At 42.4% G+C, this 57,877-nt stretch overlaps 3 protein-coding genes across 5 annotated transcripts; 2 read left to right on the top strand and 1 right to left on the bottom strand.

Moving 5' to 3' along the window:
• The first annotated feature begins 183 nt into the window (after positions 1 to 183).
• On the top strand, positions 184 to 15,635 carry SPTY2D1 (SPT2 chromatin protein domain containing 1). The gene is made up of 6 exons (XM_042814655.1): positions 184 to 293; positions 5,438 to 5,552; positions 6,939 to 8,501; positions 9,085 to 9,244; positions 9,830 to 9,907; positions 12,049 to 15,635. Exons 1-6 carry the CDS (start codon positions 234 to 236, stop codon positions 12,143 to 12,145), a joined length of 2,073 nt encoding a protein of 690 aa, XP_042670589.1. The 5' UTR covers positions 184 to 233; the 3' UTR covers positions 12,146 to 15,635.
• A 2,042-nt stretch (positions 15,636 to 17,677) lies between these two features.
• TSG101 (tumor susceptibility 101) lies at positions 17,678 to 43,293 on the top strand. 3 transcript variants are annotated; one of them, XM_042813321.1, is made up of 13 exons: positions 17,678 to 17,755; positions 17,892 to 17,976; positions 18,440 to 18,502; positions 19,693 to 19,856; positions 20,508 to 20,643; positions 21,181 to 21,305; positions 21,714 to 21,819; positions 23,361 to 23,531; positions 24,447 to 24,620; positions 25,183 to 25,267; positions 25,883 to 26,006; positions 27,823 to 27,983; positions 31,540 to 31,617. In XM_042813321.1, the coding sequence occupies exons 1-13, from the start codon at positions 17,714 to 17,716 to the stop codon at positions 31,556 to 31,558; spliced, it is 1,455 nt and encodes a 484-aa protein (XP_042669255.1). In that variant the 5' UTR covers positions 17,678 to 17,713; the 3' UTR covers positions 31,559 to 31,617. The 3 variants fall into 3 exon arrangements, with proteins under 3 accessions (XP_042669255.1, XP_042669257.1, XP_042669256.1); XM_042813323.1 differs by lacking the exons at positions 17,678 to 17,755; positions 17,892 to 17,976; positions 18,440 to 18,502; ... (7 more) ...; positions 25,883 to 26,006; positions 27,823 to 27,983 and adding exons at positions 29,664 to 29,769; positions 32,487 to 32,552; positions 32,895 to 33,058; ... (4 more) ...; positions 41,673 to 41,912; positions 42,962 to 43,293 and having other exon boundaries at positions 31,540 to 31,624; XM_042813322.1 differs by lacking the exons at positions 17,678 to 17,755; positions 17,892 to 17,976; positions 18,440 to 18,502; ... (7 more) ...; positions 25,883 to 26,006; positions 27,823 to 27,983 and adding exons at positions 29,664 to 29,769; positions 32,487 to 32,552; positions 32,895 to 33,058; ... (4 more) ...; positions 41,673 to 41,912; positions 42,962 to 43,293 and having other exon boundaries at positions 31,540 to 31,624.
• A 466-nt stretch (positions 43,294 to 43,759) lies between these two features.
• LOC122157556 (L-lactate dehydrogenase A chain) lies at positions 43,760 to 49,528 on the bottom strand. Its single transcript, XM_042813325.1, has 8 exons — positions 49,449 to 49,528; positions 48,504 to 48,638; positions 47,633 to 47,750; positions 46,773 to 46,946; positions 46,157 to 46,330; positions 45,245 to 45,362; positions 44,730 to 44,853; positions 43,760 to 44,548 (listed from the first exon to the last, which is right to left on the bottom strand). Exons 2-8 carry the CDS (start codon positions 48,627 to 48,629, stop codon positions 44,384 to 44,386), a joined length of 999 nt encoding a protein of 332 aa, XP_042669259.1. The 5' UTR covers positions 48,630 to 48,638; positions 49,449 to 49,528; the 3' UTR covers positions 43,760 to 44,383.
• Positions 49,529 to 57,877: the final 8,349 nt, after the last annotated feature.

Raw genomic sequence — 57,877 nt, 5'->3', positions numbered from 1 at the left:
TCCTCGGGGCTCCTCGGGGCTCCTCGGGGCTCCTCGGGGCTCCTCGGCCCCGCCCCTCACAGCGGGTCCCGCCCAGCGGAAGTGACGCACAGCTGTGACGCCGGCGCGAGGCGAGGCGATATAAGGGGGAGGCGGCGGCGGCCGGAAGCTGAGCGGAGCCGAGCGGCGCGGCGGGGCCTCGGCCGGGCTGGGGGGAGCGGGGCGGGCGCCTCAGCCCCGCGGCGGAACCGGCCATGGATTTCCACAACATCCTCGTGATGGCCTCGGAGCAGCAGGGGCTGAACGCCGTGCCGGTGAGCCGCGGGGTCGCGAGGGGCGAAGAGGCGTTCGGAACGCTGGGGCGGCGTTCCGGTGCTCGGCCGGGCCGGGGCCGGAGGAAGCGCCGTTCTCCTTCCCGTGGCTCCGCCGGGCCTCACCCCGGTCCTGAGCGGGACGCGGGGAGCCGCTGCCTGCCGGCCGTCCGGTACCGCCGGGCCTGGGACGCCGCGATCCCGAGTGCGGAGCCGTCGTCGCCGGCGATGCTGGCGTTTAAAAGTCGGAGGAGCGCTTTTGTTCGCTCTGGAGCCGCGGGGCTGCCACGTCTCGCTCCGGGTGAGCCCGATGGGGCGTGTGCTGACGGGCGGCCCTCGCCGCCTGCGCGCTCATTTGCATAAAGAATGTTTTCGGTAGGCGCTGCTTCTCGTGTTCAGCGTAACCGAGCGTCGCAGCCGTGCTCTGCCACGGGCAGCTCGCGCCGGCCTTTTGGTGAAGGCGGAGGAGTTGTGCAGCGCTGAGCACCCCGCCTGGCACTGACAGGCAGAGGCACCGAGCGCTGCCCTGTGGTCCGTGGCCCTGGCTAAGCGTGGTGGATGTGCAGCAGCACTGTGAGCAGCTATAGGGGAGAGGTGCGTAACTCGTGAGGTCCCATTGGGTTCTTGAAGTACCTTAGGAAACGTTCAGTGTTTCGTCATCTAGTTGGTCTCAGACTGACTCTGAGTAGAAATGTGATTTGTAACGTACGTAGGAAAGTAGCAATTACGTAAATGTAGAATCATGGTATCACCAAGGTTCAAAATGACCGCCAGATCATCCAGTCCAACTGTCCACCTATCACCAGTATTTCCCACTAAACTATTTCCCTCAGTACAGCATCTAAACGTTTCTTGAACACCTCCAGAATGGTGATTCAATTGACTGACCTGAATTTTGGAGGAGAAATTTTCATAATATCCAACCTGAATCTCTCCTGGCACAGCTTGAGGCCATTCCCTTCTGTCCTATTGCTAGTTACATAGGAGGAGAGGTCAACCCCCACCTTGCCACAGCCGCCTTTCAGGTCATTGTAGAGAGCAATAAGGTCTCCCCTGCACCTTCTCCGCACTAAACAATCTCAGTTCTCTCTGCTGTTTCCTGTGAGACTTTTGCTCCAGACCCTTCACAGCTTTGTTGCCTCAGCCCAGCAATCCAGCCTGTCCAGATCCCTCTGTAGGGCCTTCCTATCCCCTGGCAGATTGACACTTCCTCCTAACATGGTGTCATTGGTATGTTTTTGAAGATGTTTTGTGTCTTGTAAGCCAGGGTATCTCACTGTTGACTTGAGGTTGCGGTGGTAAAGTTTCCTTTGACCTCATTAGTTTTCCTGTGTGCTGCACCACTGTTTTCTGTCACACGTATATTTCATCTACTCGACATCCCGGTTTCTATCTGCCACATCCTCAATCCAGATATGGTACTTTTGGGAGGCAGTCCTACCTGTTGTGCAGTGCAAGAGAGCTTTGGTGCTGTTTTTAGTGAAGGCAGGGTTATGGTTTACCTGATAACTCAGCAGTGAGTGCAGTTCAATCCCCAGCTGAAGCAGTTTTAATTTCCTGCCTTCTTTGCATGCTGCCAGTGCAGCCTTTAACTCTAAAGACAATCTCTGAGCAGAAATGGAGCTGTGCTTGGCACCATCTGAAGTTGCCTGCCTAAAAGGCCAATCAGTTGACATCCAAGTCACTGCACTCGACTGAAACTGGTGCACAACATCTGTCCCTATGAAAAGACTAAAAAATTAGTCTTAAATATTTCTGATTAAAAACACTGCACAGTCTAATTACGAAATATACTGGTGTGTAACATTAACAGGTTTCCAGAAATGCTGATTCCTGCTTTAATTAGCACGCCCCCAGAATTTCCCTTGCAGAAGTTTAAAAGCATCTTTACGGTGCACTCAGATATCCCACATTTACTGTAATGGAAAGTAGAGTAATGTGCACAGGTTGTACTTGTATAGAAGCTGCAGAAAAGCTCAGCCTCAGAAATAATATAGCTCTGTATCATGAAACAGGGTCAGGATTGCATCATGTCTCTGTAAAAATAGATCTGCTTGTTCATCTCCCAGTGGAACTGCTAAAATACACCTTCCAGTGCCCAGTTATTTGCATCAGGTTTTGTTTCTAAATACAGTAGTGTGTTTGTGAACTAGAGTAGTAACTAGCCACATGTTGTGCATAATCTTTGTGCTCAGTTTTCCCTTGTAACGTTGCAAGGATAAGTTTTGTATGTATCTCCTTACACATGTTTCTGTTCAGTGGTTCACTGATTTTCAATGCAGGTTTGCTTTGATCAGACGTGGTAACAGTAACAGCATTTACTGCTGACCTCCTTAAGATTTAAATCCTGCCTGTATGCCTCTTTTCAGTGATGTTGGTACTCTATTAATGCTGCAAGAGTGTTTTGGGATGTAATGGATGTCGGGAAGCACTTTGAGCTCTTTGTATGGAAGGTATTCTTGACTGTATAAAACAATATTGCAGTTACTTTAAAATGGGGAAAAAAAAAAAAAAGGGTGTAGGTAAGAGCCAAGTCAGCCCGTCATCCTTCTGTTTTATCTGGTTTCTGTCATCACTGGTAGTTTTTAGGAACAATCTCACCTCGGTCCCTGCTCCCCTTAGCAGGGGGCGTATCTGGAGCGGACAGAATTTGGAACCCAGAGCAGATGTGACCACGGAGGTGACTAGAAGTGAAACAGCTTGTCATCATCGTCCACGTCAGCACTTGCTGAAGCCTCACTTTAACTTATGCATCACAAAATAACCTCCAGCACAATGGATGAGTGCCTGCAGTTGTTGGAAATTTGGTTTGCGTTTCATTTCCTAGAATAAGCTGCTCAACTGCTTAAAGTGGCTGCATTTTTCAGGAAGTAAAACTGTAGTAAAATCCAGGATTTCTTCAGAGGGCTGATACACATTGCAAAGCCTTCCTGTGAAACTTGCAAACTCCTGAATACTTGCCTGTAGGCAAGAGAAGCCCTTCCAGAGGAGTATGAGGAGTGGCTGTGAAGCGTGGAGCACTGCCATAGAGCAGAGCTCCTGTCTGACCTGCAGGTGAAGGTGATGGCCGCCTGCTGAGCAGAACTGGCTGCAGGGCAGCACCCACAGGGACGTGTGTGGGCTTTGATGTGCTCGAGCTGCTAGCTGTGTTAACTGATGCCGTGTTGCACCTTGAAGGATGTCTAAGGGGGGGGAGCAGGAGCTTCCCACATCAGAAGGCTGCGTGTCTTGGTGTGTGATAAGGAAAGGCAATAAGTGGGGTAAGATACAGAGGACAAAGCATAAATTATGTGACAGCCTATGAAAGTTGCCTGTACGTGATAGGACAAGTGGGAATTGTCTTCAGCTTGGGTGTGTGAGTCCACAGCAAAACTGTTGCTTACGCAGGTGCTGTGTTTCAAGATCAGGTTGTGCAGAGCCAACCACTCGTGTCGTGCCAGGCAATTGCTGGGGAGGTGGTTATGGCACAGTTCACACAGGTTGGTTCCTCTGGAAAATACCCTTGGCTAACAGGAAGCACTTGAGGGTGCGTGGCTGAAGAAGGGCACCTCCACAGCCTTTCCTTTTTCCTTTGGCTCAAGCAGTGCCCGTGCTGCCTCAGCACTATCCGTGAGCTGCTGGACCTGCTGCCTGCCAGGGTGAGTGCTGCTCACAGCTTGGGTAGCTCAGTGCTCTGGAGTAGCGTGACCTGCTCTCTAAAGGCAGAATGTTTGTTTCCCTGTTATTTAACCACCCTAGAGATAGCTGAGCCCGAGCAGTGCAGCTGCTGCTGCCTGGATGATAAGGCAGTGACATGTCCTGACTTAGTTGCCACTTCTACCTGGAGTCTGATGCACGTTGGTTTGCATTGAAAGTTAACTCTTTTCTCAGTAGTTGCGGAGTATGTGTGTGTTCCAATGCTTTTAAAAAGAATAAAACAGTTTATTTAATCCTTTTCTAACCAGAGTGCTCATTTCTATCAACAGCTGTTGTGGTACACAGTGCAGAACCTCATTTGCTTCCATCTTCATTGATGAAACACTTAGCTCTGCTTTCAGCTGAGCATCAATAGCAGAAAATGCTACTGCTAGGAAGAACAGAAATCTTGAATTTTGCACCATTTCTCACCTTAATGGAAATGAGAAAACAGTGTGCCTGTCAGGCTGCTTTACAAACCCACTTCTGGATAGGACTGTCAGTTGGAGTGCAGCAAAACAAAGCCCAAAAACTGCTTCCCCATCATTTTAATTCTTTATAAGGCTTCCTAATGGGAGAGATGAATCTACGCGTGTCCCCTGCTGCCTGGCAGTTTTCATTTAGAAGTGCTCCTTCTGCCTAAAACCATTTTAGGAAATCCTCTGTTTTGACTTTCTTTTTAAAAACTGTGTAGAAATTGGATAATTCAATCAAGCCTGAGGATTGCTTTGCCTGTCTGTTCCAATTTCCTTGTGTATATCAGGACTGCATTGCAGAAAATGAGGCTCCTGAGGGCCATAAGGGTAACCAAACCAGCTCTCAGGTAGCAGCGAAGTGCTGGTAGTGCTTAGATAGATTTCAATAGCTGGGCTTGATTGTAAAAGCTCTTTAATATGCTGAGGAAACCTGTCAGGTTTTACAGCTGTGATGTAGATGGATGTTGCATCCTGTAATTTAGTGTCGGTCATTCGCAAGTTAGTAGAGTGCCTATGAAGAGCTGGTGTGTAGCCACCCTGCCTGCCAGCGGTGTTGGCTGTATTTTAGGATCATCTCTGAACCTTGGCTTTTAGTGTATGTGTATGTAAGGTAATGTATCGCTTTGTATATCAGTAACATCAAGTAATTTGAGTAATGTGCTGCTGTTTGAATGGATCAGGTTAGAACTGTTGAAATCAATAGGAAATCAGGCTACCAACTTGTCGGCTTATTGCCTCTGAAATATTTGGATGTAGATGTCTTTACTGGATAATTTTTTAGATAACTTTCATAAGGCTGTATGAGACTTCATAAGGCTGACCTGAAATAATTTTATTCCATTGCTGACACAGCTATTGCATTATCATTCTGTACCATTTGTGCTTAAAATGAACTTTATGCTTATTTATGCTTAAATATGACTGATATGAAATCCCTCAGTTTCAAGAAAAGAGATACTTATTAATTTCTCTGACATACTCATTTGTTCTTTGCAGAAAAGATACAGTTTGGCTGTTGGCCCTCCCAAAAAGGTTCCAAAGGTCAAGGGTGTTGAGTCTGCAGCAGTACAAGCATTTCTCCGAAGGAAAGAAGAAGAAAAAAGGAAAAAAGGTAATTTTTAAAGCAGCCTAAACTACATTCTGTGGAAGGCATTCACTAACTCTTTGATACTTTGATCCCATTAAGAGCTCTGGCAAATGGACTTTTACATCCGCTTTTGGAATTCGTGCATATAACTGCTGATGCTGAGGGAACACCAGTGGAAAAGTCACTGCGAGGGATGTTTACATGCTTTCCTAAGGATTTAAATGTTAATCAGCTCACTAGCATTTACTCTTGGACATCAGGAAGTAATTAAGTTGGAAAGATTGCAAGAAACCATCCTGAATTTCTGTTCATTTTGAAAATCCGTGTTTGTCTAAACATGATAACAGTTTGTGGTGGTGATGTCTTAATCTTCTCTTTCAGTAATGCTTGGGTTTTAAATTGCAAAGGCTTTAAGACACATTTTTTCCCCGCTATGTTACAACACAGTGAGATGGACTGGGTAGTCCAGAGTATTCCTCTCCTGGGCCAGCCATGAGCCAGCTCCTTATCCCTGCTGCCAAGTGCAGCCAAAGGCAAGATCGAGTGTGAATAGGAAATACTCATGCTTTTACTCATCCTGTGGTCAGTCACGGCCACTGACAAATAGAACAGCATAGGCTGGGGATGGTACCTTTACAGGAACCCATTTAAAGCACAGCATGAGTTGCCCCGTCCGATTTCTAGGAACTGATGTTCAGAGATGCCCCTTTCTCCTGAGCCTTTATGGTATTTGGCCCCTATTCCCTGTCTCTCCAGTATCCGGTGCTCAGACCTCTCGTCTTTTCACCATCGAGTTCAGCCTGAATTACATCAACAGATCATACACAAGACACATAAGATGGAGAGCCTACTCATGCAGGAAATAGGTAAAAACAATTTAGGAAGAATATAGGGCAGGCTGTGGAGATGGTGCACAGGGCACTGTCACACAGAAGCAGTGACCTGCAGCTTGCTCATCGGTAACTGCCTGCTTCCCCACCTCAGTCTACTTTCCAGGGCATATTCCCTCACCCTAAAACTCCTCCATCCATCCCTCCCTTTCCTCACCTTTACTTAAACATCTGGTAGTAAATTTTGTACAGTCTCAAAATTTTTTTAGTCAGTGTCAAAACTCTTTCTCCTTACCACGGAGTTCTCGTTAGTTTGTGTAGCATTCTGGAGAGTTGCTTCTGTTGAGTCAGCTTAGCAGGTTTAGTAGGAGCTGTATTTGGCTTAATAGTTCACTTTTGTAAAAACAGCTGACTCAGATGGATCACATTGCCCTGTTGGCAGACTTCTGATGGTGTTCTGGTCTATTCTGAATAGCTGTTAGCCAGATACCCTATTGTCTCAGATGGTTTATCGGTTTAGAAGACCCTGAAATAAAAAGTAGTGCTTTTGTTTAACTTTCTTCTGATTTTTCTTTTACAGAACTGGAAGAAAAAAGAAAGAAAGAACGACTCCTGGCTAAGCGAATTGAACTGAAACATGACAGGAAGGCAAGAGCTATGGCTTCACGAACAAAGGATAACTTTTATGGCTATAACGGTATTCCCGTTGAAGAGAAGTCTAAAAAGAGGAGGAGGACTTGTGAGAATGTTTCTCAGGCCCCCGAGGCTGAGTATGCAACAGAAAATGAAGCAGAGCAACTCGAATTTACTCAAACTGAATCGGAGTATGAGCAAGAAGAATATGATGAGAAACCGTCCAAAGCTGCGGTCAAACCAAAGGCACCACCCAAAAGTGCACCAGCACCCCTCAACTTTGCAGATCTTTTAAGGCTTGCTGAAAAAAAACAATATGAACCAGTAGAAATAAAAGTAGTGAAAAAGATAGAAGAGAGACCCAGAACTGCGGAAGAATTGAGAGAGAGGGAGTATTTGGAACGCAAAAATAAGAGAGTGGAAATGCAGAAAAAGAAAACCGAGAAGGAGGTTAAGAATACAGGGATATCCAGTTCTTCAAAAAAAGCAACTTCCCTGAAGGAATGTGCAGATGCAAAACTTAGCAAAAGTGCAGCAGATAAACATGCCTCTCCAAAAAGCAGCCTCTCTTCTCTGAGTGGTACTGATAAGAAATCCAAAGCACCAGCATTGACGGAAAAGCACTCGCGGTCGTTATCTTCTTCTAAATTGAGTCAAATGGAAAAAGTAAAAACCTCACAAAATAGTTCCTTGAAAACCCCTACTGCTGGCAGTCATAGTAAATTACCTGTCAACGGTATGGGAAAGTCTGGCTCAAGCTTTCCTGTGCCATCCTCAAAGCCAATGGCCAATGGGGCTCAAAGGTTACCGTCTGCTAAAGAATCCAGCCTGAAAAAGCCTGTCCATACAAAACCAGGAAATGCTGCAGCCCTCCAGCACGAAATGAACTCCAGCGCAAAACGATCCAGCAGCAGTTTAGGAAAGGGAGGACCTGGGCATCCAGGTGGAGGATCAAGTGCAGGACCAGGGCGATCAAGCAGCAATTCTGGCATGGGACCAGGAAGGCCAGGGAGCGTCTCAAGCCCAGGGCCCGGGCGACAGGGCAGCAGCTCGGCCGCAGGACCTGGAAGGCCAAGCAGCAGCTCGAGCGTGGGACCTGGGCGACCGGGCAGCGGCTCAGGCGTGGGACCTGGAAGGCCAGGTGGCAGCTCAAGCACTGGACTTGGGCGTCCAGGTGGCAGCTCAGGCTCCGGCCCGGGAAGGCCGGGCAACAGCACAAATACAGCACCTGGGAGACTGGGCAGCGGCATGGGAACGGGACCAGGGAGGCCGGGAGTCAGCCCGAGTGCAGGACCTGGGCGGCCGGGCAGCAGCTCAGGAACGGGGCCAGGAAGGCCAGGAGTCAGCCCGAGTGCAGGACCTGGGCGACCTGGCTTTACAGCTGTAAAGCCCAGGTGTACTGTCGTATCAGAAACTATTTCTTCCAAAAACCTAGTGACGAGGCCCAGCAATGGACAGATGAATGGAATGAGACCTCTTCAAGGGCATAGGCCTCCGTTTCGCTCACAAGGTACAAAGTTCTGTAGCAAATAATTTTTTAATTAGTTGTTTGTCCCATATTTCTGATATATCTGAGTTGAGGTCAGTGATGATCTTTATCCGAGAAAACTCAGACAAAATACCATGTTTATCTTTTAAAGAATGCATTAAGCAATGGAATGTTGTGGGTTTTTTTTCCCTTTGCAACTCTTCATTTGTTTTGACCCCAGCTCACATTCTTTGAGGTAAGGGCCTGGGGCTTAATTCACAGCAAACCTGCGATTGATACCTACATGTTTTCACTGATTCACCTTATCAGCAAGTGATAAAAGTTATATAGTTCTAAAAATGGATTCCTGAACAGGAGAAAGCAGCATGAACTCTAGCAAATAAGTACCTAGAAAACTTTGAACAAGAATGTGGAGTTATGTCTGGTGCTTTTCCTTGGGGTGCAGTTGATGTTAGTGGAGGAAGTGTTTCCTTTTACTGACTTTAAGAATTTCTAATTAGCTCAAGGCGGCAGTTTTCTGCCTCAAAGCCCAAAGCATAGCAACAAAAAGTTCTGATAAATGTGTGTTATTCATTGATGTTTTCTTCACATCCCTTTCATTTAGGTATTGGGAGACCACCTGTTGGTTACAAAAGACAAATAGATGATGATGATGAAGATGATGAATATGACTCTGAAATGGATGATTTTATTGAAGATGAAGGGGAACCCCAAGAAGAAATATCAAAACATATTCGGGAAATCTTTGGCTATGACCGGAAAAGGTAGGAAAAAATGTAAATTTTGATATACTGTAAAGTGAGCAATGGAACAACAGAGATAAGGTCATTGGGCTAATTTATTAGAAATAAGCAAACTACTGGCTTAAAAATGTTTGGGTTTTTTTTGTTGCCATGCTCTTCTGGAAGGCAAGAGAAAGTTTGATGCAAATGGGACATAATGGAAAACAATATAGATTCTGTAACTTGTCACTTATGCAACCCATAGCAACTCTTTTCTATCAGCATGTGTTAAAATGAATTCTGGAACGCTACTGCTATAAGAAAACATCAGGTGTTGCAGCCTGAATATGAATGGCTAAATGCAATGGTGTTAGCAGTTCTGTGAGAATTGAAGTTGGCATCTGTGTACCTAGGAACCATTGCAAAATTAATACTTTGGCTTATTTATTTATTTTCCTTTTGTCTGATAACAAGATATAAAAAAGCAAACATTTTAAACACTTGTAGTCATTCTTTCAAAATATTACAATCTAAGCTAAGTTTTCTTTCTACCAGGATGTGAATTCCTCCCTCAGCTGTATATGATCGTGTTTTTTTAGTGTCTAAATGCTACTATTTAATTTCCAGATATAAAGATGAAAGCGATTATGCCTTACGCTACATGGAGAGCAGCTGGAGAGAGCAACAGAAAGAAGAAGCCAGGAGGTATGCGTGGACTTGGGTTAAAATAGGAAGTGGGAGGTTTATTTATTGCCCAAGTCATGGGGATATCTGCTGCTACTTATAGCAAAGCAGCTAAGTCTTCCCATCTTTGATAAGAAAGCTTAGGTAGAAGCTCAGCCAACTAGTTTGCCAGTGGGATAGTGAGTACAGTAAATAAATCCTGTATGTTCATTCCAGTGCATCACAGTCTTTACCAGTGAGAATTACACCAACTGATGCCCAAAACTTTTGTAAAAGTATTTGAATTACAGTTGAAATGCTAAGCCCTTTGGTTTGTCCCAAACATTGATACTGTTAGCTCCTGAGGGCTGGGAGGAAACTTAACAATCTCTTCATGTGTGTTTTGTGTGTATGGATATAAAAAGAATACTCTGACACACATTTATAACCAGAGATTTCAGAAACGAAGGCTTGATGTTCATATTGGTTTTGAGCACTAGTTTCAGCCTCCAGAGCTGCACATTCCTTACATGGCTGTTAGAAAGCCTGGCATTCACGAGGTGATTTACTTTCTGCTTTTTCCATGCCTGATGGGAAGATGTCTGCAATACACTTTGTAAAGCCTTGTAGGAGTTACAAAAGGTTTTTACCTATTTATTAATAAGCAATAGGAAAACTGGAAATGTAAAGTCAGATTTTTACTTCTGAGATTTATTTTTTTTTTACATTGCTATCCAGAGAGTGCCTTGAGTACTGAGAGCCTTCTGGAAGTTAGAGTCAGTGTTCTTATTTCTCCCTTAGGGACAGCTTATTCCTTCTCTTAGGGACAGCTGCTGCTCATGCTGTAGTCTCTTAATCAGAGAAGTAAATGGAGTTTTACAGTGATATTACTGTCCACTGAATTCTGTGTTGAAGACCTACAGTAGGATTTTGCAAAGTTTAACACCTGACTAAGCTTCTAATGCATGCTATTATAAAAAAGGGCAGATAGGAAACGTCAGTAAAACAATCTGTCTTCAGCTAGCTTTTCACTGAGAATTTGGTTAAAAGCATCGTGACCCTTGACATGAGGAGCTTTCTCTAACCAAAAGAGCCTGTTAAAATTACTAAGTTCTAAACTGAAATGGAAAATGATGCTTCTGGCCACACTTCAGTCATGTAGATCTTTGAAGTGTTTGGTTTTTTACTGTCTGAACTTGGATGACTGCAGTCTCCTGAATTCACGATGATTTCTCTCTGCTTGTTATAGGATTAAGCAGAGCCTGTACTGCAGCAGTTACCCTAGAACAGCTGAATGATAGGTGGTCATGTTATCGACCTTGTAGTAATGAGGTGCAAACTGCCTTAAGCTGCTTCTTAATGAACTGTGGAAGTACAAATGCACTTAGCAGGCCTGCACACAAGGCAGGCAGTAGCTGATGACAAAATAGGAGCTTTGTCACACCTATTCCTAGCATCAAACTAGCAAGGCCATCCAGCCTTTCTTAAGTGAAGAGGAGGTCAGTGATTGTAGGTGCTGTTTTCAGTACGGCTTTCAGCAGGCTGCCCAGAAGCTGAAGAGGCTACACGAGGACACAGCTAGAACATGCAGTGCTCAGCAGCATCTCTTCTCTGTGCCTGTTCATCAGAGGCAGGGCAACTAGGTGGGTTCTGAGGGTGAGGCAGCATTGTTCATGTAGCTACGTGAATAATGCCTGTCGTCAGGAAGCTGCCACAAAGCCTCTTGCTTCTGTTTGATGGATCCATTCTCACTCTTGCCTAAAGAAAGGTGTAGGTGGTTCTCAGAAAAGCTGAACTGAGTCTGTCTGCTGTGACTTGTATTTAAGTTATGTTGGCAGGAATTGATGCATGTTCCAACATCTTCTTTTCAAAAAAAAGAATGATCTTAGCAAAACCTTTTTTAAATAACGATAATTTTCTTTAAAGAAAACTTTAAATCGTTTCTCCCTCAAAAGATTTGATTCTGCTCTGATGGTGAGAGCATCTTGATTTCCTTAGGTATGCTCTTTGTTTCCTTTAAGCTGTATGCTTACTGTAATTGAAGAAAACCTATGACTGTTGAACTGATCTAAAACACCTTCGCTCAAATCAGCTGCAATTATTTTAGGATTTCTTTTCTTGGGGGAGCAGTCAAATTTCATGTTTGAGTAGCAGTTTGTAAAGGATTTCAACTTGTTTGGCAGCTTGAGACTCGGTGTTCAGGAAGACCTTGAGGAATTGAGACGGGAAGAGGAAGAACTAAAACGCAAGAGGCAGTCTAAGAAGCTGAGGACCCGTTAACTGACTTACAGCGTCGACTTCTTTCATTTTTTGCTACCCTCTGCCTCCATACATCTCCTGTTCTTCAGTTTCCATTTGCTTGTTAGAGGGCAAAAGAATATGTAAAGGGATAAAAGAACTGAAAAATAAAGGCTTTAGTTTGACTTATATAAGATATTTATTTTTAATACTTGCCAAGGGTTGATTTTTTTATGGAGAAATTAATGCACTAATGCATATTATTAAGTAGAAGAAAAATTAAGAAATGTTTCCATTGATTAAATCAGTTCAAGATGCCAGCAGAAATATTGACTAGCTATGCACTGACGTGGAACTGTGCGGGCCCATATACAAGTACACCAATTTTGCATTCACTTGAAAGGAAGGAATAGCACTGGGGGAGTAGTGTTCTTGTTCCCTGATATTTTTTTTGAGATGTAGAGAGAAATTGCTTTATACCCTGCTCTGTCTCCTAAGTTAAGCCTCAAAGTTTCTGAAACATCATCTTCTATACAGAAGCAGCTTGGGTGTGAATTCAGCCGTTGCCACAAATGTTCAAAGCAATAAAGTGCTATATATTTTTCTGATTTGAGGACCCATATACAATAACTGAACTGGAATCGTCTTGTTTCCTAATGGAGAAGTGCGTGTCACTTGCAAAATGTACAGTTAGAGATATCACCAAAAGGTTAGGCTGGCTTTTGCTGTGTCTGGAATTTCAATGCCAATCACATTCAGTAGGATACTCATCCTGAAAATAGGAATTTCTAGTGTTTGTGTGTAATTTGTGCTTTTGAGCTGAAGCATATGCTTAGGAATTCTTTTCCTGCCCTGTCAGTCTTTGCATTTGTCTAAAAGCTTCTGTTCTTTTACAGGTTGTGTGCTGTGCACATGTTTTTTTCTTCTGTTAAGCATCAGGTGTGTTAAATGGTTTAAAATGTGGAGCAGTCACTTATCTAATCAGGTGTACTATTTGGAAAACACGTTTCCAAAGTAGTTGCAGCTAGCTCTTGGATGTCCATCACTTTGTATGACACAGTGAATACTTTTGATTAAATTCATCAAATCAGAAATCTAAAATGCATGTCAGGAGAGTTAGTTGTGTTACCCAATGCCCATGTTTGCACATTATTTCTAACTATGCATTTGAAGACTGTTTCCTTCAGTAACTGAGTTTGTTTACTTATCAGCATGGGGTTCATCAAAATCAATAGGGGTTGTAAGAAGAGTCCGAAGCTCGAAGCTGGTGTTGCATCTGCTTTGATTCACCAAGTTATCCTTCAAAGCTCACCAGTATCACTGTTCAGTGAGCAGTAAGACCCCGCTGATAACCCCTCAGCTATAGCTATTGAAGCTGTTATGTTTTAATACTTGAAGTACTTAGAAAAGTACAAAAAGGGCTTTGGATATATGTTGGGGGAAAGAAAAATGAAGAAAAAGAAAAAATTACTTAGAAAAATAGTGAAGGAACCTTTAAAGATTCCTTCAGAGGGCAATTTTTTTTAAACAGTGCTGCTTCCAGAACACAGTTCAGACAGCTTGGAAGCTGCTGGAATTTACACATCTAACTCTTAATGAAGGAAAAAACATTTGCTTTTTTGAGGCATTTTCTGTTGATGGTGTAGCATTTCACTGCCTTAGCGAAACACTGACATGAGTAAGCTGTTGGGATGGATTCTATAAACTAATTCAGTATTAGTTGCGTAGGAGCACGGATGGTAACTGTCACTGCTCCTCTGTATTTTTAACTTTGTATATTAACTAACAAAAAGGTGTTTCTCAGTGTATACACTCGAGACCATGCAAGATAGTGTAATCTCAGTGCTTGTCTGCAAGTGCGTTGTATTCACTCTGCTTAATGGGACCACCTCACATTTGCTGTTGTAGTTCCCCGAATTCCCCAAACATGGCCATGATCTCTGGGACCATGATTGACTGTGGGTTTGTTTGTTTGCTTGGTGTGGATTTTTTGGTTTGTTTAGCTGGAGAAAGGCTCCTAGGTCTGTCAGCCTGGACAACTATCACTTGCAAGCAATTTTCTGCCCGGCTGAAAACAGTCTCTTATGAAGCAAAAGATGCTCACATAATTTGAAATTGGAATTCGGTTTGGAATTAAATCTGCATTTCAGATAACCGAAGCTTAAATAAACCCTGATGATTTCATTGCTTTGCACACGGTCGGTTAAATTTCTTAATCTAAAGCACTTTGGTCTTTGAGGTGCTGACTGGAATGCGGTCTCTTCTTCCAGCCTCCCTAAGACACTTGTTTAACTTCACACAATGATCGCTCGATTTTTGTTTCGTATGAAAAATTGCTCAAGGACACATTTGTCATTTTACAATCAAGTACTTTCTCATAATTGGCACGGGACACCAGTGGCTTTCAAATTTTGTACAAGTGTTTGGGTTTTGTTGGGTTTGCATGTGCTGCATATTTGTAAATGGACTTGGGAGGGCCTCGTATTCAAAATCATGTTTGCTGTTTGCCAGATTAACATTATTAATCTTTACAAGAGTACTTTGGTACTCATCCAAAGTGCGTCTGAATTTGAGGTTAAGAAAAAACTGGAAGAATTCTTCTATTGGTTTATGAGGATCTGATGTTAAAGCTAATGACTTAATTGCGTTTAATGAAATTCTGGTTTGGATTTTAGATTCTTTCTTTTTTTAATTCACTGCTTGACGATGTGCCTTTTATACTAAATTGCATCAAAAACTGATGAATGTAGAGTATGAACAGGTCGGTCAGTTTCTGCTATCTCAGATTCTGTGTACTTAAGCCTGGTGGTGTGAGATGGTGACGTCCTTTGCGTAAAGCCCTTCCAGGTCTGGCTTTGATTGCACAATTACAGTAGCTACTTCTGTACTGATAAGGCTAAATCAAACGAAGGGCACTTTCTATTGATGACTACTTTTTGAAAATGTCTTGTACTTACGCTTGAGCTGTATTTCACTTTACAGCAGTCTTTTTGGAGGCCAGGGTTTTGCATATCACAGGAAGCCTTAGTGTGCAACTCTGTGCTGTGCTTTAAAATAAAAATCTTTCAAGAAGTTTATGAGATCTCTATGGAAATCTGGATTTATTTTTGTGTAAAGCCCAAAATATTGTCCAGGAAAACTAATTTTCTATTTTTTTTGCATTTTGTAACATAATCTAGTAGCTGATGCCTATTTCTAGATACAGCGTATTTCTGGAGACCAAAACATGTCAGAAAATAAATATATGGAGAGACTGTGTTTAAGTTGTGATGAATGTATTTCTATTTATTTTGGTGAGTGGGTGTAATGCAATATTAAAGTGGTAGTTGTAAATAAGGGTGCTTCTAGGTTTAGCCAATGATTTCCTTTGGGGATATCCATTGTGCACAATGTCTTTTTACACAATGTGACAAATCAGGTTTAAAAACTTACATAGCTTAACTGTTTTCTGGTGCTGTCAAGAAAGTGTATACTTTTGCACACCAAATGCATATAAGTTTTGCAGACAATAAATTACAGGCATTAAACATTTTACTGCTACATCTCATTGGTCTACTTTATAGAAGACATTTTTTTTCCTGCTGTTTTCTTCTGAGCTGTTATATAAAACAGCATTAGGCTGAACGTTCTCCAAGAAAAACTGTTCTCTTGTTCCCATGCAGCACGCAAGAAAAAAATTAATGGAGTCCCTTAAGCATTCAAAAAGGAGCTGAAATTGATTGGCATCTCCTGCGGTTTAGGCTTCTAATATAATATATATTTGGAGGAACATGAACTTAAAAATGGTATAAACAAGTATACAAGCTGCCTTTCATCTCTTCCACCTGAAATATATGGTGTTTCATCTTGCAGTTTCATGAGCAGCATCTCTCTCAGATTCTCTTCTTCCCATGTGAAAAACCTGCACCTTTTCTACCACTGTCTGCCATGAAACCATTTACTGCTTTGACAGCTGGAGGTCAGTGCCAGTGCTAGCTCTGGTTAGCTAGCATTGCAAACTATTCCAAATGGGTAAATGAATACCTTCCCTCAAATTAAGCCCATCTGCCTCCTTTTGCTTGAAAAAAAAATGGATGCTTGCACTCTGTGCTTTTAAAAAGCCATATAATAATAACATTATATTGCCCCTTAGTTGTTTAATCAGTGGCCAACCAGCACCTTGTTTTGCAGGCATGAAATCTTACCCTGAATGGAACGCCCTTGAGATTTTTAATACACCTTCAACGTTCTAGTAAGTTGTTATCTTAAAGCAAAGTAGGCAAAATAGGTAGGTCACTCTACATTGATTTAGCATAATCCAGCCGATGAAGCTGTCCCTCTCTGGAAGCAATAGAGCTATTTTACTCAGATATTTTTTTTTAAATCTTTCCTTATTGGAGGGCAGCTTTTAGTTGTGGCTTGAATTTGAAACAACATCCTAATCCCACAAGGCAGAACTACAGTTCAGTCATCCAAAAGATGGCCTTCTACTTACCAGTTTAAGTGCATATGGAATCACTCATCTTTTTTTTTCCACGCGTCTGGGGATCCAAAAAACCTTCAACTACCATGCTTAATGTACTGAGTAGAATGAAATCAAACACAGGAGGTTGCTGAGGTAATGAAATGTATCCCTGGTTTGGTCCTAACCTCCGTTAGGTTAGCTGCTAGATGGCTTTCTTGAACTGGTGATTTATTTGCTTTGGAGATTTTCTCTGTCCAGTTCTTCGTAAGGGTCTTTTTTTTTACGTATATCCTTTTCCCACATGCAATTTCATTAAGTTTTTTTTATATCTTGAATGCAACATCTCAGTTTCTCTGTGTTCCTAAGTTGAGGAAAGGCATGTATCTACCATCTCTTAGGCGATGACAGAGGTGGACAGCGAGCTAAATGTTTTACCTGTGATATTGCTAGAGCCAAAGCCAACGTGATGGGTTTGGTGAGGAAACTTTTGCTCCCACCACTTGGTCTTCATTTATTTGGGGACCTCCAGTATCTGCAAGAGTTCACTCGGGTCCATTCCAGAAGCATGCATTTTGCACAAAGCACGTAATATGTGTAACTTGCAATTCCTCTTCCATTACTCCTAATTCAGACCGCTTGTGTTACTGCATGGTTTTTTTTCTGCCGTGGGGAATTATCTGAAATAATTTATTGGGTAGTTTCACGTTCTCAAGAACTCTGTGCTCTGAGCTAGCACAAAGATACAGAATGCCCAAGGCTAAGCCGAGGGTCAGACCTAAAGGATGCCATTGTAAGACAGAGGAGATGCTATTTTCCTCTTGTGTAGCACCGAGTAAAACTGGCAAGCTGTGTGCTCCGCGTTGCAGGAGCTCCTCATTTTATTTTACCCTCTCTTAGCACGTGAGAAAACACAGCTTATTTCCTCCGCTAACTGGCCACGTTTTCTATCAAGCCTCAAAGAAAACAGCCAGCAGCTGTAGCCCAGCCCCTCAGCAGTGCTCCAGCCCTCAGCCTTGAGGTGAGTCGCTACCGACGGCGTATTGCGAACCTTCGGCTTTCCAGCAAAACCCACGAGCTCCCCTGCCGCGTAAGGCGCACGGCGCCTGGAGGAGGCGGGACGGGGCGGGGCGGGCTGGAGGCGCGGGGCCGCCTGGGAGGCCGCGGCCATGGCGTTCTCGGCGGAGGCGCTGCGGAAGCAGCTGGGCAAGGTGCGGGACGGGGCGCGCGGGGCCGGGAGGGGTTCGGCACGGCGCTACGGCGGTCCTAGGTTGGGAAAAGCGAAAGGGGAAGGCGGGGCCGCCGAGACGAAACGTTTCTGTCTGGGTTTTTGTCTCCCGCTCCCAGTACAAGTTCAGAGACCTGACCGTAGAGGAAGTGACGGCTGTCAGCAGGGCGCACCCGAACTTCTCCTTCTCCATGAACACTTACAGTAAGGAGGGATGCGCTACTCTGAGGGGAGAGTGGGCTTTTGCCTGCCCGGCTCTGTGGGGAAACACCAGTGACTGCGGGGCAGGGTGGGATTCTGTACTGTCTGTGCCAAGAGTGATGCTTCTGGTTTCTAGGAACACATTTGGATAAGGGGGAATGGTCAAACTGAGGCAAGGGAGGTTTCGGTTAGATTTTAGGAGGAAGTTTTTCACACAGAGGGTGGTGAAGCCCTGAAACAGGTTGCCCAAGGAGGCTGTGGATGCTCCATCCCTGGAGGCATTCAAGGCCAGGCTGGATGTGGCTCTGGGCAGCCTGGTCTGCTGGTTGGCGACCCTGCACATAGCAGGGGGTTGGACCTGGATGAGCATTGTGGTCCTTTTCAACCCAGGCCATTCTGTGATTCTGTGCTTAGGAGCGTATTGTTGTCATTCTGCATTAGGATTGTTTGTTTTTTTTAATTTCAGCCTTCAAGGATGGATCCCAGAAAGACCTCCTGAATTTCAGTGGCACTGTCCCGGTGAAATATGGTAGGAGTTGCTGTGTACAGTTTCCTTACCTGCTGTGCATCCCAGCGACACACTGTGGAGAGCCTGAGAAAGAGGCATGGCTGAAGTGGCAGCAGTGGCCTTTCTCCTCTGGGAGTCAGGCTGGAGAAAAGGGGAGAAGGGAGAGTGCTGCACCTCATTTCCAGCAACTAGTGGGAATTAAGCTTGCTCCTAAATGTGCTGTAAATGAAGTGGAACGGCAGATTCCAACATGCCAGCTACGCCTCTGAATTATTAGATGAGGCTGTGCTAAGCTTACATGTATGAGATGAGGCATCCTTTCTCATTTTGGGTGTGCTCAGGGCTAATTTACACACGCTAGGATCAAATACTCGAGAATGTGAATACAGGTCTGCAAATTGTGCCTTTGGGGATTTGGTATAACCTGTGCTGCTCTTTGAACTGCTTCTTTATTAAAAGTGGCTTAGGATTTTGCCTGAATTGGCAAAAGCCATTTCTATTCTTTATGTACATAGAGATACTGAAATAAGGTGCTATGAGACAGGTCAAGGTCAGGCAGGATGGGGCTCTGAACACCTGATGTAGTGTAGGTGTCTCTGGTCATTGCAGAGGAGTTGGACCAGGCAACTTCTAAGCTTTCTTCCAACTCAAGCCATTCTATGATTCAAGTCAAGTAAACACTTTATTTTAAAAAAGTCACATAGCGTGAGACAGTGTAGTCAAACATTTTGGTTCCAATGGAGATAGCTTGAATTTTGAAAGCCCTACACGTGTATGGAGAGTGCTTAAAAAGAACTAGTAAGTATTTATTTCTGAACTTAAAGCCTTTGAAGCTGAGGTAAAGCTCTTAATAGATCCCTCTTTGCATCGGTTATCGTGAGTTCTTAAAAAATAAAAATAAATAAAAGATTGCAGCAAGAAGTTTATTTGCCTATAGAACTGGTCATGTTGGCTGATAAAATGCCAGTGGAAAAACAACAAGAGGAAAGATTCCTGTGTTAATTACAACTCATCAGTGATGCTCCAAGATGATCCAGACAAGTCTGCTTCTGTCAACCAGCCTAAGTGACATAAATGCTTTAAGTGCAAATCAGGACATTTATTTGTCTGGCTTCTTTTCTCTTTGTTATTATGAAATGCACACAGACCTGTTTCTTAGTGTTTCTTCTCAGTGCGGAAGCTTGTAATGGCTTTTGGTTTATGTTGAACAGGTAACTCCTATAATATACCCATTCGTCTGTGGATTTTGGACTCTCATCCCTTTGCTCCTCCCATTTGCTTCCTGAAGCCGACTGCCAACATGGGCATTGCAGTGGGGAAGCATGTGGATGCTCACGGCAGGATTTATTTGCCCTATCTGCAGAACTGGAGCCATGTAAGAGGAGGGAGATGTCTGGGAATAATAAACAATGCTACATGGAGAGCAGTGCAGAGCAGTGGGTCTGGTTAGAGCTTTTTGTATTTTGCATTGCTTGCTAAATATGGAATGCTTATGCTAAGAGAAGTGATATTACACCTCATAAAATTACAGCTTTCAGCCCATCCAAAGGGTTTACAAGGAAGATTATAGGAAAACTCTTTTCAGCTGGAAAAAAATAGGGGGATTGTCTGTTACTTTTGGGCCTTTTGGCTCTTTTCCCCCATATTGCAGTGAATAATGAATAGTATAATACCTGACAAATGGAGTATCTCCAGTTAAGTTCCACAGGAATTCCTATCTTTTGGGGATGTCTCTTCTGACTATAACATTATGAATGGATGGAGATTGAAAACCCACTGCTGTTTCTAAATGATTTTATGTCCTCCATCTACATAACGTACTTAAATGCAACTGTCAGGCCCACGGTGGTGATTTACTGAAAGCTGGTTTTCTAAAAATGATGAGAGGTATTTTTCCTGATTATTATAGAAATTCCCATGGGTGGGAATTGCTTTTATTGCTTTAACTTCTACTGATTTCACAGCTCCAAGCACCAAACGATATGAAAGAGCTCCTCAACCATTTTGTCTTCTTCCTATATTTCAGCCTAAATCAACTATCATTGGATTAATCAAGGAAATGATTGCAAAATTTGAGGAGGAGCTGCCTTTGTATTCACTGTCATCTTCTGATGCAGACAGGCAATCAGAACTTCTCTCCTACATCGCAAGGATTACTGAAGGTGCAGATGTCTTCATATATTTGTAGTTCTAAGGCAACGTATGTTTTATTTATTACTTGCTATCATAAGGATCACAGAATGGCCAGGGTTGGAAGGGACCTCAAGGATCATGAATGCCCACCACCCCCTGCCACATGCAGGGCCACCAACCTCCCCATTTAATACCAGACCAGGCTGCCCAGAGCCCCATCCAACCTGGCCTTGAACACCTCCAGGGACGGGGCATCCACAGCCTCTCTGGGCAGCTGTTCCAGCACCTCACCACTCTCTCTGTAAAGAACTTCCTCCCGATATAAATGCCTATCTAATGTTAGTAACTGAATCTTTGTGCATGCAATACATATGTCCAATTAATCTTCATATTTCTGTTACAAGTCTCCATGAATTATGCTCAGTATGAGAATTGTTGCGTTATCAGACTTGACCACTGTTTTGAAGAGGATTGTGTTTTGTGACGCGACCCTTTGTGAAGCATCAGTAGCTGTGTTGATGTAGTATGGATCAGCACTTAAGTTTGTGTTTCCCTTTTAACTGTAGGAGAGACTGACATAAAATCAAAGAGTAAAATGGGTGGAGTGAGAAACGGAGGGTGCTTTAACAAAGTTACTGTGGTTGGAGCTGGAGATCTCGGCATTGCATGTGTGCTGGCGGTTGCAGCAAAGGTATGTAATTAATGTAAGTCACTGTACACCTGATTAATTAATACAGGGGCTTCCAGTCTAGTTCTTAGTGTCTGATACAGAAGTAGCTCAGCACTTTTAACATTGTTGCCACTGCCTATATCATTTGCCTCTTCTGTCCTGTTAATTTATGGACACACAGAAATGTTAGTTTCTGCTATGCTTTCTCATTCTGCTTTTGTAAATACAGACAGATAAACTAGGAATGCACTTATTTTGAAAATCCGTAATTAAGAGTTCGTTGCCTAAGCTGTGGCTTGTTGGAAGTTACTGTACACACAGTGCAACAAACACTGTTTTGAACTGGAGAAATGTGTTTTTATAGTTCCCCACCACTGGCAGGAACAAGTTAGGTTTTATTGTTGATCTGTATTGTTTTTACTCATATAGGGTGTTGCTGACAAGGTGGTTCTTCTGGATCTTTCTGAAGGTGCAGCAAAAGGAGGAACCATGGATTTGGAGATCTTTGCTTTGCCAAACGTAGAGATCAGCAAAGGTGCTGGCTGTCATTGCTAGAGTGGGAGCTGATGCTGTAGTGTGTGTGCCTGTGTTTGTCTCAGTGAGAACAGGGCACCCTGGGTGCTATAGAAGCTCTAGTATACAAGGCATGTTTCTAAAAGGGTGTTATCTTTTCATAGCTTCTTGCTTTTTTGTATCTTCCTGTGGAAAAATTGGTAAGGGAGGACTCAGTAAAGCTTGAAATACTTCTGTTTCAGGCTTTGTTGTTGATAGAGTTAGAAGTATCTGAGCCTGCTTCTGGGTTAAGAGGCTTTTTCTGAATTTGGACACATGCAGAAATGTAGAAAAACGATCTAGTGCATCAATGTCACTGCTGCAGAGAGGGCAAGGTGAGGAGAGGTATGTATGTAGGGAATTAGACCTAGCTGTGACAGCAGTGTTGGAAAGACTGATAAATAATGTGAGTTTCAAAGTACTACCTTCCTCAATTGATGTTTGTTAAACATCAGTTTATGACCAGTGGTTAATTCTTAATCATTATCATTATGTATTCAAGAAATTAATTCTTAACCCATCCCTGGAAGCGTTCAAAAGACATGCGGATGTGTCACTAAGGGACATGTTTTAGTGATGGGACTCTGGGTCAGATGGATGGCTGGACCTGGTGGTCTTGAAGGTCTGTTCCAGACCAGATGATTCTGTGACCTGGTTGTCAACTAGCTGCTAGTGTACAGTTCAGCAGAATCAATAATCATGTCCCCATACTTAGTGGTGATGAGTACAGTCCCTGATAAGCTTAGTTGCAGAGGCTGAGATGGTAAAAAAAAGCTCTTCTACAATAGAAGATGGAAGCGAGTAGAATGACCTTTTTCATCCTCACTTCTTGTTTGTCCATGGTGCTTTTTTATGCTTCAGACCTTCTGCGAGACAAGAAGTGAGGCTTTCATGTGCCTCTAACGTAGTTTATCTCAGTTTCCCATTCCACCAGGTATTCTACTTGATTGTTCTGTTTCCACCTGGCATTGCCTGTTCTACATCCTTTGATCTTATCTTGCAAATTGTGATGCTTATGCATTCTTTTCCTAAGCTCTCCTTGTGTAACCATGCCACAAATTTCTGTTTGTTTTTGTCATTACGTATTAAATATTTATATTTAGCTGTGATATAGCAAGCTCCTATGTTGTTGAAATGAAGTCTCTGCCTTTCTTTTTTAAGTTGGAGTAAAAATGAAGGATGTTTTCCGCAAATGTATTTTTTTCTCCCTTGCTGAGAAAATTAAGATGGGAAACTTGTGTCAGAACTGTTTTCTGATCTGTGCTCTGTCATCTTGGCCAAGCTTCATTCTCTTCTGTCTGTCAACTAGAAGGTGGGAAAACTAGCTCTGTGGGAGAGCTGTTTACAGGTGCTGCAGAAGTGCTCCACGTTGCAGACAGGGAGCTGGAGGCAAGATAGGAAGGAAAGAATCCTCAACTTAAATTGGATGTTGCAGTTCAGCATTTAGAGTAGTGTTTTGGTTTTGCACCTAAAACTTGATAGAGTTACACACATTCTTAAAACACATTTTCTTTGTATTTTCAGATTTTTCAACTTCAACTGATTCAAAAGTTGTGGTGCTTACAGTGAACTCTCTGGGTAATGCTCAGACGTACCTGGATGTCATACAGAGCAACGTGGATTTGTTCAGAGGAATTATCCCAGCAATATCACACTACAGTCAGAACTCTGTGCTGCTTGTTGCTTCTCAGCCAGGTGTGTTGGCCCTTCACCTGATGTTCTGTCCCTGTGATGGCTTCTCTTTGGGCTGTTTAAAAAACACATTGCTGTCGAATATGCACTTAGTCAGAAATTCTTGCTACTCTGAAAGATGTTTTCCTTTACAGCACTGAGCAGGACACAGTGTTTTTTTAACTGTTACCAAGATAAAAGAAAATAGTGTACTTTGATTTGTTTGAAAGGTATGTATTTCTGCATATTTCTGTATGTAGCTTAAATGTCACTGTATCTACAAGATTAGCAACCATTGACTGTTGTCTTGTCAGCTGTGAGTGTTTTTTTACATTTCTCCTGTGCAGTAAGGGTAGATGCACGTGCGTATGTGTTGTGTGTTCTGTGATGAAACTCGTGGACTATATTGCAGCTATATTTTAAGGAAAAGTCTAAATCTGTGTGCTCAGTAATACTATGAAAAGAGAAAAGCAAATGCTCTTACAAGAGAAGTACACGTGAACCCATCTGTCCTTTAAACAGGCTGAAGGCATCCTTAGCCCTTTTCTGTTTTTCAAGTGCTTCTTAGCCTTCTTATATTTTAGACCTGTGGAAATGGGGAAAAGAGTTCTTGCCAAATGGGGATCGGGGAAGGGAACCACTGAGTGCATTAAATTTAGAAGTATGTGAGATTTGTGGTGAAGGGAAGCATAGTGACTCATCCTGAGGTTTCACTTGACTTCTCTGAAAACTTCATGTGGGCTGTGAGTTTCCTTCGTCATCTCCCCATCTGACTTGCTGTTTTGGTTTAAATAAACTGAAATATTCTCAAAAAATGCTTTTTCCTTTTCTAAAGTAAATGAGTTGCTCTGGAGTTACGTAACTCTGACTAACAGTTTGCAAATGGGCTGAATTTTGATCGATCCTTTATTGTCAACATCTTTTCTCTTTCGTATATAGTTGAAATTATGACATACGTATCATGGAAGCTGAGTGCATTTCCCAAAAGCAGAGTTATTGGAGTAGGTGGCAATCTGGATACTGAGAGATTTCAGTACATACTCACAAAGCTTTTGCAAGCAGAGACGCTGGGAAAAGATGCTTGGATTGTTGGTGAACAAGGGGAAGACAAAGGTAAAGTGATACTCATTATGGGTATTTAATGTCCTGACAGTACTTAACTAATGGTATTAATGACAGAGTGATTGAAAAACGTACTAAAGGTAGTAATGAGCAGGGTAGTGATTTTTACTAATAGTGGTTCTAAAGAATAAGATTCTGGTCTGTGCCCAAGCCTGTAGGCCTGGAGTTGTTGCAAAAGTGTTTTGCATTTGTCACTGTTTAAAAAAATATACGTATATAACCTCAAATGTTTTGTATTTGGTGCAGTGATGCAGATTAGAGGTATTGAAAGAGGAAGGAAGTGTGGTGTAAGATATGTTAGGCTACTGCCGATGGGACATTTTTTGCATAGCAATTCATTTTTAAGCAAGTGTCTTGGGAAGAGTGCTGCTATCATTTTATTTCTGCAATCTAGAGACCCTACGTTTGGCTTGTTATGAGGCAAGGGAGGTTTGGAAGCTTCCTTTTTAGTTAATTAATTAATATTCTTTTTTTTATCTCTCCCCAACCTTTTTCATCCTTATTTTAGTTGCTGCTTAGGTGTACACTTAATGCTGTGTTTGTTTCTGTCCAGTACCATCATGGACCAGCTCTAAGTCAGTTACAAATGAAACAGAAACAATTGCTGCTCATGACTCCAGAGAAAAGGTGGCTAACAGGTAACTCTATAATAACTTTCACGTTTTTCTACATGCTTTAACACTTGGTTTGCAGTTTTTGGGGGTTTTTTGTTTTCTTTTCCTCAGTTCCTTACAAACAGGGGGAAATGTTCACACATTGAGTTTCCTGGAGCCCATAGGTGTGTGTGTCATTGATTTCCATGCAAGTGTATACACTTGATGTTCTTCTGCTTTAAACGATGTTTTGCCCGCAGTGATCCCTAAGGATGAGATGATGAGCTTGGCAGAAGATACACCAGAGTTTCAGAGTTGCCAGTTCAATTACAGATTACATGCATTAAAAAGAAAAAAAGAGGCAAGCTTTCTAGCACACTTCTCAGAGACTGTGTGAAAGCAGTAAACTTCAAAGCTAGGGAGAAATTTGGATCAATTTACATGATTTAATTAGCCAGAAAAAAGAATTGTTACTACTCTGGGTAAAATATATATGAAGACATTCTTTTAGCAGTTCATTATTTTCTTATGTAATTTTTCAGAATGAAGAATCATCTTCTTATGTAGACTTACCTGTCTATAAGGTTTCAACATATGAATCAAAACAAGATTAATTAAAATCTAAACATTCTATGTTTCCCCTTTTCCTGGTTTATTTAGAGCTGTGGAAGTTCTCAAGGGAAAAGGTCAGAGGTCCTGGTCTGTTGGGCTCTCAGTTGCTGATTTAACTGACAGTATCCTGAAAGATAAAAGGAAGGTTCATTCTGTATCCACTCTTGCAAAGGTAATGTGTTATTAATATCTTCTGGTTGCCACTACAGTTATGTGATTTACACTGGATGTGACAGTTAATTTGTATCAGCACAGACCTGCTGCATAAAGCAGCTGTTTGGAAGTAGCATTATGGTTACTGCTGTCTTCTAACAGGAGTTTTTAATTCCAGTCTAGATGAAGTACGGATCAGTTGTTGCATTAACCTGAAACCAACATTGGAAGTAGATTGTTTTCAAAACAAATAGAAGCATTTGGGGGAAAATGTGTTCATGTTTGCTGACCAGCTCCCCAGGAGCAGCTCAGTTTGTCAAATGAAGAGAAATGTGTCACAGTTTCCAAGTGTTCGGTGTATATTTTTCCAGGGGCCAAAAAAGTTCAGTATCACTTAGGAAAGTATCAAATGCATTTCCTGCCAGTACTTTATTTGACTGGCTTTGAAAGGTTTATCTGCTTTTGCATTCTTTAGATGATTATGGTACATGTAATGTCATACAAGGTTTAGCCCACAGTTTTAAGTTCATCCAAAGAGGCTTCACTAAAGTTTTAAGGCATTTCAGAGGAGGGAAAAAAGTTATAGAAACCATTATTGGCTGCTTCTATGCCCCTCACAGTTCTCAGTGCAGAGAAATGGAGCACAAAACTCTTCTTACTCTATCAATTATAACAGATATACAGCTAATTTCATCATTTTTTCAAGTCAAGTCTGTAATTGTCTACAAATGAAACACAAAAGTAGAGGAATGCCACGTTTCTTAAACTGTAGAGTAACTAAGAATGTAAAATTTCACATACAGCTCCTATAAAGAAACAAAACCTGTACTTGTAGTGGAAATGCTAAGTCACATTTTGAAGCAGTGATTGAGCACCTGGTGGGAAGGCAGGGCCAACCCAGGGGAGCTCACGTGTGTGCAGTGTATCCAAGTGACCAGAAGGGGTGGAGCCAGGATCTGCCCCTTCCCAGACCTCTTTTAAGGGTTGGCACTGCAGGGGAGGGCATCTCTTGCTGGAGATTCCTACCTGAGGCGTTCCAAAGGAGAGTGGTTAGGCCCTGGAACGGGCTGCCCAGGGAGGTTGTGGATGCCCCGTCCTTGGACGTGTTCAAGGCCAGGTTGGACGGGGTCCTGGGCAACCTGATCTGAATGTGTGTGTTTGGTGGCCCTGCTAGGCAGGGGGGTTGGAACTACATGATCCTTGAGGTCCCTTCCAACCCGGGTGATTCTGTGATTCTGTGATTCTGTAAGCAGCTCTTTTCCTTCCTTTCTGTATCCATGGAAAATGGGCATTTGGGCCCATTTTCATTTGCTGTAGCCAAAGACTTTGCCACCCTGCTATTATCGTCCCATTATAGTGTGACAATATTGTTAGTGAATTATAGTGATGAAACTTTGGGAAAGTCTCTATAGAATGAATACATGATCAGTATTTGAAAATTTTTCCTTGGACAGTTTTATTTGGCTGTATTGTAACAATCATTTTGCTCAGTCTCAGGAGAACTGATCATACAAAAAGTAACACTGCTTGTTCTACCCAGAAAACTGCTTAAACTGTATGTTGTAGAATAAGCTTTGCCTGCATTGCAGAGGTCTGATATTTTTTGCATTGGGAAATAATTCCTGTGGCACCAAAGTTTCTTTTACCTGTGCAGTAATACTTCACTGTTGCTATAATCTGTTGCACAGAATCTAAAATAATTGGAGATTTACAAAGTCATGCCATGTGAAGAAGTGTCCTTGCCTAGTTAAAATTAAAAAAGTTACTTCATGCTTTTCAGGTAAGAACAGAGCAGAAATATGTGTTTGTGTGACAGTGTTCTTTGTGTGTTTTAGGGATTTTGCAGTATAAACAGTGAAGTATTCTTAAGCCTTCCATGTGTTCTTGGAACCAGTGGAGTAATTGAAACGATCACACTAGAAGAAGATCTGCTGGTACAAGAGAAACTGCAAAGCAGTGCAGGATCAATTCATGACCTTCAGCAGCAGCTGAAACTGTAAGCACAAAGGAAGCTACAGCATCTGCTCACACAAGTTGAAGCTTTGCTAGGCAGGAAGGGTTGCTTGGTGCATACATTTTTCTATGCAAAACAATTTTTTTTAACTTGCTTTCAAAAGTGTTTTCCTTACTTACTGTTGGTTGAAATAATTTAATACTGCACTGCCCGGTAGGAATGTCCCACTTGAAAAGTGCACTTTCGGTAGCCAAAATGGGCAGAGTGAAGTGCAAGAATACTTTATCTAAGATCAGGTGACATTTGCCTGGTTCTTTTTCTTTGTATTCTGTTTTGTTTTTGCTGCTAATGATGGCTTGATTCTTGGGTTTTTCATAGCTCTGTGCACCTCATTAGGACACAGCCTAGGACAAGAACTTATCCAGCACCTTGGAAGCTCTGGTGTGCAGAGCCAACAAGAGCTCTTCCTGGTTTCTGAGGGCTGGTATGGGCTTGCCCAGAATATGGTTGCAGGGCAGCAACCTATTGCAGGCAGACTAATGTCTATGGACTCTATTCTTGCATATTACTATGGGGGAAGAAAATGTGAAAGCATGAAGTATTGCATATGAATTTCTGTTGTATATTTACTGATATCTGAGTCTCTGTCATTGGGTGACTTGTTAGCTCTTATTTTCTAAGGGTGTTCAGAGCACCAAAGTATCTGCAGGTGTTGGTATGTCCCATGCAGCATCAGAATGGGTGCCCTTCCTGAAAGGAGAAGTGAGAATGGGCACCAGGTAGGGAATGAGGTCTGCCCATTGGGCAGCGTGGAGGTGGCTGGAGTTCAAGCTCTGATCCAAAGCTACTTGCTGCCCGACTGAGGAGGAGAAGGTAGCTCCTTGAGGAGGCAACAGGATCTGTATCCCACAGGAAGGCCAAAGACACGATGGAAAAAGATGCAAATTCTTAGATGAAAAAGCACGTATTTTTTTAAGGTGAAGAGCTTTCTGTGTTCTAAACTCTGGGATGGTTGCACTGGTGAGAGAGCAGACTGCATTCAGCCCAGGTATAGCTGAGCATCAGGCTGCAGAACCAGAGCAGCATGGGTCTCTGTGCTGCTATGTGCAGCATCAGCCTGTCATTCCCTGGGCATGTGCTGAACTGTGGCTTCTGAAATAGCAATGGAACCTCCAGAGAACAAGTAGAATACTTGTCAGAGCCAAAGATTATTCCTTTCTGCCTTCCACTTATATCTACAAAGAGCCAGCGCTGCATAAACCAGGATTTTATATCGGTAAAAATAGTGTAATTATATATATATATAATATATATATTACTATATACATATATAGTAATTGGGTGATTCAGGTGGGTTTTCAGTGAATGCTAAAGTTTCCTTTCTGGTGGGGCAGAATGGGTGCTAACAGCAGCTGTGTGACTTAAACACTACATTAAACAAGTGCCCAGTGCTGGGGCCGGACTTGTGTTGGTTTGTGTGTTTATTTTCCTCCGTTTGTTATCCCAGCGTGAACAGTCCAGGTGTTCGTGCTGGGGATTCTAGGTAATGGTTTTCGTCCCCAAATGCCGCACGCCCTTTTTTAATCACTGACGAGCTGGCAGCAGCAGCAGCAGCCGGCACTTCGTCCCGCCTCCAGGGGAGGCGCTGCCCCATGCGGGCAGGGCCGTAGTCGTACCGCGCCGTGCTGCCGGGCGGCGCTGTTCCCGCCCGGAAGTGCCATCAGTGCCAGGCGGAAGCGGGCGCGCGGCGCTGCCTGCGTTGGGGGGGCGGGCGGCAGCCGCCGCCATGGCGTTCTCGGAGAGCCAGCTGAAGAAAATGCTCGCCAAGGTAGGCGGCGGCCTGGCGCCTCGAGAGGCCCTTCCCTCTCCGCCGGACGCGGCCGGGAGGCGGAGTGCGGGCACGGGCTGCGGCGGGGCGGCGGAGGGGGGTGTTGTTTTCTAATGGGTGACGTTTGAGGAAACAAAACTCGCGGTGAGGTAAATGGCTGCTGGTCATCGAGGCGGTGCGAGCCGTGCGATAGCGGTACGCTGTTAGTCAGCTGGAAACCGGGCCTCGTCCAGCAGATTGAAACCAAAATCCCTGTGGCCGGGTAGCTGCGAGGAGCCGTGGCTTTGGCTTGGGGGCGTTTGCTTTCTTACCGTTCAGTCGTATTGTTGGTACCTCCCAAAAGCGAGCTGTGGCGGGCTAAGGGCTGCTCGCGGTTGGAGGTCCTTTCCTCCACTTGGTCCTTCTGTCATCGGCTGGAGACTGAATGCTGATCGCTAACGTGGTGTAAGCAGGTGTGCGTCTTTGTACTCACCCGGCTTCCCTAAAGGAGTGGCTGAGGTGCGACATGCCATAAGGAGGTAAGGCAGTGCGGTGCCTTCTTTTCCCACTCCACCTCGTGCCCTTCTTAAACCACAAGTGGCATCTGGCTTCCTGTCAGCTCAGTGAAAAGTGGGGGGAGCTTTTTGTACCTGATGGAAAAACGAAGTTACTATTTCACCACTTGCCTTCATTTTCCACGAGTAGCTACGTGCTCTGTTCTATTGAGGGAAGCTTGGTGGTACTTCCTGTAGGAATCCCTCTGTGTGTGTACAGCAAAAGGCCTTACTCTGAGTGAACACAAATATCAGCATCTGCCTGCTGGCTGATCCCGGACAGCTTCGTCTCTCTGCTCTGTTTCCTGATAGGTAAAATGGGGAAGGTGTGTTTGCTGTCTGAGGCTTCAGGAGGAAAAAAAACTGTGTTTAAATGAATCAATTGTAGTTATCTTTATAGAAGTCACCAGGGTGTTGCTCTTTCCAAAGAGGTTTTAACATTTCTTATACATCCTCAGTTATTGGCTAAATGAACCCAGAAAAAGATTGTCTTGTAATGATCTACATTCCTCTGCTCTTGGAGAGTGTTGGAATTCATTTGTTTTGTTTGCAGGGCATGCAGTGTTAGGTATCATGCATCACCTTGTGCAGGGCAGCTGGTGGACTAGACAGCATCCCTTCCTTGAGCCACCTGATGGTTGCCTTCTTTGGAAATGCATTGAGTGTGGGCAAGGGGCTTCACTGTTAGGTTTTAGTGGTTATTAGCGAAAAGAAAGGCCACAAGGGTGAAGATCCACACCATGTGGTGAAACAGCTCTCTGCCAGCCAGGAGCATCTCCTTTTGTCTGTGGGTCATAGTTCTGAGACTTCAGGTCTGTGCTGAGATAAAAGCAAGGGGATTAAACCAGTTTTTGTAGCATGGCCTCTTCTAATGTGTGCCTTGCATGATGCTGGTAACTAACTTCTGATAAATGCTGTGTCCCAACTCTTGCCTTTGCTTAAAATGCAATGTTGATTATGGCAGAATATGAATGAAATGTGATAGCTTTCCCCAGAACTTGATCTGTGGACTCTTATTTAAGAATGAAAACATCCTAATACCTTGTTCAAGGTGTTAATGGAGTGTTTGGTTTGATTATGTAAAAAAAAAAAAAATAAAATAAAATCTCACTCAAAGTAAGAGTGCTGAAGAATGCCCATGGGTAACTTCCATAAACAGAGGCTATTCTGTGAAACAAAAAGCAATTTACACTGCATCTTTAGGCTCTAATGGCTTCTTTTCTCTTTTGTTTTCCAGTACAAGTACAGAGACCTAACTATACAAGAGACAAACAGTGTCATTTCTCAGTACAAGGACCTCAAGCCTGTTATGGATTCATATGGTAAGGCTTTGAGCCAGTTCTTCTTATCAGATTTTCATTGTATAAGATGTATCTGATAGTTTTTGTGGAGAATAGGGAGTTAAAGCTAGAATTTAGAATTTAAAGTTATTCTTTTTGAACTTTGATGTCAGTACTCTCCTGGAACAGACATTAATTTTCTGAAATAGACTCAGTAATACAGAAAGGTGCCAGGAGGTGGTATGTTTTTCCACCTCTTCAGCTTTTATTTGGTCACTCAGATATGTCCTATTGCTGAGATCCCTGGAGATTGCTGATACCTTACCAGTTCAGATTTGCTGTGCTGCAAAGATACATGTACAGTTCTGTCTGTTTTAAAAGTATTGTAAATTAATGAAAATACTTCACTAAAAATGAACAGTTGTGACAGTGCTTTAAAGTATGCAAGTTTGAATGAAGATTAAGAATTAAGAATAGCATTGAGCTGTAGCAAGAAGCTCATTTCTGTTACCTGTGTCTTCCAAAGCTGCCTTGAAAGATTTGAGCACAGAGCCAACAGCAGCTGGTTGGTAGGGTGAAATGAGAAAATTCATGTGTTGCTTCAGCTGTAAAGAAGGAAGCAGTTTTATTTGCAGTAAAGGTAGTTTGTCGATAATTAGTAAACCATCTCTCAGGAATATGTTATTCATAAGGAGTTATCTGACTATAGGCAACCATTTGCCAGGGGGATGTGCAAGAGCAGAACTTCTCAAGCTGTGTTGATACAGTGTGTATCTGTGTATGTGTACGTGTGTTCACACGTGACTTCTGAAAATGTACATTAACAAGTAGACAGGCTATCACCTGAACAGGGATTGACACAGCAAGTAGGTTTGTGTTCAAAATGCCCTCTGCTCCCTTTCAGTTTTTAACGACGGTTCATCTAGAGAGTTGATGAGCCTCAGTGGAACCATTCCTGTGCCTTACAGAGGTATGCCTTTATTATTAATATAGTCACTGTTATGCTTGTTATATTTATTGCTTGTTATATTTATTCTGCGGAATCACGTGAGAAGCTGTGTATATTTGTAATGCTTCAGTTACACTACTTCAGTGATCACCATTTTTGTGAAAGCTTTTACTTGTCATGGTGTCATATTTTAAATATTTGTTTCTGGTTTTGTTATGGAACCAAACTGTAGTGCATATCACTGCTGCTCTGTGCTTGTGTAGCTCTCTAATTTCTGTTTATATTTCAGTACTCTTTTTGGTACTTTAAACATCTGAATATAAAAGGACAGCACTCCTAAAATCTTTCAAATCATCTTTCTAGGTAACATATACAATATCCCCATTTGCTTGTGGCTGCTGGACACCTACCCTTTCAATCCCCCAATCTGTTTTGTTAAACCCACTAGCTCAATGACAATAAAAACTGGGAAGCATGTTGATGCTAATGGAAAGATATACCTTCCTTACCTGCATGAGTGGAAATACGTAAGTAGAGGGAAATTCAGCTTGTTAATTTACTCTTTTAATTTCTTTTTTTCAGATAGTTGTACCATCTGTAACAAGAAAAATAACTCTTTTTCTGAAATATTAATCCAGATTTTTTTTTCCTTTGAAACAACTGCTTGTTATTTTTAATATCTTAACATTCAGAATGCTGTGGGTTTTGTTGTCTGGTTAATTGTGCCTTTAGTGACAGCCCGTCTGATTGAACAGTGCAGCATAGGCTTCCCTGCCTAGTAGGGAGCTGACCTGAAGACAAGAATATTTACTGTGAGACCAGAATGTTTACTGAAGGTGAACTACAAATTCTTTGACGCATCTCTGGGCTGAAATTGATCTCAGATTAAGATGAAGTGCTGTATGACTGCTTCAGGTAGACTTTGCTGGGGCTTTGAGTGTATTTATTAATAACTAAATCCAGCAGTGCAGGCCTCAGACATTTTAACTAAAATGTGAACTTTCAAAAAGGATGAAATGTACTGACGGGGCCGTAACTGTAGTATTGGCTTAGTTCTATCAAAAGTGATTGGGAGGAATAAATGTAATAAGCGTGAGTGGTAGTTCAGCGTTTGCGTAATAGTGATAAATACACGTATATGTGTGCGTGTGGAATGGTCCCATTTTGTTGTTACAGTCAGTAAAACCAGCTGTTAGCAGATGGCACCAACTTGTGATGTGTGTATCCTTGCAGCCCCAGTCAGACCTGCTGGAACTGATTCAAGTTATGATTGTGGTGTTTGCTGAGGAGCCTCCAGTCTTTTCTCGGCCCACTGTTTCAGCCAGCTACCCACCGTACCAGGCAACTGGCCCACCAACCAGTAAGTGCTCTGGGCTGCTGATTTGTACAAATCCTCACTCTCCAGAGTGTGTACCAAAGGCTTTCTGCCTCAGTGGTTGATAAATATCATCCTAAAATGGCTTTCTACGTTGATGGATATTCACAAGTAGTTCACTTGTGCTGTACTTGAACTACTGGAAGAATTTGTGTGGAGGTGGGGGCAAAATTAATGCTTGTATTGGCGAGGGAGAGCCACAAACAAATAACCAAATGGGACCAAAGAGGAGTAACTAAATGGGACCGGTAGAGATAATTGGCTAAAGGTAAGTGTGTGGGGCTTTATGGCTTGTCTGGTGTTGTAAGAGCACCAGGTGATTCAATGAACAAGCTGTTGAGTTTTCCAAGAACAGCAGGTGTCACTACAAGTATAGTTTTGGTGGGGACTGTGACCTGTATGGTGCTTTAAGGAAGATGAGGATCATCAGCTGAAACATCACTGCTTTGTTCTTTTGTAGTCATTGAAGGCTGGTGTATTGGAAGTAACTTTACAAACAGTGTTTCTGGATTTTACATGATTAATAGCTACTTAGTTTTACTAGTGTAGTCTTTTTTAAAAATCTATTTTATAGGCAGTTTGTCTGAAGTTCTAGGTGCACTTTGAGAAATAAAAACCCTGAATCATTTGCAGTTTTAGAAGGTGAAAATAGCTAGGGAGACTTCAACAAAAATAAGAAAAAGGGGGAAAAAAAAAAAACACCTGTATTTGATGTAATGCTCCTATAATTACTACTAATCAGCAATAAATACATTGAAAATGCAATTTTTATAATAGAATTGTCAGCTTTCTAAGAAGAAACATAAAATTGCTAAGGCATGTTTGTTGGTAAAAGTTTTTTAGAACTATTTAGATTTCTAAATGGAAGAAATCACTGAATAACACTGGGTTGTTAAACAGCTAACTGACTGTTACCCTTGTCTATTCTGAAGCTACTTAAATGATGTGCTTGTTATTTAATGAGCAGAGTAGAGAACAGTGGCTCATTGGGAAGGTTATTTTTCTCAGCTATTATCTAAAAACAGAGTCACGTCTGTCATCTTTTACGTGCCTCCTGTTTGAGTTCCCTTCCTGCAGATACTTTTCCTTAAGCAGGCATACTTTACTCAGTACAGTTACTGCTCTTTCAAATTCATATCTTAATAAATATTGTTCAGTATTTTGAGAAGCATAGTATCACAGCGTAATGCTTCTCACTGGTGTGATCTTTGTATGTGGTAAAATTCTGAAAAGCAGAAATACATAAAATCATTCTTTTATTTAGCTTCCTACGTGCCTGGCATGCCAGGAATATCTCCCTATCCACCAGGAAGCACTACAAACCCAAGGTAAGAGCCACTTTGAGCACTTTTCATCATCACTGACATAACGGGGGGCTTCACTGAACAGAATCTAGTCTTATTTCTGTTCCATTTATTTATTTATTTATTACCATGGATTTGGATCTTGGTATTTATCATGTAATTATCATGATAGCTGTTTGTGTAGAAGAGAGGACTGAACTCTTTGTTAAGGACCAAGAGAAAGTTTGGGAAGATTTCATTTTCTTAGTGTTGGTTACTTCAGTTATCATACAGCTGGGTGACAATTATGTTTTGAAGAATGATTACCTAATTCCTGCATGTTCTCTTGGTTCACTTACATAATTAGTTTTATAAGGTAGTTGTGTTCATATGCTGTAGAAAGATACACATTCCTAAAAGTTGTTGTTTTTTTTTTTTTCTTAACAGCATTGATAGCATTGGTTGGGTCATGAGCAACTCAAATAATTGAACAAAGCAGCTACTGGATTAAGATGAACCTTGATGTGTTTTGTTCTTGCAGTGCTAGGTCTTGTTTCACAGAGATTAAAAACTGAAAATGAGTCCAACAGAACTAACTCCTCAGAAATATAGTAGTGACTTCAATTATAGTTTGAAATAAACTGTTGCTTTCTGCAGTGTTCTTTGGAAACTGGAAGAGGAGCAGCTTGTGCATCAGCTCTGCCACTCACTATTAGCGTTCTTTCTTAGCAAATAGCATTCTTTCTTGACAAATAAATGCTGCCTGTTTTCTAGTTTATACCTTTTTTTTTTAATTATGGACATCCTAATGTCCTGATTCTGTTAGGATAATATGAGGAGTTGCTGTAGTACATAACACTGTGGTATTGAAAAGCAAAGGAACTGTAAGCACTGGGAGCATGCTTTAAGGAGTGAAAAAAAAGAGAGGTCGTGTGGCAGACATTTTCCTCCTAAGTGTACCTATTGGAAGTGCTCGTGGTGTGTTCTGCATGCAGCATGTTCTCTTTTACTTGAAGCACTTCAATCAAAGTCTCCTGTAAAATTTGGTTTGGGTACTTCTGGGTTTTAGGAGGGCATTTTAGATATTGAAAGGCAGCCTGTTGAGAATTTGGAATGATCTATGTGATTGACCAGCAAATAAGTAGGTAGGGCTTCAGTTAAAATGATATCAGCATACATTGTATCAGAACTACAAGTTGTGAGAGATGTTAATGGGGACAGGAAAAGAGTGTAATTCGGCCTGTAGTTTAAACATGATATGAATAAATATTTAACATGGTGACATGGATCAAGTTTTACTGGTAATTAAATAACTTCAGCCTGTGTTTCTTTGTCAAAGCAGCTTCCCGAACTATCCTTACCCAGCTGGTGTTCCATTCCCACCTACCACTAACGTTCCATACTATCCTTCTCAGCCCCCTGTGACTACTGTTGGTGAGTAACTATTTCATCAAAGCAAAGCTTCCCACTGTAATTGATGCATAAAGAGCACCAGTGAGAAAAGGAATTTATTGTTCTTAAATCCAGCCTTCCAAAATATTGATTTTTTTTTTTTTATTTTTTTTTTTATGGGGAAGAAGATGTTACCCAGAAGAAGACACTTCTTATGTTCTTCGTATTTTTTTCACTCAGGAACACATAAAATTCCTGATTATGTGCAGTGCACTGTCTGCTCTATGAATATGTTGAAAAACAGTGTATATAAGCAACCGAAGGGTTTTTTTTCCTTTCACTCTTAAACTGTAGGTGTCTTTTGATTGTCTGTACTGCTCTTTGTTGTCTTGCTTTTTAAAATGCTTTTGTCTTCGCTTAATTGTCTATGGGACTTGCTTTATTTACTCATTATTTATACTTTATTTATTTTGAAAGGCCTGAAGCTGAGATTTTCAGTGCGTATTTGGTAGGCCTTTTATCTAAGTCTATTGTTTTCTGCCTCTTTGCTGTTGCTCCTTGTTTTACTTTCTTCTTACCTCCTGTCAGCAGTGAAACCAAGAGCATTGATTCATATTTTCCCATTCTGCTGCTCAGTCATCCTGTACTAGCAAAATACACTAGCATTGTTTCTGGGGTGGCCAGGAGGTGATCGTCCCCCTCTACTCTGCTCTTGTGAGGCCCCATCTGGAGTACTGCATCCAGGTCTGGAGCCCCCAGTACAAGAAAGACAGGGAGCTGTTGGAGAGGGTCCAGAGGAGGGGCCACAAAGATGATCAGGGACTGGAGCACCTCCCCTAAGAAGACAGGCTCTGGGAGCTGGGCTTGTTCAGCCTGGAGAAAAGAAGGCTGCAGGGTGACCTCACTGCAGCATTTCAGTACTTAAAGGGAGCCTACAAACAGGAGGGGAATCAACTCTTTAAAAGGGTTGGTAACAGCAGGACAAGGGGAAATGGTTTTAAGTTGAGGGAGGGAAGATTTAGGTTGGATGTCAGGGGAAAGTTCTTTACAGAGAGTGGTGAGGTGCTGGAACAGGCTGCCCACAGAGGTTGTGGATGCCCCGTCCCTGGAGGTGTTCAAGGCCAGGTTGGATGGGGCCCTGGGCAGCCTGGTCTAATATTAAATGGGGAGGTTGGTGGCTCTGCATGTGGCAGGGGGTTGGAGATTCATGATCCTTGAGGTCCCTTCCAATCCTGGCCATTCTGTGATTCTGCTCTGTCTCATTTCTAATATGGGTATGTGTGATGGATAGGGAACCACTGGAAAGTGTTCTCTAGTAGGAAGGTGCATAACTTTGCAATTGGACAGTCCTTTTGAAACAGTTGCATGGTAAGGACACAGACATTTGTGTCTTTTTTCAGAGTATAACGTGTTTATAATCTCTTGCTCTGTAATTTAAAAGAGTATTCACAGGTTTGTAATTTCATGTGTGAACTCCCAGTTATTTATATATGCTCTTCCCCCTTGAAGCTTTAGTTTGCCTTGGGAACAAAGCAAGTTCATAGATTGGCAAAGAAAGGTGAATGTTTTAGTTTTACTCTTAACAATACTTGAGGAATTGTTGTGTTACAGAATTTGGAAACTACAGGAAATGATCATTCTTATTTTTTGTGCCTGATCCCATCCTTCATGTCCATGTTCTTTCAGATTTGTGTATTACAGAAGCGTTCTCTGAAAGTCGTTTCAGCTGTCATTTCCACTCTGACATGAGTTGTGGCTACCACACAACCTACAAGAAAGCCAAGTATTGCTCACTGTTGTGGGTCGTTGGGTCCTTGAGGATTGATAATCCATGCTGGCTCTCATTGTCAGACATACAGAAAAGTGTTGGGAACCTTTCTAGGGAACATTGGCTTTCCACAATGTCTCTCTCTGAAAACAAATCCTGTTTTGCTTTTGTGTGTAAAGAGTTAATTTAAAATAGATGTCACATTTCATTTATTTTCTTCCTTTTCATTCTCAGTGAAGATGAAGAGGGGTGGAGTATATGCCAGATATTACAGAATACTTCAGAAGTCCTCTGTTAGGTCATCTGGTACCATGTTGTAATGCCAGATTTTGTAGTAGCAATTTAACACAAGTCAGATTCACTAGATGCAGCTAACTAAGATGTAGCAGGTGCATGACTGTGGTTTATCCCACACCAGATGAAATGTGGAGATGCCTCTATAGTCATCCAGTGTATTTACAGTGAACTTATTTTCCTAGAGACTGCAAATGTTTCTTTCCTATTCAGATTTTTTTTTCCCCACTGTTGAACTATGGTTTACTGTGCCAGTTTACTGGGAGCTTACAGGGAGCTACAACTTGCAAAGCTGTATATATGGTGCCGGAGTGTTTCCTTCAGTGAGCTTATTTTGAGTTGGACAAAAATACTCAGACTTGCTTCAGTTTTTAAATTATTTTTTCAAATAGTTTTTTTTTCTCATTCAGTTCGGTTGTGTGCCACTAATGATCTGATTCAGATAAGAGTCTGATTCTCTAAGGTCAGTTCTGAAACCAGACTCTGCCTGGTAAAGGTTAAGGGTTTCAGTGCTCTCTGGATTTACTGGCTCTCTGCCATAAAGTCTTCCCCAAGCTGCACTAATTATGGAAGTGGCAGAAAATGCTAAGGGTTCATGCTCTTTAGGAAGATATATAAAATCTAACTGATGATCCGTGTGCAAAGACCTTTTTCTGGTCTGTCGGCACTTACATGTGAACTTTAATCATTAGTTGTGTTGTGATTTTTTTCTGTCCTGCTTTAATGACGAAGTGAACTTTGCATAAAATATCCAAGAGTGAGAGAGACTGGGGAGGACAAAAAGGAGTAGAATTGATTGATGGTTCTGGCATAGAGAATAATTCATTAGATAAATTAAACAGTAGCTGAATTCATGCTAATGCTGTTCTTAAAGTGAAATCAGACCTTTTTGTTTGGATTAGGAAGATGTATGTTTACAATTGGCTGCCTTACAGTTACAGTCCTAAACTGTGAATGAACGCTTTGTCCCTCATGGTTAAGTCTGGCTTGATTTAAGTTTTACTTGCCAGTGCACAAAATGCTGTTCTTTACTCCTTTCCATAAGAAGTAGTGGTGCTAAATTCTTGAGTTTGTATGTGTGGTGCAGTTTGACAGCTTCTGCTGCTGATTCTGATATTTGACCAAATGCTAAAAATGGTCATGTTGACTGGCAGCAGGTTGAACTGCTTAAGCCAGCACTGTAGAGCAGGTCAACTCTTGTGCCATTTGTATTTTCATGAGCCTATCTTTGCAGTACTTTATTTATTCAGTCTCTTTTCTCAGTAGTAGTTCATTTTAGCTTTAAGAAATTACACGTGCTGGTGAAATTATACATGTGCTGGTACAATTTGTATGTAAGAAGTAGTAACATTAGTAATTGTCAACATGTGATGCTTCCTTAATTTTCAGAAGAAATTGATGGTTAGTAAGCACAATGTAAATTTTCTCATAGTAACTCTTATCAGTTGCATAGATTTATTTTCCCAAATACATGGCTTTATGTAAGCTTTGTGTGCTAGAAAGCATATAGGAATAATATAAGAGGCGTAGGGAATAAAGATGGATTTATGCAGTGTTGTTCTGTTCAGCAGTGGAGATCCAAAAAATTCCTTGGATGTTATAAGGATTCTCTGAGGTGTGTGGTCTTGTTGAAGTTTTGTGTACACTGCTCTTTCCAAACTGGCTTTGTACTGAGGCTGGTGCAGAACTGAGAGTTAATTGTGTGCTGGTGAATTTTCTTGCACAGGACCCAGTAGAGATGGAACAATCAGTGAAGACACCATTAGAGCTTCCCTTATTTCAGCAGTCAGTGATAAACTGAGATGGCGGATGAAAGAAGAAATGGATCGTGCTCAGGCTGAACTCAATGCCTTGAAGCGCACGGAAGAGGACCTGAAGAAAGGACACCAGAAACTGGAAGAGATGGTAACTCGTCTGGATCAAGAAGTGGTAAGCTGAGTTGAAACGCTGATCTGTATCAGCATGAGAGTGTATTGCTTTTGAAGTGTGTATTTTCTTTCCAAATTGAGGTGCGTGTGTTTACACAGATGAAAGATGGAAATCCCAGTGATCCTAAGATGCACTGTCTGATGTCTTAGAAATGTTACTGTTAGTAGCAGGGGAACAGCATCAGTGCTTTCCCCTCCCCAGATGATAAGTGGTATAGGAGTACTTACTCACTTTGTCATTTTCTAGCTAATAGTGCGTGACAGTAGTGATGGAGAACATTTCAGTGTCATACTGCAGACACACTGATTTTAGTCACAGCTTCCTTTGTAACTTCAGATTTTTTCTAAACAAGAACCTTTGCTATTCCTCGTGCTCAGAAATGGCTGCAGAGTTTTTTTCATGAAGGCCTAACTTCCACATCCTGTGTCTGCTCCTTGCATTACTGCTTGGGGTAAGGTTTTGGGACTGATAACCAGTTTCTGAAACAATCAGTTTCATGTTCAAATTCTGTGTGTTTCTTTTTTTTAAGTGACTATTTGCAATTATGAATGAGGAACAAAGAACAGGAAGTACCATTGTGTCGTGTAAATCCACGATGTGACCACAGTAAATGCAGCGTGTAATTGGGGAAATGAGGGACATAATAGGGCTGTTGATATGTGACAAAAAGGCAGAAATGTACGAGCTGCCTTCCATATAAGACATGACTAAATCAGTTAGGACTTCTTGCTCCAAAACATACACCTCAAAAGAAACCCTTTTTTTTCCGCTTTGCTTTTATTACTTTAGTTAGTTTAAACCATCGTTCTTCCTTATGTGGTGTCTTCAAAATACTCAGACTGCTAGCATGCCTTCTTTAAAATTGTAAATGGCAATAGATTGGCCTTATAATCTAAAAGAGCATTTACTTTTTTGATGGTAGAATCTCAAATCTGTAAGTTGCTAGCTCGTTCTTTTACGAAAGTCATGATGAAGGTGAATACAGAAGTAAAAAGAATCAAATAGTGTTTCTAAAACTCTTCATAGATCTAAAGTCATCTTGGCAGAAGCAGGTATTCAGCTCTTGAGAGTTAAGAAATAAACATCTTCAATGTTTTTAGGCTGAAGTTGACAAGAACATTGAGCTTCTCAAAAAGAAGGATGAGGAGCTCAGTTCTGCCTTGGAGAAAATGGAAAGTCAATCAGAAAATAACGACATAGATGAAGTTATCATTCCTACGGCACCACTTTACAAGCAGATCCTGAACTTGTATGCAGAGGAAAATGCAATTGAAGACACCATCTTTTATCTTGGGGAAGCATTGAGGCGTGGAGTGATAGATCTAGATGTCTTTTTAAAGGTAGGCTTCTTGAGATATTCTTAATATGTGCACTTTAAATGTGTGTAAGTACTTTGAACTCTTACGTTCAGCTTTTTGATGTTAATGATGTCCTCGCTGAAGAAATACAATAAGTGCATATAGGTTGAAACATGAGTCTCAAAAGAAGAATATCAGGATTAGGATGGGCTAATTTAAAAGCATTATAGATATATAGAGGTTATTTACTATTAGTGTCAATGTACACTTTCCTTTGGTCTGAGCTACTGATTGTGGAGAAACCAATTTTAAAGGTGACTAGAGAACTGTCATCTTTCCACTTGCAGTGTGTTGATGCCATTCTTGCAGCAGGCACTGGAGTGTTAGGCTCACAGAAGAAAAAGAAGAGCTGTTCTTGAGAAGCCCGTGCATTTTGTGCCTTTAGTAGAGAGCTTAGGTCACTTATTCCTTTTGTTTTTCTTAATGCTTAGAGTTTTCTTTCATATCTATTTCTATTTTGAACTTTTGAATTTATTAAGAACACTTAACATGGAGACTAGAACTTCATAAAGTGTCCTAGTAACTAGTGTAGCCATTGGATATGAAAGGATCAGTGTGTCGAAGTGTAACACTCTTCACTTGGTCCCCTGGCCAAGAGTGGTAACCAGAGTTGCCAGTCAGGTCCCTTTCTAATAGGTGAGATTCCACCTCATTACCACTTCAGGTTTGCTTTAAACATTCAGTGGACGGTGTCCTAAGTAGAGACATACTTTGTTTTTATGTAGCTTGCTAATTCTGTTTAGCTTCTATTAAAGGAAATGATACTATGGGAATTGTATTTGTCTTTGATTCACCTTAGAATACGTATGACTTCTCTGATAGGAATGTGAGGATCTGATTATTAAAATTATAAAAATACACCATAGTGATTGTATATGGTAGCAAGTCATTCTAAGCCAAGAAAAAGCCATTTAATGAACCAACACATTTAATATTCCCCAAAACAGACATTTCATTGAGTCATGCTTTCAAAACTTGGATCGCTATGGAGTTACCATTTTTACCAGCCAGCTCTTCTTATTTCTTTGCAGCATGTACGTCTTCTGTCTCGCAAGCAGTTCCAGCTGAGAGCATTAATGCAGAAAGCAAGGAAGACTGCTGGACTCAGTGATCTCTACTAAACTCTCAGACTTTAACTGGGAAGTTAGATTTACTTGTGAAGCAGCCATTTTCTTGATCTTTCTCTTAATCAGTAGGTGCCCAGAATAAGTTATTGCATCATTCAACTGTAAAATATTTTGAATCAATAATATATTTTCTTTTTGGTAAATACTAGCTTTTATTAATGCACTTTCTATTTCCTGTAATCTTTGTGCTGGTGGACTTAAGCTGAATAAAACTTGTTGCATATTTTCTTCCTCTATAGAATTCTGTTGAATGCACTTTGTTTACAAACAGCCCTAGCTCACGTGGTATCATCTTAACCATTCTTTCACTTTACTTACAATAGCTGGAAGATGTGCCAGTGTCCTGATTGAGAATAATTCACAGCTGGAGTTTGTAAGTAAACTCCCTTATGACAGATGAAAGCTGGAAACCTCAAAAATTCAAGGCACCACTGTTTGATGTAGCTGCTGACATCCAATGATTGTTTTCCTAAGTAAGCTTAGCAATGGTTCTCTTGTCTTGCCTTGTTCTACCCTCAGGTTATGGCCACTGTAGAGTGTATCATACAGTACCTTACAAGCCTTAATGTTTCATTGTTGTTGTTTTTCTAAAAAAGAATGCTAGGAAAAACAAAGACCTCTGCATTTGTTGATGTACTGCCTCCAAGGCCAAGAACATGATGGACCAGAATGCCCTCTCAAAAAAGACTCAGGAGGCTGAAATACATTTTATGGTTTATTTGGTGTTGGAGCTGGTACTACAGGTCATTGTCTTGTTGCATATATAACTTTAACCTTTTCTTTAAATGTGCTTTGGAGACAAATTTACAACTAGTCCGATACGGTACACAAAAATAAGTTTTTCTAAAAAAAAAAGTATACACAAGTTCCAAAGAAGTGTTAGGAAAATATTTGGACCTACCAACAGTGAAATATTTAAGCTATTCAGCTGGCAGAGAAGGTTTGTCAATCAGTTTGACAATCCTGTGACTGCAAGAAGATAGTCTTTGGTTTCACGTTGTGTTAGTTAGCTGGTTAGCTATTGTTCTGGCTCATGTTTAGACAACGTGAGGAAAAGGCAGTGCTGCTTTGAATGCTGGATTGATGTCACACCACTTCACTGTACAATACTAGGTGACTGGAGCTATGGCTAAGAATATAAGTGTCTGAGGACAGGGAAAACCCTACAATAGTTTCCTAATTGCGATCTTTAGGAAACTCATTTGTTCAGATCTTAGTTTGTGTTCTAGTTGAAATACACCAAAGGATTTGACCTACTTGGAAAGTGCAACATTAAGACAAACCACTAAACCGTTAAACTGCAAATAGTGAATTGCTTGGACAACTTTAGAACTGTAGTTCTTTCTGAATTCCCCAGAGTGTATCTGCGCTCTTCTTTATTTTCTCCTCTTCATCAGGTTTTAGGATCATCTTCACTACATCAGTGATGCCACTGCTGCCCAGTACACAAGGAACACTTAAGAAGACATCATCTTTTATTCCGTGCAAGCCCTGAAAAGTAGGTAAGGATAGTTAGGCTAGGGTTTGTGCACATCTGCTTTAGAGAGTATTCTAATGTGGAAAATTCAAGTAAGCTTAAGAGAAATTTGAATGTTGTCACTGTTCCTCGGGATTCTTAAGTTTTTAGTTCTCAGTTAAAACAAAGAAAAGTCAGCAAGGAAGAGCTGCTCACCTTAACAGCTGTAGAGACTGGGTGCACTCTTCTTAAGTTCTTCATAATAGTTTCAGCTAGATCTGCCACGGAAAGGCCAATAGCCCATGACGTGTACCCCTTCAGTTTGATGACCTCATAGGCACTGCAAAGTGAAAGTTACTTATTAAAAAGCAAGTAGCATCAATGGAACTAATTGACAGCTGTAGGAAAGGCTTTTGATCCCTTAAACAATTTGGAGACAGCGGAGATTTGACTGATAGCTGACCGGATTGAAATGCACTGTTTGTACTTCACACCGTGCCCCTCACTAACACTAGAAACTTGGAAGTTAAAACATTTTCTTTATTTAAAGCTCACTAACCATGAAAAGTTAACTGCCAAATCTATGTTAGTCCTTAAAACACTGAAGTAGTATTATTTCTGCATTGTTTGACCTTCGTTTTGGGCCACTTACTAAACCAGAAATCAGTAATGCAGTTCAGAGATGATGTTCAACATGAGATCATACGATGGAGAACTAAAAGCAGTATTACCTGTCCACCACCTGCTTGTGAATATCCTTCCAGTGCTCCTTGTCTGCATCAGTTCCCATGTCTGGATGAAGAGCCTTCAAGGAGACACCAGCAACATTCACTCCGCTCCAGACAGGCACTGAGTTGCAGAGAGATTAAATTACCTCACAAAGTAAAGAATCTTCCCAGAAGACAAGAGTGTAATTCTCAGATTAACAGTTAAGGTAGGAACTACCTGGATTAGTTTGTGACGCATCACTGACGTGGACTTGATTCCAAAAACAGTATAAAATATGAGACCAATTGAAGTTGTAGGGTAAGAACCCCACAAGTCATGAACTAAAACTGGCAGTAAGTCCATGCTTTGCAACAGTTCCTCAAAATAAAAATGGATTCCAAATGCACTCTATTGGGTGTCAGGAAGCAGACAGTGCTGCTCTGCTGTTGCTAGAGAAGTGCAGACTAAGTGAGAAGAGTATTGTTCTTTCTCTTGTTCTCATCTAGACTTGACTCCACACTTCCATTCTTAAATATGTCTCCTGAAGTAGTGAAGACAACTGAGTGATTCCCTCTAGATACAGTGGGAATCTCTGGGAGTCTCTTGCCGGGATCTTCACCCTCTTGCTTCTTCAGTATGCTTTTTAGAGAGTTATGAGAACAACTTAGCCTAGACATTTTTAGTCTCCTTAGGTTACAGTAATGACCTTTTCTAAGCAGAGTAACTCAGGTCAAATATAGATCATCTAGGGTTACTCTGTTGCTGTAGAAGACTTAAAGTAGGACTTGCATTCTTAAGTTCCTGCAGTGCATAAGTTTCTGAGCAGCATTCTTGTGTAGCCCTTGCAGATTATGTTTCTTGCAAAATAAATAAATAAATAAATAAATAAATAAAATGAGAAGAAGCTCTGTGTAACAGCCAGGTTTTGCCCTTACCACTGGAGTCTCCATGCTCTCCAACAATCCACCCGTGGCAGCTCAGAGGATGGATGCCCAGTTTTTCTCCCATGAGGTGGCGGAAACGGGCTGAGTCCAGATTGCAGCCACTACCAATAACACGGTGTTTAGGAAAGCCACTGATTTTCCAGGCCACGTAAGTCAAAATATCCACTGTAAGTAGAACCGGGAGGATAAGTGCCAGTCACAAGCAGTCTGATATCTGGGGTAGTATCTTCTGCTTATTTGTAGGGATTTTATGTGCATGCCAGGTGGCACAGAGAGTGAAGCAATGCTCATCACCAGGTCCAGCAGTGGGCTAACATGAGCACTATTTTAAATGCAAAATTAAGAGGCTGCTATGCATATAATTACCAGTGCTCCCTACTTTGTCCTGTGCTGAACTGGCAGCCCAAAGTTGGAGGGAGCCTAATTGGTTTCTCAAAGAATCAACTTGCTGAGGGTGGAGAAGGAAGATGACATTTCTTGTTATGCACTCAGTTGGCATAGCTACTTTACTAAAACCTATGCTTGGCTATATTGATATAATGACACCACTATACTGAAGAAAATAGTATTCTAAACCGAATCTCTTGATAAGCAACACGAGACAAACCTGGGTTTGAGACAATCAGCAGCTTGCAGTGAGGACTGTATTTCACAACGTTGGGAATGATGAATTTGAAGATATTGACGTTGCGTTGGACCAAGTTAAGACGGCTTTCTCCTTCTTGCTGACGGGCACCAGCAGTGACAATGACCAGCTTGGAGTGTGCAGTCACGCTGTAATCTGAAAACAAAAGGCTGCGTGTCAAACGTGACCTCTTTCTATTTATGGTTCAGGAGTCCAGTTGCTTTTAGCATTGATATCTAAAACTCCCAAGTTTGAGGGTTGTTTTTTGCTTCCGTAAAAAGTTTATCGCTGCAAGTGGCAACCTTAAAAGCACGTTCAAGTCTTACTAAGCAGAAATTGACTAACAGTATTTCATACTTGTCAGCCATTGGTGGGCATCCAGGGTAGCTGTTGGGATGGCCTCTAGTGGAACAGTTGCATAGGAGGAGAAGCAAGAAGGCACTGTACTCATTATTTACTACGTGTGGATGCTGGAGCCACATATTTACTAGGGTGTGAGACTGCTATTACTTGCCCTTGTCAAGCTACCATTGAGCTTTAAGCTGTCCACCATTTATAGCTGACAAATAACCAGCAAAGGATTCAGAAGCTAACTGCCTGGGAAAGGAAATTCTTAGAGGTTCATGGGTACTTAAATTTATTTTTCTGTACTGAAAGTACTAGTTGGACCAACCTTAAAAAGATGCATGAAACTGTGTCACCTGAATACTGTTTCTGTAGGAACAGAAATGAAGCTAGCATCCCTCATGCTTAGGATGACAGGACAAGTGCTAGACGTGAATGGCCGGTTTGATGTCGCTATCGACTAGAAATAGGTGACTCCATCGGAACCAACTACTTGCCTTTGCCAGATGTAATCTTTGGTGTTCTGAGAAAGAGGCTGCCATGCTGGAGATCAAGCATTTCTCCTTTCAGCTTGTCCTCCACAACATCAACAAGGGTAAGTTCATCTGCCAACTCCTGTGTGAGACCAGCATTAAAGAGTTCCGTTTATTACGAATTATTTACTCAGAGAAAACTGCGAAGTTATGATTCTTTTATGAGTAGCGATCAATTTAAGCAACTGAATTCATCATGACTTAATTTCCTCCCAGACTGGGTTTTTAAATTAGTCTCCTGGGATATCCACTTTAGTTGTATACCTTTCATATCTACGTTGTATGTCAAACAGTTGGACAATTTAGCAGGACAGTGATGAAGAATAACTTAATACTTGTTCATAAGCAACCTAGTTTGCAATTAAGTAAAACAAGACTGGTGTTGCCACAGTATTTTCAATGTAATAATGCAGTGCGGAAGACAATTCAGACTGCCTTGGACCTCTTTTTCCAATTCACTCTTCAAAGAACTATTCCATTACCTTTCTCAGCTTCAGACAAAATGACTCCTGAGTTCTTACTTTTTCTGTATGCCTAGAATGTTAGATGGCTTCTGCTTAGAAGGGCATCTGGAAGTCAGCCAATGGTAAATACAGCTCCTAAGAGCATATTGCATCTGATACTGGAGAAAACCTGGTTTAGAAGAACTACAAGCCATCAACAGGAAATTGCTGAAATTTGCTGCTTCTTTTCAGGCTCAAGTAAAGGAATTACAACCAAAAGGTCATCATACATGCTAGCTCAATTAGTCTAGTAAGGGAGATTACTTCTTGTCCCACCCTTTGAGGTTTCAGGTAGTCTGAACTGCACTGCTTCATTCTCACTTGACACTTACCTTCATCAGGATGCTGATGGCACAAGCCATTCCAACTGCACCCACACCAACCACGCTGATCTTATTGTGGGCATGAGGGTGCTCCTCTGTGTGGACATTGTGGATGAGATGTTCCTTGAGAGACATGGTGCACAGCTGAAAGAAAAGCAGCGCATTATTTCTGCAGGCTTTGGAGCTTCCAGACACTGGAATGTTCACAACAAGCAGATAGTAAAATAAGATGGTAAAAGATAGTAGGAAAATGCGTCTAAATTACATGCCTAAGGTGTGTGGCAAGTGGTTAAAAGCTGAACTGCTGTTGCCAATCCACCATTTAAGATCGTTCCTGCAAACACAGCCTGAGAAGTACTGATGATATAGCTGGATGGCACTCCAGCAGCATTAGCAGAATGCTCTCAGCGACCATCCATGTCACATGTAGGTAAAGGAAGCCATTTTAGTGCTTCTACAGACAGTACAGCCTGCCAACCTCCAGTCCCGCTGCCCTGAAAAACCGGTATTCTATGTCTCAAGCCTTTTCGGAGCTGAAGTTACACAACACCTTCGCAAGGCCTTCGCAGAAACGCTGTGCTCCTCAAAGTCTACTTTATGTATTTGTTTCTAAGCAGAACCTCCATCCTGCATAAGGCACCTTGCTCCTCGTGTCCCCAGAACATAATAATACTCCCGAGTACGGCTACCTGCTCTCCAGTCTCACTTTTATTTTTTTAATTTTTTTTAAGCCATCGACGTGCCTAGAGGGCCGTAACCTCCACGTGCCAAGCTCTCGTTTCCCAGCAGGGCACACAGGCACTCGGGCAGCGAGGAGAGGAATCGCAGCTGGGTGCTCGGCGATGCGGGCGCGGCTCGAGGCCTCGCGCGGGAGCCAGCACCCACCGCACCTTCCCCGGAGCGGCTCCCCTCCCTCACCTCTCCCCCTCAGCGAACGCCCCGGCCGGCACCTACCCGGTGTCTTTCCCTCGCAGCGCGGCAGCGGTCGTGACGGGGCGGGTGAGGCGGCCGCCGCCTTAAGTAAGGGCCGGGCGGCTGACGTACGGCGGGCGGGACGCGGCGATGGGGACGTGCCCGCCGACACGTCGGGGCGGAGGGCGGCAGGCGGCGGGGGAGGGGGAGCGGAGTGGAGTGGGCGGCCGGCCGGCAGACCGGCCGGTGGCAGAACGGCGCGTATCGGTCAGTGTTCGCGCGCCCGCTGAGGGGCTGAGAGCGGTGTGGTGAGCGCTGCGCTGCCTTCCGTGTGGGCGCCCGTCTGAGGGGATCCGCACAGCGTGCCCTGTGCCGCCATATGGTACGGGGTTGGCCTGCACCACCGCTCTCGTCGACCCGTGCCATTTATGTGCCCGTGGGTGCATCTTATTGTGTGTAAGGCTCGCACTTTGTAAGTGAAGGGACTTGCTGCTGCTGTGACACCTCACTGACATCCCAGCCATGTTCTGCCATGGCGACCTGATGGGGACGGTGCCTCATTTCTTTGGGAGTCTGTTAGTGAAACCAAAGAAACAAGAAACGCAGCTGAGGAAACATCTGAAAAGGCTTGCAAAATAGGATAAGGAGAGATGTACGTCAGTCTCAAGCCAGAAACACAGAGTTTTGGTTCTCACCATAAAGACGGGTCCTTTCACCAATGGACGTGTTGGTTGCAAAAACCAGAAATGCTCTGTGCATTGCTGGCGCTGGGGGGACGAGTGACTGCTGTGAGGCGAGCAGGGTGGGCTGCAGGAGCTGTGGGACAGAGGGGAAGGTGCTGCTGAGCAGCCCTAATGCCACCTGCATGCAGAACAGAAGGCAGCCGTAGCATGTAGCTGTGCTGTTCTGTATTACGTGGGGTTCGCTGAGCACCTTGTTCCGTCAGCAGTCTCAAAGGCAGATTAGGAAGTTAAGTTCTGCATCCCAGGAATTCACATTGATGCTGTGTGTGCATGGGCGTGAACATCTCATCCAGTTGTAGACATCAGCATTACACAACGCTGTAAGTGTTAGTGTCTCTCTGGAAGGATAGAAAACAAACAACTGACAGAAAAACACCGATAAACGTTTTCTCTCAATAAAAAATTTGGCTTCCAAAGATTCTGAATGTAAGATAAGACAAGGCTGGCTGGATAGGGTACATTAAATATGTAACTAGCATAGATCAAATGGTACTTTTCACAGAATCACAGAATCACAGAATTGTTACTACTGTCATGGTGAAACCAAAGTTTTTAAGTTGGTATGGTAGGACTGTTCTAATTCTGTGGCTCAGGCAAATAAAATTGGATTTGGTTTTTGGGGCATAGGCTCTAGTAAAATCTTCACTTGCTCGTGTTTGTGCTGCTTGTTACTGAGAACAGAACTGAGACCAAATCTCCATTATTTATAACATAGGGTAACTTATAGCATCAGGTTCCTCTTAGTTGTCTAGTACTATTCAAATACCAGAGGGCCTGCCTTTAATACAGTTGGTCAGAGCAAGCTGACTAGGATGTTTCAGTACCATTATGGTCCCAATTTGTCTTCAGTGATGGTCAGCAGATAGAAGCCTTGTTTTGTTAAAAATGAGTTACGGGTTTTAATATGTTAGTGTTAACTAGCCTGGCTTATAAAAATGTGAAGGTTGCAAATGCCAAATTTTTCTGTTTGTGTGTCCTTTATGATCTTAGGAGCTGCAGCAGTGGAAGCTCAGGAGGTGAGCAGTCATCTGGCATGATTGACAGACTCATGAAAAAAAAAACACAGAATGAGATGAGCAAATGAAAGGTATTGTTCTTGCACGTGGAAGATGGAGGCAAGGTTTGTTGTGATTGCTTTTAAGTGACTGACTTTGACTGTAGGGATGGGGTCAATTTTCCTCGCTTGTATACATAAGGAATTTTACTCTTCCTGTTATTTTTTCACTGTTACCTTCCATTGCAGTAGTGGGAAGTGCTGAAGCTAGAGTGGTGAAAATGTTTGAAATGTGTTTCCAGGGAAGATTATCCCTTCCTCAGCCTCATTTGAACTGTCCTAAGAACACTAAAAGCTGAAGGATGAGTTTCACTTTGGCTTGCACTAACAGGTATCACTACACATAACTGATCAGCCACAGTCTGAACACCACTGGATCCCTCTTCCCACGTTCCCATGCATTCATGTTACAATAAGGGCACTGCTATTGCAGAGATCTGTTTTGCTGCTTCTCTTTCTTTGCACTGTCATTGTGGCAAGTGGGTGGGGTGGGGGGATGTGCTAGCTGATGCAATTCTCATTTCCGGGTGTTTTATACATCTGTATTTCTGCATCCTACTATTTGTAAGTGTGCACTAGGGCAAAATATATGGAGACCTGTGTAAATAATTGTCATTTTCTGAAGATTTTATTTCCCCAGTGTCCTGTTGTTGGACCTTTTTTTGTTTTTTAAATTGCAATCTGGTTTCTAGCTGATGTTTCAATACTCAGAACTTCCAAGTTTCATCAGTTTTTCTGTTCACCCAACAAGGCTAGTTACGTTTGCTAGCACAAGGGCAAAGGATTACGCATTCTATATAAAGCTAAAGAAAACGTTTTTTCTTGTAGCAGCCTCCCAAACTGTCACTGGACAAAACAGAATACATGACTGTCTTGCTCTCTAAAGGACGGAATTTACTCATGGAAGCATGAGTCACTGTGCAGAATTCTTCAAGCCAAATCCATCCTTTTCCATAATTGAATATTTACTCATTTGCTTAGGAACTGCAGGAAATGGGACGCTCAGATAAATCACATGGTCAGAGAGCAGAGTAAGGGCAGCCTGGTGGGTAGGAATCCTTACTCAGTCTTTGCCTAACAAAGTCGCCGAGAAGTCTCAGCTGGTTCAGCACCTGCCTTCCACTGATTGTCAAAAGAGCATAATCCTTAACACATCCTCACTGCTGCCTTCTAAACTGGCAGTAGTGAAACTCCTGTTTCTCATGCTGTTTTTGAGTGCCTGGCAGGTTGCAGTAAGTGGAGACTTTCTATAAATTACAGTAAGGAGCCAGTAAGGGATATGAGAGGAGGGCTGCAGACTGCTGCCACTGCAGCTTGCCAATTCCAGAGGGCAGGCAGGTTCAGCAGCAAAAGGTCAGAGGCATGTCCCTATATTCCATCTGGAGCAGAGGTCTCCTTGCCTTTATTTTAATATTCATATTCTGCAGCTGTCAGTTTTGATTTTCCCAGGATCCCTTCTCAGTACATCCCATGCCAGCATGATGGCTATGATGGCTAGCTCAGGGTAAAGAGCTGTGGAGTCCCATAAAGGCAATTTTTTTTTTCACTGGTTTTTGCCATTTGGGACACAATGCACTTACTGGGACAGTGTTGGTCTCCCCTCTGACGAAGAACATACGTCATTTGTTATTCCTTCCATAAGAGGGATGACAGCAAAGAAGATGATAATGGACCCTTCAAGGAACACATGAACAGGCTTGAGTGGTCTGTGGGCTTAGTGTGAGCCAATGAATAAAAGCAAGATAAGTGACAGCAGAGTAAGTCTCATCACAGCATTCTCTTTCTCAAAGATACTTTCCAGCATTCCAGATTTTGCATATCTGATTGACCCTGGACGCATTCAGAATTACAGCAGGTTATATATTCTCTCCCATGCAAATATGACTATGGCAGAACTCTCATTTCTATGAAACAAAATGCCAAGTCATCCTTTTGGAAACTTGGCATCTGGTAGTTGAAGATACTGGGCCATATGACCAGTGTAGAAAACTGAGAATCCATCTGAATATTACACATATACAAGCATGGTGGAGAGACTTGCTGCCCTACCAGCCCTCCAGAAACTGCACAAGCAAAATGTGAACTCATCCCTTTCTCTCTTTAATCTGTTTAGGAGACAGTAGCATCATAGTCAGGACTCTTCAGCAGCATAAAGTTGGATGGGCAAGGAAGTCCTAGACAACAAAAATAGTTTGTTCCATGTTTTCCTGAGGGACACGCTTCAGTACGGAGGATGCTTCTCCTCAAAGCTTTTGCTTCAGACATCAGTGCTATACAATTACAAAATTATAAAAATACAACTTCTACAGCTCATAGTGGTTTCTGGAGCTTGTAATACATGGCTTAGTTCCTGTAGCTCTTTGTGGATCCTGGTAAATAAAATCCAGTTCTGTACCTGGAATGGAAAAGCTGGAGAAGAGGACATAATCACCTTCTGGTTTTGTACATTTTCCAGTAGATGTGGAAAATGTGTGTGCCTACGAATGACTACACAATAAATGATTATTCATTCCCTGGGAAAGGCTATGGGAGAAGAAAGATGAAGCTTAACTTACAGTTCAGCAAACTTATCAATAGAATGGAGCCAGGCAACCAGCTGCCTTCATTTCAGTCCCCCACACCTGAGGCTCTTTAAAAGAGCTGCAGCTGGGCTGGCTCAGCCCTAGGATGATAGCAGTCCTGGGGGGCGGCTGCGGGTTGTGTTACAGAGTTGAACTCTTCTGCTGTTCTCAGATGGGAGAAATGACTTCACTGTCTCTGCATAAGGTACTCTTTTATGTTTTTTTTTTTTTTTTTTTTTTTTTTTTTTTGTGGTGGTTGTTGTTGGTCTCTCTGTGGGTGAACGCAGCCCTGTGGGCAGATGGTGGAAGGCAGGTACTGTACTGAGAGGTTATGGGGCAGGGTTCTTAAATACCATCTATATCATATGTACTCTCAGCAGAATGTGCTGCTAGAGTGGAAATAGAACAAGGCTCCAGAAGATCTGTTAGGTTATCTTTTAAGGAGTTCTGCTTCCCAGGCTTTTATGTTTTGTTGTTTAATTTTATTTTATAAGCAGAAGGTAGCTAAGAGAAAGAAAGACACACAACTTTTTCTTAATGACCAAGTTCTCCTAGTTTATGTTCCCTGTTAGAAGTTTACCCCATCATCTAGGTATGTTGTAGTTCTATGTTAGCTGACTGCCATAGGTGTTATGTGGCCTGTGTTTTCCTCACAGGAGTTTTTGCTGTGTACTTCATTCTTTTTACAGCAAAGATAGGTGTGTGCTCTGAGGTTCTGCTGTGCCTCAGGTAGAGGTTCAAAGTGTGGCGTGGTGTGGCAGTAAGAGGGGGCTGATTTGTGGTTATTTTCAAGATGGTCATAAACTTTTCCATAGACTTTTTCTCTTCTTCTTCTTTTTTTTCTAATTTCAAACCTCCCTAATTCTTAATTGAAACATGATATGCTGCATGATGACTCAGTACTGAAGGTCTAAAATATGGCAGTGTTTTCAAAGGAAGATGAGACTGAATAGTGAGAGGTGCAACCTGTGTGGCTGAAGAGCACTGACTGGTCTTTTGACTCTGTTTCCTTACACGATGACAGAGGCTTTTTTAATGTCCTCCAGGCAGGTACCAACAGCTCTGGCAGTGGCACAGCATTATGCAGACATGCAGTGGCTCTCCTTAGCAAAAAGCTTGCTAACTGAAGAGATAAAACAAAGCTGAGAAGTGGAATTGGAACCACAAAAGGGCAGAATGGTTCCTAAACATGCCACTAGTGTTAGCACACTGGATATTTTCAGGAATGTTACGTGAATATTGACCCATAGTCCTATCAATTTGTTTTTTTCTTTTTATGTGCACTTAAATTTTAAACAGGCAATGAAATCTTGCTGCTTGCATACAGGCTGCTAACAAATCATTTCTACATCACTGTGCTGAGCCTGGAGTTGCCGGTTTGTGGTGCCTTGATTCATGTGTTTAGATGGAACTTCACCAATATTTAGCAAATATTTGCAGGGCATAGTCCTGTTGTTTTGCGCTCTGTAAGTTTTTCTTAAAGAGGAGGGTGTTACAAAAGAGAGTGGGTGCCTGATTTTGAGCTGCTGCAGAAGCAGTCTTGATGCTTGCAGAATGCGTCGTTTCTCTAGCTTGGGCCTAATGGTAAAAGGAATGGTCAGCCTGTGTCCTGGGTGTGGCAAATGCATGGCATGCCACTCCTCACTGATTCTCTCCAACCTTGTGTTTTTCTCATACTTCTATCCAGACTCAGCTGTATTTGTAGACCCTGTGTCGCTCTGGCCCTAAGCAGCAGTATCTCAGTGCAGGTGCCCTTTTAAAATGCATCAGTTTGATGAAAAAGAAAATGTGAGAGGCTAGAAGATAGGATTGTGATTTCTGTGAGGTGTGTGTTTGCGAGAGTTCAGTTTCTGAATACTGCACCCCCTGAACATTCCCTACCTACTACTTTCTTCATATCCCTTTTTTCTAATTGTGTGTCACTTCTGTTCCATACATCCTACAGTCTGTGCATGATTCATGGTGTATTTGTGGAAGACCTTTGATATTTAATGCTCTGACGCTAGGAGGGAAAAGACACTGGCATGCGTTGTCTTTTGCTTAGTGTGTGAGAGTGAACAATTTTTGCAGAGCAACAGGGATGTGCAGTTCCCTTGGAGCTTGGCTTTGCCACATGAAAGCTTTAAACTGGTCTCTGGGGCGGTGGGCTTCACCCATTTCTTCTCTTGGCCTCCAGGCTCAAGTATTTGTGGGCAGTGCAATGAGAGTCAGGCAGGAAAATTTCAGCATTAGAATTTGTGAGATGAGAGGTGGAGCAGAGCCTGGGTCTCTGGTGGCCAGGGTGTGATGTGATGCATTTACATGTTAGACACAAGGAGCTGTGTCTGCTGCATCTCATGGAATAGCATTCTGTGCGTTCGGCTGCTGCCAGTCCAGAGTTCTTTCATTTTTCATCTTATCAGCTGTTTGTGCCCCCAGCGTTACGAGGAAGAAAAATCTCTCTCATTCTGCAGCTTGTAGAACTAAACAGTCTTTCTATCCTCAGATTTGGTCCTGAGAAGTGAAAGCTGAAGGTACTCGATGCGTTTTTAGGATCTTCTAGGTGAAAGATATGTCCTCACTCTCTTCTTTCTGTTTGTACATGCCTAGCAGTAATGTTGAACGTGCATTCTTTGGCTAATAATCTGTCTTGCATCCCCTGTTAAAATATGCTCTCTTGCAAGCAGAACACCTGGAGATCTGGAGTCAATAGGATATTATGTTAGGGGATGATTTTTTTATTTTTTCTTTTTAGAGCAAAAACAAACCAAAAATCCCTCAGTAGTGTTCAATATCTTTTAGGGAAAGGTTACGGACAGCCAGTTAATTCGGTGTGTGACCTCAGTAAGAGTTCTTAAGCAGTAAGAGTAGCCAAAAATAGCTCCGTGAAGGTTGGGAAAGGCGTTTCTTCTGCATATGGGAACACTTTCCTGAAACATCTATACAGTAAGCAAACAAGAATGGCTAGAAAGAAAAAAGGGAATGAAGGAAGTCGGGGCCTATTTAATGTGTTCTTTATTCAAATAAACCTGTAGGAACTGCTGTTTGCCTTGAGGGTTTTTCTGCGTGTGAAAGGGAGAAAGTCTGTGTTAACCTCCAACCCACGCTTCAAATATGGCTGGCGAAATAAAAGCTGGATTTGAGCTGTCGATAGATGAACAACAGCAAGGGGGACCCTTATGTTTTAAAATGGAGCCATAGGCTCGTGTCCAAGTGATTATTAAGCTCCTGACTGACCCTGGAGTAGGAAAGAAAATTCAGGTTGTCAGAGCAAATGTTCTCTTTCTTCTGATGTGTGCATGCTGAAACAGAGTTTACGAGAAGCTTTTATAGCAAATTCCAAAGTCACCACAAAGCATTTTAATTATTGAAAAGGCAAGAGCTAACACAGCTGGGAAGGGCTCTGTATTTCTCTGCATTAATCCCCTACTTCCCGCCCCCTTCTGTCCAAGTCCCCTTGGTTAATCAGGTTATGTTCGCCCTATTTCTTTCCAGGAGCAAGCAGAATGCAGCATCAGTTGAGAGGGAGGATAGAAAGGAGGAGAAGGGCACTCTGAAAGCAAGAGTGGGTTGAGGATGCTCCAGAAATGAAAGCTTCCCTCTGGCAGTGTTCCCAAGATCACAGCAGGATGTCTCTGACCTGTCGCACTGACATGTTTTATCTTCCCTCCCAGACTGTGTGCCAAAGGGCAGTGACTTTGCCTTTTGTGCTCAGCCTGGACGCATTAGCGGTCTCTGCCATCAGCAGCACCCCCCACCCCAAGCACTCATTTGGGAGCATGGAGGAGGCTGAGTCCGTGGGGGAGCATGCTCTGCCTGACGTTTGCCTGAAACACAGTGGTTAATCCTGGGGGGAGGCTGGAGGTCGTTTCAGCACAGACAAAAGCCCTGTGTGCTGAACGCCTCTGCGCAGTGATGCTTTCTGCACTCATCCTCTTGAACACTTGGCTGCAAGCCACAGAAAAATAGCACAGATGGATCTACTGCAGTGATAGATAGATAGGGAAACAGGGAGCCTGCATGCACACAGCCAGAATCGTTCACCTGCTGTGTTCTTGTGCTGGCAAGCCTGGGCCCTCTTTGTGTCATGATCCTGGAGATCAGCCTTGAGGTTTGCAGGGTCCTCAGAGTGGA

This window comes from Centrocercus urophasianus, unplaced genomic scaffold (genome assembly GCF_019232065.1).
Source record: "Centrocercus urophasianus isolate 14NV4802_14NV808 unplaced genomic scaffold, USGS_Curo_1.0 seq_14, whole genome shotgun sequence".
Lineage (NCBI taxonomy): Eukaryota > Metazoa > Chordata > Aves > Galliformes > Phasianidae > Centrocercus > Centrocercus urophasianus.
Note: the sequence above shows the minus strand (reverse complement) of the source record. Positions and strands in the feature narration are given on the sequence as shown.

Excerpts from the sequence above, each read along its gene's own strand:
- LOC122157556 (XM_042813325.1), bottom strand. The coding sequence starts at position 48,629 with ATGTCTCTCAAGGAACATCTCATCCACAATGTCCACACAGAGGAGCAC. Across the intron at positions 46,947-47,632 it reads AAAGATTACATCTGGCAAAG|ATTACAGCGTGACTGCACAC; the intron begins GCAAGTAGTTGG and ends TTTTGTTTTCAG. Across the intron at positions 45,363-46,156 it reads AGAGCATGGAGACTCCAGTG|TGCCTGTCTGGAGCGGAGTG; the intron begins GTAAGGGCAAAA and ends TCTGCAACTCAG.
- TSG101 (XM_042813321.1), top strand. The coding sequence starts at position 17,714 with ATGGCGTTCTCGGCGGAGGCGCTGCGGAAGCAGCTGGGCAAG. Across the intron at positions 19,857-20,507 it reads ATCTGCAGAACTGGAGCCAT|CCTAAATCAACTATCATTGG; the intron begins GTAAGAGGAGGG and ends CCTATATTTCAG. Across the intron at positions 24,621-25,182 it reads TGAACAAGGGGAAGACAAAG|TACCATCATGGACCAGCTCT; the intron begins GTAAAGTGATAC and ends GTTTCTGTCCAG.
- SPTY2D1 (XM_042814655.1), top strand. The coding sequence starts at position 234 with ATGGATTTCCACAACATCCTCGTGATGGCCTCGGAGCAGCAGGGGCTG. Across the intron at positions 8,502-9,084 it reads GCCTCCGTTTCGCTCACAAG|GTATTGGGAGACCACCTGTT; the intron begins GTACAAAGTTCT and ends CCTTTCATTTAG. Across the intron at positions 9,908-12,048 it reads CAGAAAGAAGAAGCCAGGAG|CTTGAGACTCGGTGTTCAGG; the intron begins GTATGCGTGGAC and ends CTTGTTTGGCAG.